The sequence below is a fragment of the Oncorhynchus mykiss genome, chromosome 12 (assembly GCF_013265735.2).
Source record: "Oncorhynchus mykiss isolate Arlee chromosome 12, USDA_OmykA_1.1, whole genome shotgun sequence".
Lineage (NCBI taxonomy): Eukaryota > Metazoa > Chordata > Actinopteri > Salmoniformes > Salmonidae > Oncorhynchus > Oncorhynchus mykiss.
This window is the reverse complement of record NC_048576.1, coordinates 18722446-18794534: the sequence shown is the minus strand read 5'-3', so window position 1 is coordinate 18794534 and position 72089 is coordinate 18722446. Positions and strand designations below refer to the sequence as shown.

The following is a 72089-nucleotide window of genomic DNA, read 5'->3' as shown; positions in this document are numbered from 1 at the left end:
TTTAGAACCTAGCCATATTCCCAGTCACCTTGCCATGATTAAATGCAATGGTTCGCTCTTTGAGTTTTGCGCGAATGCTGTCATCTATCCAAAGTTTCTGGTTAGGGTAGGTTTTAATAGTCACAGTGGGTATAAGCATTTCACTACACTCGCAATAACATCTGCTAACCATGTGTATGTGACCAATAACATTTTCTTTGATTTGATTTATACACTTCCTGATTTACTCAGTCACCGTATCTGTGTTTTCGTCTATGTTATTCTCAGAGGCTATCCGGAACATATCCCAGTCCGCGTGATCAAAACAATCTTGAAGCGTGGATTCCGATTGGTCAGACCAGCATTGAATAGTTCTTAGCACGGGTACTTCCTGTTTGAGTTTCTGCCTATAGGAAGGGAGGAGCAAAATGGAGTCGTGATCAGATTTGCCGAAGGGAGGACAGTGGAGGGCCTTGTAGGCATTCTGGAAGTTGGAGTAGCAGTGGTCGAGTGTTTTAGCAACGCGAGTACTACAGTCAATATGTTGATAGAACTTCGGTAGTGTTTTCCTCAAATTTGCTTTCTTAAAATCCCCAGCTACAATAAATGCGGCAAATGAAAGATAAACTTCATGTTAATCTACCTATCATGTCCGATTTCAAAAAGGCTTTACAGCGAAAGCATAACATATGATCAAAAAAACACACAGACATTTTTCCAGGCAAAGATAGGAGTCACAAAAAGCAGAACTATAGATATAATTAATCACTAACCTTTGATGATCTTCATCAGATGACACTCATAGGACATCATGTTACACAATACATGTATGTTTTGTTTCATAATGTGCATATTTATATCCAAAAATCTCAGTTTACATTGGCACGTCACATGCAGTAATGTTTTGATTCCAAAACATCCAGTGATTTTGCAGATAGCCACATCAAATCCCAGAAATACTCATAATAAACACTGACAAAAGATACAAGTGTTATTCACAGAATTAAAGATAGACTTCTCCTTAATGCAACCGCTGTGTCAGATTTCAAAAAAACTTTACGGAAAAAGCATAATCTGAGTACGGCGCTCAGAGCCCAATCCAGCCAAAGAAATATCCGCCATGTTCAGCTCCCATTCCCCCCTCCTTTACAGCAGAAGTCTGAAACAAGTTTCTAAAGACGGTTGACATCTAGTGGAAGCCTTAGGAAGTGCAACTTGACCCCATAGACACTGTGTATTCAGTAGGCCAAGCTTTGAAAAACTATAAACCTCAGATTTCCCACTTCCTGGTTGGATTTTTCTCAGGTTTTTGCCTGCCATATGAGTTCTGTTATACTCACAGACATCATTCAAACAGTTTTAGAAACTTCAGAGTGTTTTCTATCCAATACTAGTAATACTATGCATATATTAGCATCTGGGAATGAGTAGGAGGCAGTTCACTCTGGGCACGCTATTCATCCAAAAGTGAAAATGCTACCCCCTATCCCAAACAGGTTATTGTATGGACCTGAGTACTGCCTGTCAGTGCATTAACATCCTACTCTGATGAGTTCTCCATACAACAAAATCTTTTGCATAGTTAGTCTCGCAAACTGAGTCTTGCATATTTAGTTTTGTTTCGGTATGTTGCATTGAAAGTGGCTAATATTTCGTTGATTCGATCACAATTCCCACAGTAAAGGGAAACTTTGATAGTGTTAACTAATGCAGAAAACTCTAGAAAGTTGAGTGACGTTCAATCTCATGCTTCTATTAGCACACTGATATTTCTTCTGCAACGCAGTCCCAGGTAGCGCCCGTGCGCAGCTTAGTGGGAACATTGCTTGCAACCCTCCCAAACCATACTAATTAACCCTTCTGCAATAATAAAATAATAACTCTCTTCAGAACAGTATTTATGTAACTTTCTGTAGTAATTATGCCGTAAGGACACTTGCCAAGCACAAGCATATGAATAAGCCAATGGCAGGCAGGGAGAACTCCTGGTGCCCTCTGTGGAGGTGGAATGGAGGCGTGTTCCAGACACTATGAGTAATATGCTACACAGCCTTTGGATGTTTCTCATACAGAGACAATTTGATTAAGCAAAATCAGACTTAGTTAGTCAATGATTAATCAACTTAGTTATTTGGCTAATGCCGTCCGCAGTGATTTCCTGGAAACTCTGTGCTCCATTTACACAGCTGGATTTTTACAAGGTCTATCCTGGGATAACACTGCATTGCTTCATACAACTATGATCCATCTCAAAAGCCATTAAATCATATTTAGTTCTCACACTCCCGAGACCTGATATTCCTATGTATTACAAATCATTCCTATATATTACTATAGCATAATGGCATCTGTTATGCTCTTATTCCTACTGCGCTAATTTATTGTAGTCATAGATTGCACTCACTAATACAATTTAAATGGGACACATTGTTTGCAAATTCAAAAGTAAACCGTTTTTCTCATTGGCAAGAAACAAAAGTGTTGAAAACAAGAATCCCTTTGTATTTACTCAATTGACTCTCCATTATTATTAAGTGTTTTCCTGGCTGGACACACAGGCTGCACTGCACATCCTTCCTCTCCTCTGTCCTCCATCACACATAAAACTGATCCTGATTAACATGATAAACATCCTCTGCCTCCTTCACAAATCCCTATTAACATGTCTAACCCCCTTTGCATACTTCACAAAAACCATTAACATGTCTAACCCCCTCTTGCACACTTCACAGATCTGCAAAAACATGTGTAACTCCCTCTGCACACTTCACAGATCACCATTAACATGTCTAACACCTTCTACATACTTACCCTCTCCCACCCATACGTACCCTCTCCCACCATTAAACATCCCAAAGACCCAAAGACTGATTTCATGGTTGTGACTGAACGCATGGACATATATAAATGCTGAAACAAGCCAACATGCCGTGTCCCTGTTGTTAGCAGTTGATGTTATTCGTCAATAACACAGACCCCAAAGCAAATCAGGGAGAAGAACGTAAGGCGCCAATGTAAACTCTGATTTTTGGATATAAATATGAACTTTACCAAACAAAACTATTGTATTGTGTAACATGAAGTCCTATGAGTGTCATCTGATGAAGATCATCAAAGGTTAGTGATTAATTTGATCTATATTTCTGCTTTTTGTGAATCCTCTCTTTGGCTGGAAAAATGGCTGTGTTATTCTGTGAATAGGCACTCACCTAACATAATCGTTTGGTTTGCTTTCGCCGTAAAGCCTTTTTGAAATCGGACACTGTGGCTGGATTTACAACAAGTGTATCTTTAAAATTGTGTAAAATACATGTATGTTTGAGGAACTTTAATTATGGGATTTCTGTTGTTTTGAATTTGGCGCACTGCAGTTTCACTGGCTGTTCAAGAGGTGGGACGTTACCGTCTCATGTACCCTAGAGAGGTTAAACATGTATGGCAATTTAGCTAGTTAGCTTGCACTTGCTAGCTAATTTGTCCAATTTAGCTAGCTTGCTGTTGCTAGCTAATTTGTCCTGGGATATAAACATTGAGTTGTTATTTTACCTGAAATGCACAAGCTCCTCTACTCCGTCAATTAAATTAACCTGTTGCAACGAGCAATCCCGTATCCGGGATCCTATTTATAGCCTCAAGCTCATTACCATAACGCAACGTTAACTATTCATGAAAATCGCAAATGAAATTAAATAAATATATTTGCTTTCAAGCTTAGCCTTTTGTTAACAACACTGTCATCTCAGATTTTCAAAATATGCTTTTGAACCATAGCTAAACAAGCATTTGTGTAAGAGTATTGATAGCCTAGCATAGCATTAAGCCTGGCATTCAGCATGCAACATTTTCACAAAAACAAGAAAAGCATTCAAATAAAATAATTTACCTTTGAAGAACTTCAGATGTTTTCAATGAGGAGACTCTCAGTTAGATAGCAAATGTTCAGTTTTTCCAAAAATATTATTTGTGTAGGAGAAATCGCTCCGCTTTGTTCATCACGTTTGGCTACCAAAAAACCCCGAAAATTCAGTCATCAAAACGCCAAACTTTTTTCCAAATTAACTCCATAATATCGACTGAAACATGGCAAACGTTGTTTAGAATCAATCCTCAAGGTGTTTTTCACATATCTCTTCGATGATATATCGTTCGTGGAAGTCTGGTTTCCCCTCTGAATCACATGGAAGAATACTTGCAGCTGGAGATTACGCACCAATTTCGACACAGGACACCAGGCGGACACCTGGTAAATGTAGTCTCTTATGGTCAATCTTCCAATGATATGCCTACAAATACGTCACAATGCTGCAAACACCTTGGGGAAACGACAGAAAGTGTAGGCTCATTCCTTGCGCATTCACAGCCATATAAGGAGACAATGGAAAACAGCGCCTCAAAAATTTTGCTCACTTCCTGTTTGAAGTTTCATCTTGGTTTCACCTGTAGCATCAGTTCTGTGGCACTCACAGATAATATCTTTGCAGTTTTGGATACGTCCGAGTCTCTTCTTTCCAAAGCTGTCAATTACATGCATAGTCGAGCATCTTTTCATGACAAAATATCTTGTTTAAAACGGGAACGTTTTTTATCCAAAAATTAAAAGAGCGCCCCCTATCTCGAACAAGTTAACCAAGGCAAGGTGACCGGAAACATGACCGAATACAAACAGTGTAGCTATTCCCTCCGCAAGGCAATCAAACAAGCTAAGTGTCAATATATAGACAAAGTAGAGTTGCAATTCAACGGCTCAGACACAAGAGGTATGTGGCAGGGTCTACAGTCAATTACGGATTACAAAACGAAAACCAGCCCCGTCGCGGACCAGGATGTCTTGCTCCCAGACAGACTAAACAACTTATTTGCTTGTCAAGGACCATTTCACCTCCACCCTACCTGAAACCCTAGACCCACTCCAATTTGCTTTCCGCCCCAATAGGTCCACAGACGACGCAATCGCAACCACACTGCACACTGCCCTAACCCCATCTGGACAAGAGGACTACCTATGTGAGAATACTGTTCATTGACTACAGCTGAGCATTTAACACCATAGTACCCTCCAAACTCGTCATCAAGCTCGAGACCCTGGGTCTCGACCCCGCCCTGTGCAACTGGGTACTGGACTTCCTGATGGGCAGCCCCCAGGTGGTGAGGGTAGGTAACAACATCTACACCCCGCTGATCCTCAACACTGAGGCCCCACAAGGGTGCGTTCTGAGCCCTCTCCTGTACTCCCTGTTCACCCACGACTGCGTGGCCATGCACGCCTCCAACTCAATCATCAAGTTTGCAGATAGTAGGCATGATTGCTAACAACGACGAGACGGCCTACAGGAAGGAGGTGAGGGCCCTCGGAGTGTGGTGTCAGGAAAATAACCTCACACTCAACATCAACAAAACAAAGGAGATGATTGTGGACTTCAGGAAACAACAGAGGGAGCACCCCCCTATCCATCTTGAAGGGACACCAGTGGAAAAGGTGGAAAGTTTTACATTCCTCTGCGTACACAGCACGGACAAACTGAAATGGTCCACCCACACAGACAGTGTGGTGAAGATGGCGCAACGGTGCCTCTTCAACTTCAGGAGGCTGAAGAATTTTGGCTTGTCACCTAAAACCCTCACAAACCTTTACAGATACACAATTGAGAGCGTCCTGGTACGGCAACTGCACCGCCCACAACCGCAAGGCTCTCCAGAGGGTGGTGCGGTCTGCACAAACGCATCACTGGGGGCAAGCTACCTGCCCTCCAGGACTCCTACAGCACCTACAGGAAGGCCAAAAAGATCATCAAGGATAACAACTACCCGAGCCACTGCCTGTTCACCCCGTTACCATCCAGAAGGCGAGGTCAGTTGGCGAGATTCAGTTGGCCGTTTTATCTGTGGATTAAAAGCAGTGTTTCGCGCGAATGCTGCCATCAATCCACGGCTTCTGGTTGAGGAATGTTTTAATAGTTGCTGTGGGTACATCATCGCCAATGCACTTGCTAATGAACTCTCTCACCGAATCAGCGTATTCTTCAATGTTGTTGTTTGACGCAATGCGGAACATATCCCAATCCACATGGTCAAAGCAATCTTGAAGTGGGGAATCAGATTGGTCGGACCAACGTTGAACAGACCTGAGAGCGGGAGCTTCCTGTTTTAGTTTCTGTCTATAGGCTGGAAGCAAGGAGGGCGGGGGAGGGCCTTATATGCGTCGTGGAAGTTAGAATAACAATGATCCAGGGTTTTACCAGCCCTGGTAGCACAATCGATATGCTGATATAATTTAGGGAGTCTTGTTTTCAGATTAACCTTGTTAAAATTCCCAGCTACAATGAATGCAGCCTCAGGATATGTTGTTTTGCAGTTTCCAAGAACTAAAGCAAAGGACCTTGTGAAGATGCTGGAGGAAACAGGTACAAAAGTATCTATTTCCACAGTAAAATGATTCCTATATTGACATAACCTGAAAGGCCGCTCAGCAAGGAAGAAACCGCTGCTCCAAAACTGCCATAAAAAAGACAGACTACAGTTTGCATCTGCACATGGGGACAAAGATCGTACATGTTGGAGAAATGTCCTCTGGTCTGATGAAACAAAAATAGAACTGTTTGGCCATAATGACCATCGTTATGTTTGGAGGAAAAAGGGGGAGACTTGCAAGCCGAAGAACACCATCCCAACTGTAAAGCACGGGGGTGGCAGCATTATGTTGTGGGGGTGCTTTGCTGCAATAGGGGCTGGTGCACTTCACATAATAGATGGCGTCATGAGGAATTAAAATAATGTGGATATATTGAAGCAGCATCTCAAGACATCAGTCAGGAAGTTAAAGCTTGGTCACACATGGGTCTTCCAAATGGACAATGACCCCAAGCATACTTCCAAAGTTGTGGCAAAATGGCTTAACTGTATATACTGTGTCTAATACTCCACTCATATGCAGAGTGGAGAAACCTATGCACCATAAACCTGTCTATTCCTGGAGTAACTCCTTGTCAGAGAGATTGATTAGAGGGTTTTGCCGGAGGCCCTGGGACAATGGGAGATCAGGGGTGAGGGCTTAAGGGTCAGAGGGAGTGAGAAGAAAGTTACAAACAGGAAGATACAACTTGAACCACAGAGTAAGGCTACCTTCAAAACAAAATGTATTAAATGCATGTCCAATGCATTTGTTTCACTCTTTTCTATTGATGCATAGACATTGAAAACCATTGAGTTGCTGCATCTTTTACACATCCATTTGCCTGAATGGAAAGCACCCTTATAGTCCTCAATAATCAACAATGTAAACGTTAACTCTCTTGCTCTCTCTCTTTCAAGAGCATTCAGTACCTCTATCCATCTATCTACAGGTGCTAGAGACAGACTGGTCCAAGGACCCCCAGAGCCTTCTGACCAACTACCTGTGATCTCTCCAGAGCCCAGAGAAGTAAACTCCAGTAAACTCTTACTAGTATACCTGATGCACTATGTAAACCTCCTTCACTATGGCAGTCTGCTTGTATGATGCTAACATATTGTCAAGGGCCACTGGTTGGATTTGATTTAATGTACTCACTCCAGAACTTATGCGCTCTTCTCACACTTAAAGTCTCCCAGACTTTTATAAAAACTATTGTGTCCGTCCCTCTATTCCCAGGTCATTATGCTGGGCCATGGAACTCTAGAGCAGCACATCAAAAAAGCGTGCCACCCTGTTGTCATCTATCAGACAGTTCATTGAGGAAGGATACAACTATCAAGGCTTTAAATGGTCAAATTTGGGGGATGACCACCAAATGCAATAAAGTTTTGTAAAAACTACTAACCCTAAGACTGAAGAATAGGACAAATAGGCAGATAGGCAGATAGGCAGCCCTGGGCCTCCCGAGTGTCGCAGCGGTCTAAGGCACTGCATCGCAGTGCTAGAGGCGTCACTAAATCAAAATCAAATCAAATCAAATCAAATTTATTCATATAGCCCTTCGTACATCAGCTGATATCTCAAAGTGCTGTACAGAAACCCAGCCTAAAACCCCAAACAGCAAGCAATGCAGGTGTAGAAGCACGGTGGCTAGGAAAAACTCCCTAGAAAGGCCAAAACCTAGGAAGAAACCTAGAGAGGAACCAGGCTATGTGGGGTGGCCAGTCCTCTTCTGGCTGTGCCGGGTGGAGATTATAACAGAACAAGGCCAAGATGTTCAAATGTTCATAAATGACCAGCATGGTCGAATAATAATAAGGCAGAACAGTTGAAACTGGAGCAGCAGCACGGTCAGGTGGACTGGGGACAGCAAGGAGTCATCATGTCAGGTAGTCCTGGGGCATGGTCCTAGGGCTCAGGTCAGTTGAAACTGGAGCAGCAGCACGGCCAGGTGGACTGGGGACTGCAAGGAGTCATCATGTCAGGTAGTCCTGGGGCATGGTCCTAGGGCTCAGGTCCTCCGACAGAGAGAAAGAAAGAGAGAAGGAGAGAATTAGAGAATGCACACTTAGATTCACACAGGACACCGAATAGGACAGGAGAAGTACTCCAGATATAACAAACTGACCCTAGCCCCCCGACACATAAACTACTGCAGCATAAATACTGGAGGCTGAGACAGGAGGGGTCAGGAGACACTGTGGCCCCATCCGAGGACGGGTTCGATCCCGGGCTGTGTAGCAGCTGGGAGACCCATTAGGCAGAGCACAATTGGCCCAGCATCGTCCGGGTTAGGGGAGGGTTTGGCCGACTGGGATGTCCTTGTCCCATTGCACTCTAGCGACTCCTTGTGGTGACCGGGTGCATGCATGCTGACTTCGGTTGCCAGCTGTACTGTACAGTGTTACCTCCAACACATTGGTGAGGCTGGCTTCCGGGTTAAGCGAGCAGAGGGAAGAAGCAGTGCGGCTTGGCGGGGTCTTGTTCCAGAGGACGCATGGCTCTCGACCTTCGCCTCTCCCGAGTCTGTATGGGAGTTGTAGTGATGGGACAAGACTAACTACCAATTGGATATAACGAAGTTGGGGAGAAAATGGGGTAAAAAAAACAACAAATAAATAGATAGGCAGCCCAAGTCAAATATTTTTTTTACTAATTGGTCTGTTGACTAATCAGATCAGCTCTGAAAAAGAGCTGATGTGAAAAGATTGCTGTGATTTGTCAAAAGTTATCAGAATTGCATTGCCTGTCTAAACGCAGCCAGGGACAAGTGAATATAAGCCAGTTCTTGTGTTTGTAGCAGTTTAAGTGAATTTGAGTTGCTACATACAGTACATGTCAAATGGCTGCGAGACAGATAAGGAGACAGATAAGTGAAGGTACCACTGAAGGCCCTTAGTATTCAGGCAGGCAGCTTGAAGTAGATGTGTGTCACCATCCAGGCCCTTGTCACAGCATGCAATGGTCTGATAGGGAGATGACAATAACTACATTATGTACATTTCAATGGGCATTTCACATACAACATCCAGTTCATAAGTATGGACTGTAATACCTCTAGGGTCTTGTAGTGGTCTGGCAGCATACTGCTTTGTAGTGATCTTACTCCCCCTCCACGTGAAATGCAATAACAAAATTATTACAGGAAAATAGAAATTTACAGGCCTCTCTCATCCTTTTAAGTGGGAGAACTTGCACAATTGGTGGCTGACTAAATACTTTTTTGCCCCACTGTATATAGACTAATGTTCAAAAGTTTGGGATGCTGGCCTTCTAGGCATTGTTGCAAAGAAAAAGCAATATGTCAGACTGGCCAATAAAAATAAAAGAACACAGACACTGGACAGAGGAACTCTGCCTAGAAGGACAGCATCCCGGAGTCACATCTTCATTTATTGAAGATGAGAAGTGGTGTTTTGCAGGTACAATTTAATGAAGCTGCCAGTTGAGGACTTGCGAGGCATCTGCTCCTCAAACTAGACACTCTAATGTACTTGTTCTCTTGCTCAGTTGTGCAACAGGGCCTCCCACTCCTCTTTCTAGTCTGGTTGGAGACAGTTTGCGCTGTTCTGTGAAGGGAGTAGCACACAGCGTTGTACCAGATCTTCAGTTTCTTCACAATTTCTCGCATGGAATAGCCTTCATTTCTCAGAACAAGAATAGACTGGCGAGTTTCATAAGAAAATTATTTGTTTCTGGCCATTTTGAGCCTGTAATCAAACCCACGAGTGCTGATGCTCCAGATACTCAACAAGTCTAAAGAAGGACAATTTTATTGTTTCTTTAATCAGCACGACAGTTTTCAGCTGTGCTAACATAATTGCACAAAAAAGTTATTTTCTTTCAAAAATAAGGACATTTATAAGTGACCCCAAACTTTTGTATGGTAGTGTATATTATTTTCTAGAAATCTAGCTAACATTACACTGCAGTGATGATGGTGGGATTTACCTAGCTAGCTTTCCCCCAACAGTTTAAATGTAGCTAGGTATCTAGCTAGCTAATGGCATTTATAATCAATCAGATGGTTAACTAGCAAAAATATTAGTTTTCCCCTCGCATCTAAATCTGCCTGATAAAGCTAGCCAGATGATAGCTAGCTAGCCAGTCAAAGCTAGTTCTGAAGAAACTGAAGATCTGGTACAACGCTGTGTGCTACTCCTATGATGAATGTCTGAAGCCCGCTAGCTAATGCAATAGAGGCTGTCAATGCAATGGCTGGTCTAAAGTTCGTCTGAAATGTACCATTATATTTCACATCATAATCAAACTACTTTAATGCATTTTCCGGAAAAAAATATAGATGAACACAGATAAATGTAACGAATACTTTCAAGGAGATAGTTTTGGTATAATCGAGCCAATGGCTGTGGTTTTGGCATGGGGAACTGATTGGTCAAGGGTAAAAGGTCCTTCCCTAGAGCGCAAATCACATTTTTACTTACAAATTTCTTTCTGCAAACGTTCAACACTCTTTTTGTGAGTTTACAAATATTTTGTTAACGTGACAAGAGTGAAAGAACTCCAAATGTATGCAGATTCAAAATCTGAAAGGGTATTTTCGATTCACAGCAGAATATTTATACTCGTAAATGGACTTGTAATAATTGAGAAAATAGATTATACCTGCACATTTTATTGAATGTATTCAAATGTCAAGTTACAAGTTTGTGACCGTTGTTAAATCATTCACACGTCATGATACAAGCTCGCAAAGTTAAATGACATTTGCGAATAGTACTTGCAACCACGAATCTCAATGTGCAACCACGAAATTCTAAATACAACTCACGTAGTTCTGTCGTCATTATAATCCCATATATATACATTTTCAGAATATTGAAACACTTTTTTTGTTTTAAATAGATTGGTGTGTATTTTCACTTTCTAATTATGGCATGGGGTTGTTCAGTTACAGACACGTATTTGTTTAAAATCTATCACTTGATGGTTTCATTTCAGAGAGACAAATAATTGTGTTGCTAAACAAAATATATCCACCTCTGCAAGGTTATACACAGTTAAATTTGACAAAAAATAGATTGTTTAATAAAGAACTGTACATATCATACATTTGTATTGTCATTATTTACAAAGTTTATTTATTTACAAATTAATCAATAGAGTAATATGAGATTTGAGCTCTGGTCAAAAGTAGTGCAGTATGTAGGGAATAGGGTCTAAGTCTAACCAAACACTAAAGTAATATTTTAAACACACATGAAGAGACCCATAAGAAATCATTTCTGATGATAAAACAGAAATTTGAGAAGTTGATGGATATCGCATTTTGGAAATAAACTCTCCATATGCATTCATCATGTCTCGGCCCAACTACATAAATAACATGAGAAATTGCATTGCAGTGTTATAAATAATTGAATTTAGGCCATAGCGGAGCAGCTATTAATCAAGTACTAATCAGAAAAATCTGTTACTAATCAGCTACTGTATATGAGGTAAAAGTGAAGTTAAACAGATGCAGCTATTTATGGCTCCCTTGCTGACCTTTTTGTTAATCAATTGCATTTCTCTGAAATGAATCTGTTCCTAATTGCGGTTCACTGATGACTGTGCAAATTCACACATTTCTGAAATTCGCCGGCTGGTGACCAGATCATTGGTTCTGCCATTTGGAGTTAACATTGTTTTCTTCACTGACCATGTTTTCAGACTGGGTGAAACTCAAACTGCGTGGCTGTGAAATATCAACACTCCAGCTGGATGTCTTTCCACACTGACAGTTTGCCATGGCCTGTTAATCCACTTTCCACTGGGATTCTCTGCCTCTAACCCTATTACAGGGGCTGAGTCACTGGCTTTACTGGGGCTCTCTCATGCCGTCCCTGGAGGAGGTGCGTCACCTGAGTGGGTTGAGTCACTGATGTGGTCATCCTGTCTGGGTTGGCGCCCCCCCCCCCCCCCCCCTTAAGTTGTGCCGTGGCGGAGGTCTTTGTGGGCTATACTCAGCCTTGTCTCAGGATGGTAAGTTGGTGGTTGAAGATATCCCTCTAGTGGTGTGGGGGCTGTGCTTTGGCAAAGTGGGTGGGGTTATATCCTTCCTGTTTGGCCCTGTCCGGGGGTGTCCTCGGAGTGGGCCACAGTGTCTCCTGACCCCTCCTGTCTCAGCCTCCAGTATTTATGCTGCAGTAGTTTATGTGTCGGGGGGCTAGGGTCAGTTTGTTATATCTGGAGTACTTCTCCTGTCCTATTCGGTGTCCTGTGTGAATCTAAGTGTGCGTTCTCTAATTCTCTCCTTCTCTCTTTCTCTCTCTCGGAGGACCTGAGCCCTAGGACCATGCCCCAGGACTACCTGACATGATGACTCCTTGCTGTCCCCAGTCCACCTGGCTGTGCTGCTGCTCCAGTTTCAACTGTTCTGCCTTATTATTATTCGACCATGCTGATCATTTATGAACATTTGAACATCTTGGCCATGTTCTGTTATAATCTCCACCCGGCACAGCCAGAAGAGGACTGGCCATCCCACATATGCTCTCTCTAATTCTCTCTTTCTTTCCCTCTCTCGGAGGACCTGAGCCCTAGGACCATGCCCCAGGAATACCTGACATGATGACTCCTTGCTGTCCCCAGTCCACCTGACTGTGCTGCTGCTCCAGTTTCAACTATTCTGCCTTATTATTATTCGACCATGCTGGTCATTTATGAACATTTGAACATCTTGACCATGTTTTGTTATAATCTCCACCCGGCACAGCCAGAAGAGGACTGGCCACCCCACATAGCCTGGTTCCTCTCTAGGTTTCTTCCTAGGTTTTGGCCTTTCTAGGGAGTTTTTCCTAGCCACCGTGCTTCTTCACCTGCATTGCTTGCTGTTTGGGGTTTTAGGCTGGGTTTCTGTACAGCACTTTGAGATATCAGCTGATGTACGAAGGGCTATATAAAATAAATTTGATTGATTAATGTTGTTTCATTTCCCTCAAGCCCGGAGATGGTCAGTCGGAGAAGATATGATGGAGTAGATGAATGATTTGATAAAAACAACATATGAAATCATGTTAGCTGGAGAAAAATAATACAGATTCCAAAAAGATTCCTTAAGGGCACATAAAATAATTATAATATCATGGCCATAATAATATCAGGAAAACAATCTCCCTATGTATTTGTGTTTTTGCTATGTTCTGTTTAATTTGTTTGTTTTGTGCTTAAGATGGAAACATTTAAATTAATACAAAAAAAAGTTATGAGTGAATGACTATCATCTTACTGTATGCCTGTCTCTGGGCCTGTACACAGTGCAATCACCATCCCGAGCATCCAACAATAGTTATTTATCCCATTACACTGTCTTCAGCTAGGGATTAAAATCCTAATGAGACATGATTTGATCAGGTTTTTAATTGATAGCCCACTGAAATATGACCATAATCCAGCTCTGTTGGGAGATCATCAGAACCTCATTGTTTATTTTACTCACAGTGGGTCTTAGCTGATGGGGCTCCAATCTAGCATGCAAACACTAATTGTATTAAATCAGTTGCTATATCAAATATGTTTTTGTAAATTATGTATTGGAGAAATACTGATGGAAAAATATTAGTCCTCACAATCTCTCAATAAAAATAGAGAGGACATTTCAATGTACTTACAAGTATTGATACAAACTACAGATTAAACAGAAATTGTATGGTGAACCCTCATAGTATATTAGTCTTGTTATACCCAGTAGCTGTGCATGGATAAAATCACAGAGGAAGCCAAGCCAGTTAAAAAGCCATATTACAACCTGTGTTGTGATAATTGCATTGTTAGCTCTATAACCCATTCGTTCATACGCCACTGTGATATACAAAAAGGCCATGACAACAAAAGTTTACAGTCAAGTGGCGTAATAAATTCAACTACACATAATTTTTGTTTCATCACAAAACTGGAGAGCAACATCTGTCCAGTGAACTCGACAAAGCAAATATTGCATGTAGAGTGCATTTGGAAAGTATTCAAGACCCCTTGACCTTTTCAACATTTTGTTATGTTACAGCCTTATTCTAAAATTAATTTAAAAAAGAATGTTCCTCATCAATCTAGACACAATAGACCTTAATGACATAGTGAAAAACGTTTTTTAGACATTTTTGCAAATTTATGACAAATAAAAAACCGAAATACATTATTTACATAAGTACTCAGACCGTATGAGACTCGAAAATTGAGCTCAGGTTCATGCTGTTTCCATTGAACATCCGTTAGATGTTTCAACAACTTGAATGGAGTCCACCTGTGTTAAATTCAATTGATTGGACATGATTTTGAATGGCATATACATGTCTATATACAGTTGAAGTCGGAAGCTTACATACACGTTAGCCAAATACATTTAAACTCAGTTTTCACAATTCCTGACATTTAATCCGAGTAAACATTCCCTGTCTTAGGTCAGTTAGGATCAACACTTTATTTTAACAATGTGAAATGTCCGAATAATAGTAGAGAGAATGATTTGTTTCTGTCATGTATTGTCATATTATGTCTTGTTCCTGTTCTTTCTCTTCACTCCGTCTCCCTCTGCTGGTCGTATTAGGTTACCTTCTCTTCCTCTCCTTCCCCCAGCTGTTCCTCATCTTCTCTAACTACCTCGTTCACCCTTTTCCCACCTGTTCCTTTTTTCCCTCTGATTAGGTCTCTATTTCTCTCTCTGTTCCTGCTTCTGTCTTTGTCAGATTCTCGTTTGAGTTTCTCATGCCAGAACCAAACTATCGTCTTGTTTGCTTCACCCTTGTCCCGTCCTGTCGGAATCTGCCTGTTCATCTGATGCTACGTGTGATCAGGTACCTCTGTCCTCTACGACCCGCGCCTACCCAGAGAGACCAGCAGTCTGTCGCCGCTAACCCAGCTATTCTCCTCTGCTGCTAAGAAGGGGACTCTAACCCAGCTATTCTCCTCTGCTGCTAAGAAGGGGGACTCTTCTGTAAATATCAGAAGGACTTTATGATTCATTTGTCGCCCTCTCTGCGGGTTGTCTATTTTGCCATTATATACATCTGAAGAGGATCTATGTCTTCCCTGTGTTTTGACATTAAAGGACTCTGTTTTTGTTCAACCGCTTTTGGGTCCTCACTCACGTGCATAACAGTTTCAGCTTTTATTTCTTTCATCACATTCCCAGTGGGTAAGAAGTTTACATACACTCAATTAGTATTTGGTAGCATTGCCTTTAAATTGTTTAACTTGGGTTAAACGTTTCGGGTAGCCTTCCACAAGCTTCCCACAATAAGTTGGGTACATTTAGGCCCATTCCTCCTCACAGAGCTGGTGTATCTGAGTCAGGTTTGTAGGCCTCCTTGCTCGCACATGCTTTTTCAATTTTGCCCACAAATTTTCTATAGGATTGAGGTCAGGGCTTTGTGATGGCCACTCCAATACCTTGACTTTGTTGTCCTTAAACCATTTTGCCACAACTTTGGAAGTATGCTTGGGGTCATTGTCCATTTGGAAGACCCATTTGCGACCAAGCTTTAACTTCCTGACTGATGTCTTGAAATGTTGCTTCAATATACCCACATCATTTTCATCCCTCAAGATGCCATCTATATTGTGAAGGGCACCAGTCCCTCCTGCAGTCGATATAGGACTTGTTTTACTGTGGAAATAGATACTTTTGTAGCTGTTTCCTCCAGCATCTTCACAAGGTCCTTTGCTGTTGTTCTGGGATTGATTGAACTTTACACACCAAAGGACGTTCATCTCTAGGAGACAGAACGCATCTCCTTCTTGAGCGGCATGACGGCTGTGTGGTCCTATGGTGTTTATACTTGCGTACTATTGTTTGTACAGATGAATATGGTACCTTCAGGCTTTTGGAAATTGCTCCCGAGGATGAACCAGACTTGTGGAGGTCCACAATTTTGTTTCTGAGGATTTGGCTGATTTCTTTTGATTTCCCATGTTGCCAAGCAAATAGGCACTGCGTTTGAAGGTAGCCCTTGAAATTCATTCACAGGTATACCTCCAATTGACTCAAATTATGTCATTTAGCCTATCAGCAGCTTCTAAAGCCATGACATAATTTTCTGGAATGTTCCAAGCTGTTTAAAGTTACAGTCAACTTAGTGTAAACTTCTGACCCACTGGAATTGTGATACAGTGAAATATAAGTGAAATAATCTGTCTGTAAACATTTGTTGGAAAAATTACTTGTGTCAAGCACAAATTCGATGTCCTAACCGACTTGCCAAAACTATAGTTTGTTACAAGAAATTTGTTGAGTGGTTGAAAAACTAGTTTTAAGGACTCCAACCTAAGTGTATGTAAACTTCCGACTTCAACTGTATTTACATTTTATATTTCAGTAGATAAATAGATTTTTATTTAGTTATAATGAGGTATTGTGTGTAGATTGATGAGAAATAAAAACAATTTAATACATTTTAGAAAAAGGTTGTAACGTAACAAAATGTGGAAAATGTCAAGGGGTCTGAATACTTTCCCATTGCACTGTAAAAAACAGATGCATCACCTGCAGCATAGTCAAGCAAGTTAATGTTTTTGACAGTTTACTAAAGAACAACTGATTTAGAACCACGGAGTTACCACAAATCAGCACAAAGACAACAGGAGCACTGCCTCTGCTATTCCAGCTCCATTTCAACAAACATTTAAACATCATCAAATCAACAAGACCATATATGCTTAGTTTAATAGACTGAAAACAAACTTAAAGATGCCAAAAACTATTTTGTCCGATCAATGTTGCTAAATATAATGTGGCTGTCCGTGGGACAGATTTCTGTGAGTGCGCACACAAGTATAATAGTTAAAGTTAGCCTACTAGGCCACATCTAGTCTACATATTGAACTTCAATCGTCTCAGGCCATTGGCACAACATATTAATTTTTGGTTAGATCAGAATCACTGTCATAATCATTGGCCTGCACAGAGAATTAATTCTATACCACAAGTCCAAATCCCCATCTCCAACCATGGCTTAGGAAAGGTCAGATTTATCAAACTAGCTACTGCATTACATCAATACAAGCAGACCAGAAACGTTTTTCTGAAAATGTGGTTTTGAGAGGCGGGGCTGGGCTGTGGGCTGATGGAGGGGTTGGGAGAGGGGTGGGTTGGGAGAGGGGCGGGGGTATGGATGTGAGGGAGTTGGCAAGGAGGTAGGCTCAGGGCCTCCCTGATGGTACCAGGCAGAGGGTGTCAGCACGGGGAAGCCGTGTAGCTGAAGGATGGTTCCTGGAGTAATGAGCTCTGTGGTAGAGGAGGAGGCTAGCGCCTGTCAGAATGAGCAACAGTCCAGTCTTCATGAGACTTGCCAGCGCTCCCGCTATCACCAGACAGGATTCTCTTTCCCTCATCAACCCAGATCACATGCAGCAACTAGAGCCGATTGATTGTTCAGACTACAAAAAGGGGTCCCATAGGGGACTAGGAGGACTGGGTTAGAGTGACATCATGGGAAGGGGGAGACATGTTGACCTGACTTGAGCTCATCATTCTGCATAAAGGGTTATTTCTCTTTGCCTGGCTACCCAAACTCCTTGCTCCGGCCAAACACTTAGCCACTCCTACGGACGTTAGTTTCTTCTCCACAATGAGTCTGGATCTGAGTACCTCCCGGACGATTTCAAGAATGGCAAAAACATTCTAATCGTTCTGATTGTTCCTAGAAACCGATGGGTTAGGCCAGAGCCAGAACACACCAGACCGTCGTGAGACAGGTTAGTTTTACCCTACTGATGATGTGTTGTTGCAATAGTAATCCTAAAGCAGTGGTTTGAAAATGTGTCATTGGCTTTTATACTCTGATAGGTTAGAAATGTTCAAATCACTGTTTACTTTGTTTAGTACAACACCCCTCATTTTGACATCACAACAAACAACTTCAATCATGGCAGTTTCAGACGACAGAACAGCGCATAGAGCAGTTTCAGACAATAGAGCAGTTTTAGTCATCAGGCAATATTTATCTTGGGAGAAGACCTACTTGTCTCAATATAAACCGGCTGCTAAATCCTACTGTTACAGTGTTAGTCAGTAATCCATGACCATTTCAAGGTGGTATGCCAAGAAACAGATATCAGATGGATATATCTCCTTTGACATATGGCGGGGGCCCATTGGGTGGCAACGTAGCTTAGTGGTTAGAGCGTTGGACTAGTAACCGAAAGGTTGCAAGATCTGATCCCCGAGCTGACAAAGTACAAATCTGTTGTTCTGCCCCTGAACAAGGCAGTTAACCTGTTCCTATGCCGTCATTGAAAATAAGAATGTTTTCTTAACTGACTTGCCTAGTTAAATAAAGGTAAAATAAAAACAAACAAAAAAATATTTCTGGAGTGATAGGTATCTGCATATGGCTCATAGAGAATGTGTGAGACATTTTACAAGCCTTTCATTGGTGTCCAGATAACCCCAGTAGATTATGTTGGAGGATCCAGACTTGTTTACCCGGAAGCCCCGTGTTGGGTTAACTACAACATTCACTGACAGGACACTTTCCACTGGTATTGACCCTAACGAATTCTTTAAGTGGTGTCTATAATCAAAAGGCTTTGTTTCTTCATAGCAAATGGAATAAAATGTTTACAATAATAAATTATGTTTTTCTGATTTATAAACCATTTGCAAATTAATAATAAACAGTCTATAACCTACATATGAACCCTTTACAAATCCTTTATAAAGGCTACTTTAAAGTGGTAACAGGTTTGCTAATGCAATACTATGACTCAGCATCTGAGTTCTGCTCATTGCTTAGTCACCCTCTGATGCCTTTGCAGATGTAGGATCTTAATTTGATCACCCTGTTGCAGGAGAACAGGACATTTTAGACGTGAAGTGTATTTGACGTTTAAAAAGGCTTCTGAAGTTTGTAATTTCCACTTTGAACGGAAAATGTATCAACCACTGCAAAAATGTCAATTAATTATAATCCACATAATAATCCACATTTCCTGTTGCTGCAGGATTATTTTTCTGATCCTACATCTGTAGCTTGGACAGCAACCAGGCATGGACTTGTGACTCATAATAATTGTTTTTATGTTTTGTAGTGCACAGTCATTTTCAATAAAAAAAATTATGTTAGGAACATGATACAACTAATTAACCAAGGAGTTGTGCAAATCCACTCCTCAGAACATCAGCCCTGAGTCATTACTGAGGGAACTGCCATTTGTACTGCAGCACCAGTCACGTTGGGGGAGGCAGAGAACATCGATACACACAGAACAGAAACTGAGACCAGGAGAAGGGTCAACGTCTCTGTTGTGAAGAATCTTGGATTGATCACCAAAGGAAACATGCTGCCTCAATGTCTTTCTCTCTGCTCTGTCATTGCTAATCATTGGGGTATGAATGTTTGATGTCTGTGCTCTGCTTATTTCAAGGTGTCCGATTCTCTTGATGAGGCTATTGGGCCTTGTCATGTTCCATTGGGTTTGATATGTTTGTGACTTTCCTCAAGTCACAGAAGCTTACATTACCACAAGGTGCTGAAGCAAGGATCAATGTCAGAGTGAGCGAGAATTAACTTACAGGTCATGCAGCACAGGTTTTGTATACTCGCACAACCCAAGTGTCTTTCATTTGGTTAGCGAGAAAACCTTTCCACTGGCTACTACTGTTTACCTCATTTCACCAAAGTCTCTTGCTCTCTAGCTAGTGGCTTCTGTGCAGCCTGCACCAATGCCCACATCACAGACAAACAAACAAACAATAAACCACTTTTGCCTGTACAAACATGCATGTAACATGTGTTTGTATGTTATAAGTCATGCCTGTGTTATTAAGTTCCATGTTTCTTTATCAAAATTATTTGCTATCCATAATGTCTGTCATGTGGTTTGCATATGAACATCAAAGTGCAATGTGTTTCCCTCCATGTGGGGAATTTGGCCACCGTCAATACATTCTTGCTAAAGGACATCACAGTTGCAGTGAAAATGTCCCCGATATGACCCGTCTTTGAAATTCACGCAAATATGTGAGTGGTGGCTTTTACCCCTTTATTAATACCATTGTAGCAACAGGACCCTTTCAAGGAATTACCAAAAGTCTGTTGTCTGTCTGTCTAAATCAAATCAAATCAAATGTTATTGGTCCCCAACACATGTTTAGCAGATGTTGTTGCGGGTGTAGCAAAATGCTTGTGTTCCTAGCTCCAACAGTGCAGTAATATCTACAGTACACAACAATACACACCAATCTAAAAGTAAAATAATCGGATTTAAGAAATATAGAAATATTAGGATGAGCAATGTCTGAGCCCGGAGTATATATATATATATACAGTACCAGCTAAAAGTTTGGACACACCTACTCATTCAAGGGTTTTGCTTTCTTTAAAAAAAACACACAAAAAAATATTCTACAATAATAGGGAAGACATCAAAACTATGAAATAACACACATGGAACCATGTAGTAATCAGATAAGTGTTAAACAAATCTAAATATATTTTATATTTGAGATTCTTCAAAGTAGCCACCCTGTTCCTTGATGACAGCTTTGCATACTTTTGGTATTCTCAACCAGCTTCATGGGTAGTCAACTGGAATGCATTTCAATAAACAGGTGTGAGGTTTAACAGTTCATTTGTGGAATTTCTTTCCTTCTAAAGCATTTGATCCAATCAGTTGTGTTGTGACAAGGTAGTGGTGGTATACAGAAGAAGAAGACCAAGTACATATTATTACAAAAACAGCTCAAATAAGCAAGCAAAGAGAAACGACAGTCCATCATTGCTTTAAGACATGAAAGTCAATCTGGAAAATGTCAAGTCCGTTTAAAGTTTCTTCAAGTGCAGTGGCAAAAACTATCAATGATGAAACTGGCTCTCATGAGGACCGCCACAGGAAAGGAAAACCCAGAGTTACCTCTGCTGCAGAGGATAGGTTCATTAGAGATACCAGCCACAGATTGCAGCCCAAATAAATGCTTCACATAGTTCAAGTAAAAGACACAGCTCAACAGCAACTGTTCAGAGGAGACTACGTGAATCAGGCCTTCATGGTCGAATTTCTGCAAAAAAAACACAACTAAAGGACACCAATAAGAAGGTGGACATCTGTCCTTTGGTCTGATGAGTCCAAATTTGAGATTTTTGGTTCCACCGTCTGTGTCTTTGTGAGACACAGAGTAGGTGAACGGATGATCTCTGTATATGTGGTTCCCACCATGAAGCATGGAGGAGGAGGTGTGATGGTGCTTTTCTGGTGACACTGTCTGTGGTTTATTTAGAATTCAAGGCACACTATACCAGCAAGGATACCACAGCCATACTGGTTAAGTGTGCCTTGAATTATTATTCTGCAGCGATACGCCATCCCATCTGCTTTGCGCTTAGAGGGACTATAATTTGTTTTTGAACAGGACAATGACCCAACACACCTCCAGGCTGTGTAAGGGCTATTTGACCAAGAAGGAGAGTGATGGAGTGCTGCATCAGATGACCTGGCCTCCACAATCACCTGACCTCAACCCAATTGAGATGGTTTGGGATGAGTTGGACCTCAGAGTGAAGGAAAATTAGCCAACAAGCGCTCAGCATATGTGGGAACTCCTTCTAGACTGTTGGAAAAGCATTCCAGGTGAAACGGGTTGAGAGAAGAGTGTGCAAAGCTGTCATCAAGGGTGGCTACTCATATATAAAATATATTTTGATTTGATTAACACTTTTTGGGTTACTACATGATTCCATATGTGTTTTTCATAGTTTTGATGCCATCACTATTTGCCATCACTATAATGTAGAAAATAGGTCAAATTAAGAAAAACCCTTGAATGAGTAGGTGTGTCCAAACTTTTGACTGGTACTGTATATCTATCTATCTATCTATCTATCTATCTATCTATCTATCTATCTATCTATCTATCTATCTATCTATCTATCTATCTATCTATCTATCTATCTATCTATCTGGGGGTGTGGACACAGAGCTAGGGTTGGGGTTCTGTCTGTCTGTCTGTCTGTCTAGGAATGTTTGGCCCTATTGTGCTGTTGACATAAAACCCTTGAAACTACAAAGAAAAATTACATGGGGAGGTGGTGAGTTGTTTGATTGGACTTCTCTGGTGATGGGGTTGAGAGATGGGAGGTGGGGATTGTCTTTGGAGCTCCTGATGACTTGATGGTGGTGGGATGTGATGAGGGGAAAGTCTGACAGACAGTAAACCCTTACCCCGAGACAACAGAGGCTCACTGACACCAAGGGCTATAGCCAAGACAAGAGGGAAAGTGCCAGAGAGCAGCAAGTGAGCTTGCATTTGATTCCATAAGGGGAAAATAATGACATAAACCATCCAACCACAGGCACATGGTCTAGGAGTAACAACATTGCATGGCCTGGCACCACCCCATTATCAGCAAACTATTTAGTTGGTGAACTAACTCTTTCATCTGAGTGTATCCTAATGTGGTGTCGTTATAGTTACGACTTAATAGATGTTGTGTCCATATGCTTTGTTTTGGGTTTGTTGTGGCAATTGGTTGCTTTCATGAAGAATTTTTGCTATCTGAGAGTAGTGGTTTATCGTTTACAACTACAGTTAAACATATTCTCCGGTACTTTTTTACACTTTTTAGCCAGTAGATCTGAAAGTAGCGCTCATGAGTCAAAGGTGGTCCCCGGAAATTGCGTACTATGTCACAAATGTGCAGATATGTGCACTACATCATTGCTTTCTCTCTGCTGTGTGTGTGTCTTGTTAGCTGTCACTCAAATGGTGAGCAGTTGAAGCTCATTGGCTGAAACTCGAAATGCTAGGGGGCTGGCCCATGTGGGGGTAAATGTTGGGAAAATTAACAACACTTTAACACATTCATCCCAAATAAATAGGTTTAAAAAAAAGACTTACTAGTCGCCAAAGTACCAGAGCATGTCTTTAATGAGAAAACATTTGTTGTTAACTGGAGCAGGCATTGATGGAATTGTGTGTATAAACTGAATGAAAGAATGATATTACACAAAGATTTTGTATTAATCTTGATTATCTTCCTTGTTTGAATCCATACTGTGCAGACAGAGTAGACTACTGTACTGTACAGCTGGGCCTTGAGTCCATGGGCCATTGTTTGTAGGCCTACCTCAGAGATGTTACAAACCACATCACAGGCCTCAGGCTCTTCTGTTCATTTCAGTAATTCTCATGTCCATACCATTCAACTTCTTTGTCTTTTCTACCTGCATGATAAAGATAGTTATAAGAGAAACGACTGTAAGAAAAGATGATGAAAAGAGCCTCTGGGTTGTTTTTTCTTAGTGTTCCACCCCACTTGCGCAGGGAGAGACTGTCTGTGTGATTCCAGTTTACCACCAACATGAAAAGAGAAATGTACTGTGCTGAAGGACGCATTTAAGAGGAGCACAGATCTGAAACTGAGTCGTATAGTGACGAGTCTCAGAGCCTGGGATAACAAAGGCTTTTTCTAGCCTCTGTCCTGTGTTCTAGAGGATTTGATATTGGTGGATGAATGGAAACTGGACACCTCCTCTGTTACCAGCTCACGTCGGTTTGCAGCACAGCAACAGGGCAGAAGTTGCAATCAAAGATGTGTGTGATGCGATCCTCTCTAGACCTGGGGGTTTGAGGGTTTGACATGGTGTCCCACGCTAACTCAAATGGCTTCTCTTCAATGGCCTGCCCTATTCACAATGCTGCTTGTAGCTGAGAAAACAAAAGGAAGATTGTAGACAAAGCGCCGTGCTGATGTCAGTGAAAAGGTGAGCTACATGTTATTGTCTGTGATGAACTTGGTAATGGAAGGAGTGGATTAGGGCAATTCCATAGGGTATATTTAGTTTGAAAAAATGCCAGGGACAGCTGATCGAATCTGGGTAATCATACTGTCTAACATGTAGAGTAGATAGTGGATACAATGCAGCAATGGGGAATACTTCTTAAGAAGAATATGGGAGGCATCATAAATAATCCCATACTACACTTCATCCCCTTATAATCAACCCATTAGCCAAAATGTCCCTCAAACAGACTCTACTGTAGGAAAATGGTACCTTGTAGAGTCGCAAGTGTGATATCGGATACTGCTGTATATCAATGAATACCTAGGTTGTACTGAGTGGTACACGATTCAGTTCACAATTCCATTTTTTTATTTTCTCTTTTACACGGGTGTCCTGCCTCTTTTTCTGTTCTGTTTTTACACAAGTTGTCTGTGTTTATAACAACAGTCATCATAGCCGGTTTAGTTGCCAAATTTGAGAGACTGTGTTTACAAGGGAGATGTTCTGTTCTATCTTATTAAATTGCCACTCCCTTTCAATAAAAGGTCTGTATAGAGTACTTCAATTGTTCTATCAATAGTGTTTACAGTACTACACACAGCAATGTTGATTTCAATGAAAACAGCTGAGGATTAACTTCATGCATATATTCCACTTTTCTGAGAATCAAAATCAGTTCAGAAAAGTAGGGTTTTGTCTTTAAATGTGTCTTTACAACCCCAGTAAACCCTCAATTGAATACATAGTTTAAAAAACACACACATATTCAGTATTTGGTATTAAACATAATGTACTTGAACATACAGTATATAATAAGAATAACAGAATAAATAATTGTATGAACTGACTTGGAATGTGTATAGTGCAGTGTCATGTATTTATTCAATGTCTTTCTGAGAAAGGTTACATTGGATAAACCTTTGTACTGAGAGGCCCAGCTGGTTTCCATCATGTTATAGAGGCTTGGGTATAATCCTGACAAGGCTATTAATATTAGCAACATATTTGCCCTGTCACAATTAACAGCTTAATTGTGCTAAAATGTACAAATCAGCTTTATTATACTGTAATAATAAGTCCCTAAATTCCAGAGTCAGGTTTGAAATGTTACTGTAACTTGCAGTTGTGTAAAGTACATACGTAAAAATACTTTAAAGTACTACTTACAGTAAGTAGTTTTTTTGAGTATCTGTACTTTACTTTACTATTTTTATGTTTGACAACTTTTACTTTTACTTCACTACATTCCTAAAGAAAATGATGTGCTTTTTACTCCATTAATTTTCCCTGACAGCCAAAAGTACTTGTAAAATGTTGAATGCTTAGCAGGACAGGAAAATGGTCCAACTCACACACTTATCAAGAGAACATCCCTGGTCATCCGTATTGCCTCTGATCTGGTGGACTCAACAAACACTTTATTTGTAAATGGCGTCTGACTGTTGGAGTGTGGCCCTGGATATCAATTATTGAAAAAAAGCTTAATATAAGGAATTGGAAATTATTTATACTTTTACTTTAACTATTGATACTTAAGTACATTTAAAACCAAATACTTTTAGACTTTTGGACTTTTTACTCTTTTACTGAGTCATTTTCTATTAAGGTATCTTATTTTTTACTCAGGTATGACAATTGAGTACTTTTCCACCACTGGTAACTTATGATATTGAAAGCATGAAACGATTTCATGAAGTGCAAAGTTTTTGCCATTTGGTATACAGCTATGTGATGTGCTGAACAAAATGTAGTGTGGTCTGTCAGCTGACCTAAAGGAGTCTGGCCCAGTTTAACCTGATCCCTGAAACAGAGCCTAACTACTCTATGGAGGAAAGAAGGGTGTCTGGTTTCACCTGAGAGATGATAAGGATGTGAGGGGTTGGGTCGTGGAACACTGGAACACTTGCACAATTTAGCTCAGCTCTGTGTGTGTTTGAGAGAGAAGCTGTGTTCGAATACTCATACTAACCGCACTAACCGTACTATTTGTGACGTGAATTGAGTATATAGTATGCTTATTGGTCATAGTTAGTATGCCAAACGTTCCCGGATGTTGTACTAAATTCGCCAAAATATGAAGTATACACACAGAGGACACTATTTCCATACTTTATGGCCCATAATGCAATTCTTCAGGAAATGGGTGTGGCTTCACATCATTTCCAGATTTTAAAAAAATGCTGGAAAATCTGCAGTTAAAGTAAAACAAGAGCGGATACAAATTCATTGCTTTAACTAATTATGACAAATGTTAAGAAAATGCTGAGAAATGTAATAAAATAATGACGTTTCAAATAAATTAACTCACACATAATATCGGCTGATAATTTGTTAGCTATGCTGTGCTTACAAACCACATAGTGTATCATTACAGCTGTATGAACCGGTATGTTGTTAGCTAGCTACCTAACGCTAGTTAGCTACTTATACATCAAACTTGCCAGTATATTAACTATAAGCTATCCAACTAACTAGCCAATGTTAATAGACTTGATTATTCCCGTCATTCTTAGCTTAGCTAAATGGTATAGTTGTTGTGCATTCTCAATGGACATTCAGGTGCTTTCATAAATTCGCTCTGGCTATCTACTCCGAGTGTACCAGAGCTCAGAATAATTTATTTACTAGTGCTCAATATCCATTGAATATGGTCGGTGTCAGTAAACGTCGGTAAAAGAGCGGAATTAAATTGTTGTCAGCATCACTGTTACAGTCACCTACATTCTGGATAACATGAAAACTGACTAACTAGCTCTGCAAGGGGGAGTAAATGGTCAGAGTGGTCTCATTTGTGACTGGAAGTAGCTAGTAAGCTAGCCAACGTTAGCTTGGGTGCTTGACTGCCGTTGTAAGGTCAGAACGCTCAAATAAACCCGAGCATCCAGTGTGCGCTCCAAGAGCAATACGCTCTGAGAAAGAGAGAGAGAGACAGTGAGAGAGATAGAGATGGATACTTCTCCACCTTAGTATAGCAGAGCAGTTAACCCTAAAAACGGTCTATCTACACACTCATTAGAAGAGACAGGGGCTAAGCACAATGAGGTAAACTGTTCAGGTTCTATGAAAGAGACATCTGGAGCGGTATCAGCAACTTCAAATGACTGAGCACTGAGCAGATAGAATAGTTTTATTTGTAACTGATTAACTCGAGATTAACGTCAGAATATGGTGCAACTTGAAATACATAACAATAATATTGTAATAGTTGAAGAGTCTACACCAGGGGTGTCAAACTCATTTCCCCCCGGGGCTGCATTCGGTCTTCAACATGGTTTGGAGGACTGCTGTCACGCCCTGACCATAGTTTACTTTGTATTTTCTATGTTTTGATTGGTCAGGGTGTGATCTGAGTGGGCATTCTATGTTTCATGTCTTGTTTGTCTATTTCTATGTTCAGCCTGATATGGTTCTCAGTCAGAGGCAGGTGTTCGTCATTGTCTCTGATTGGGAACCATATTTAGGTAGCCTGGGGTTCACTGTGTGTTTGTGGGTGATTGTTCCTGTCTATGTGTTTTTTCACCAGATAGGCTGTTTTAGGTTTTCGTTACGTTGATCACGTTCTTTATTTTGTAGTGTTTGCATTGATTCGTGTTTTACGTTTGTTCATTAAAACATGGATCGCCATCTACACGCTGCATTTTGGTCCGACTCTCCTTCTCATAAAGAAAACCGTTACAGAATCACCCACCACCAACGGACCAAGCAGCGTGTCAACAGGCAGCAGCAGCAGCGTAAAGAGGAATGGACATGGGAGGACGTTTTGGATGGCAAGGGCTGTTACACTTGGGAGGAGATACTGGCTGGAAGAGATCGCCTCCCATGGGAACAGGTGGAGGCACTTAGGAGAGCAGAGGCAGCCGGAGAGAGGAGCCGGCGATATGAGGGAACACGGCTGGCAAGGAAGCCCGAGAGGCAGCCCCAAAAATTTCTTGGGGGGGGGCTAACAGGGAGTATGGCTACGCCAGGTAGGAGACCTGGGCAGACTCCCTGTGCTTACCGGGGGGCTAGAGAGACCGGACAGACACCGTGTTATGCAGTGGTGCGCACGGTGTCTCCAGTGCGGGTGCATAGCCCGGTGCGGTATATTCCAGCTCCGCGTGTCTGCCGGGCTAGATTGAGCGTCGAGCCTAATGCCATGAAGCCGGCTCTACGCAGCTGGTCCCCAGTGCGTCTCCTTGGGCCGGCTTACATGGCACCAGCCTTGCGCTCGGTGTCTCCGGTTCGCCTGCATAGCCCAGTGCGGGCTATTCCACCTCGCCGCACTGGCAGGGCGACCGTGAGCATTCAACCAGGTAAGGTTGGGCAGGCTCGGTGCTCAAGAGCTCCAGTGCGCCTGCACGGTCCGGTTTTTCCAGTACCACCTCCACACCCCAGCCCTCCGGTAGCAGCTCCCCGCACCAGGCTTCCTGTGCGTGTCCTCGGCCCAGTACCACCAGTGCCAGCACCACGCATCAGGCCTACAGTGCGCCTCGCCTGTCCAGCGCTGCCAGAGCCTCCCTTCTCTTCAGCGCTGTCGGAGTCTCCCGCCTGTTTAGCGCTGTTAGAGCCTTCCTTCTCTACAGCGCTGCCGGAGTCTCCCGCCTGTTCAGAACTGCCAGTTAGCATAGAGCTGCCAGTTAGCATAGAGCTGCCAGTTAGCATAGAGCTGCCAGTTAGCATAGAGCTGCCAGTTAGCATAGAGCTGCCAGTTAGCATAGAGCTGCCAGTTAGCATAGAGCTGCCAGTCTGCAAGGAGCTGCCAGTCTGCAAGGAGCTGCCAGTCTGCAAGGAGCTGCCAGTCTGCAAGGAGCTGCCAGTCTGCAAGGAGCCGCCAGAGCTGCCTGTCTGCAGGATGCCGCCAAAGCTGCCAGTCTGCAAGGAGCCGCCAGAGCTGCCAGTCTGCAAGGAGCCGCCAGAGCCGCCAGTCAGCATGGAGCAGCCAGGGCCGCCAGTCAGCATGGAGCAGCCAGGGCCGCCAGTCAGCATGGAGCAGCCAGGGCCGCCAGTCAGCATGGAGCAGCCAGGGCCGCCAGTCAGCATGGAGCAGCCAGGGCCGCCAGTCAGCATGGAGCAGCCAGTCAGCATGGAGCAGCCAGAGCAGCCAGTCAGCATGGAGCAGCCAGAGCAGCCAGTCAGCATGGAGCAGCCAGAGCAGCCAGTCAGCATGGAGCAGCCAGAGCTGCCAGTCAGCATGGAGCAGCCAGTCAGCATGGAGCAGCCAGAGCTGCCAGTCAGCATTGAGCAGCCAGAGCAGCCAGTCTGTGTCGACCAGTCTCTTCCAGATCTGCCAGTCGTCCAGACTCTTCCAGATCTGCCAGTCGTCCAGACTCTTCCAGATCTGCCAGTCGACCAGACTCTTCCAGATCTGCCAGTCGACCAGACTCTTCCAGATCTGCCCGTCGTCCAGACTCTTCCAGATCTGCCAGTCGTCCAGACTCTTCCAGATCTGCCAGTCGTCCAGACTCTTCCAGATCTGCCAGTCGTCCAGACTCTTCCAGATCTGCCAGTCGTCCAGACTCTTCCAGATCTGCCAGTCGTCCAGACTCTTCCAGATCTGCCAGTCGTCCAGACTCTTCCAGATCTGCCAGTTGTCCAGACTCTTCCAGATCTGCCAGTCGTCCAGACTCTTCCAGATCTGCCAGTCGACCAGACTCTTCCAGATCTGCCAGTCGACCAGACTCTTCCAGATCTGCCAGTCGGCCAGACTCTCCCAGATCTGCCAGTCGGCCAGATTCTCCCAGATCTGCCAGTCGGCCAGATTCTCCCAGATCTGCCAGTCGTCCAGATTCTCCCAGATCTGCCAGTCGTCCAGATTCTCCCAGATCCGCCAGTCAGCCAGGATCTTCCGGATCCGCCAGTCAGCCAGGATCTTCCAGAACCGCCAGCCAGCCAGGATCTGCCGGATCTAACCACCTGCCTGAGCTTCTTCTCAGTGCTGAGCTTCTTCTCAGTGCTGAGCTTCCTCTCAGGGCTGAGCTACCCATCTGTCCCGAGTTACCTCTGTCCCGAGCTGTCCCTCTGTCCTATGTTATCATTGTGGTGGGTAACCTATTTAGGGACGTTTAGGAGGGGGATTAAAACTGTCATGGAGTGGGGTCCACGTCCAGCGCCAGAGCCGCCACCGCGGAGAGATGCCCACCCAGACCCTCCCCTATAGGTTCAGGTTTTGCGGCCGGAGTCCGCACCTTGGGGGGGGGGGTACTGTCACGCCCTGACCATAGTTTACTTTGTATTTTCTATGTTTTGATTGGTCAGGGTGTGATCTGAGTGGGCATTCTATGTTTCATGTCTTGTTTGTCTATTTCTATGTTCAGCCTGATATGGTTCTCAGTCAGAGGCAGGTGTTCGTCATTGTCTCTGATTGGGAACCATATTTAGGTAGCCTGGGGTTCACTGTGTGTTTGTGGGTGATTGTTCCTGTCTATGTGTTTTTTCACCAGATAGGCTGTTTTAGGTTTTCGTTACGTTGATCACGTTCTTTATTTTGTAGTGTTTGCATTGATTCGTGTTTTACGTTTGTTCATTAAAACATGGATCGCCATCTACACGCTGCATTTTGGTCCGACTCTCCTTCTCATAAAGAAAACCGTTACAACTGCAGTGATTTAAAAATATATGTATTTTCCTCACTGTCAAAATGAGCAAAAAATAGTCCTCTATTCATTGTTTTGGGAGTTTTCAATGATCTGTCTAGCTTTCTTTTAGGATATTTTTGACGAGCTGGAAACTGTCAACAAATTGTATGGAAGTAGGTCCATTATTATTTCTACACAGTTTAGATTTGGTTTTAAGCATTTTAAAGTATATTGAGTTTATTTCCCCATCCCGAATAGTTATTTTAGAAAAATATTTTATTTTTTATTATTTTGTTACTTGACTCAAATCACCCGTGGGCCAGATTGGACCCTCGGCCGGATCCAACCCATGATCCATATGTTTGACACCGCTGGTCTACATGTTTGAAATGGGACCCAGAGAGGTTAAGAGTTGACTGTACTGCAGTTGAACCCTTCAACCTTGAATGCTGATAAATAATTGGAGTGAGGACACAGCAGCCATGTGCGTCAGTAACCCTAGGCAGGCACTGATAGAGCTTCCTGTGTGTCCCCATCCATCCATCCCCCCTCCTCCTCCCTGGCCCTCAACAGGGCCACCAACACCAGGGTGACAAAGAGCCAAGACCTCCCGAGACAATGATTCCATTACCACGTGCCTCAGATTTCCGTTGACTCAGGAGGGCTTTGTTCTGACAGAAATAACCCACAGTCCACTGTGTAAAGGTGTCCAATAGGATCGGCTGCTGGAGGAAATGTACTGTATTATTAAGATGTTGAATACTAGATATCTGTGCCTGACATATGACTTGTTATCTATGAAGTGAACTCATGGCTCCCATCTCCTATTGAATCTGAACTATAGGAGGTCTCCTTATTCCAGAGGGCCTGGGAGTGTTTTGGCCTAATTGCCCCTAGCCTCTTCCCACTTACGCACACCTGGCGCTCATTTAAGAGCTTCCGTTCCTAGGACTCCATATATGCCATAGAAGAGCTGGACATCGGTTAAATCCACGTAGGGGAGGTGAAGCTTGCACATGACGGCTGACGCAATGATTAATCACAGAACCTAGAGTCCGATGGGAATGCCATGTCTGCCTCCCACAGCTTAAACACTCCACCACCTCCCACAATTAAAGTACATTTTCTTGAACTGTACCCAACCTCTGGACCAATGTTAAAGGGATGGAGTCCTCAAAATACAAATGTACATGATGTTTCACTTATCTCGGCTGTAGGCGATGCCTAGAGACAGTTTTGGGATATTTAGCTATCTTCCTGAGATCCCGTACTATATAGTCATTGCACGAGTTCCGATCACTTTGAAAATATATCTAAAACATCTTACAAACAAGCTAATTAAAATGTTATCATAGGTAAGTAGACATTACTTTTTTTTAAACGTAATGTTCAGACAGGAAGCAGAACTTGAAACAGAAAAACAGTTCTCTGTAGCAACAGCCTTCTAGGGGATAGGGGTGTGAGTGTATATTGACATCTCTAAAGCTCTTTATCATCCTATCAGCATCACTTCAGACATTCCCTGTGACTTTGAAGGCAACAGTCAGTCAGACCTTTATGAGTCACATGAAATTATATGAAAATTATTTGAAAGGTCTCACTCTGCTCACTTTTTAATGATATCACCGATGATTGGTTACAGCCTTTTGCTTTGAACGTTCCACTTAGTGAAATAAACAATGGTATCAAGAATAAAAACAATCAACACATGTTTTATTTTCATAGTTAAAAAAAATAATAAAATAGATATCACAACCCCTTGCCTACGTGACTTTTATGGTCCTGTAAAAGTCCTGGAAAGTATATCTGCTGATTAAACCACAAGGTCTGTCCATCGCCTCTCCCGATTCCCTGAAATTGAGGAATGGCTTTGTACAATGATTAATTAATCTGCTCACTCGCTTTCCCTGAAACTAGAACTAATCATGCCAAGAAGGAGGGAGGTGCAGGAATCAGGAGCAGGAGAGCAAAGAAGTCTTAGTGGCACAATAGTTTATTTAGAAGTCCCAACTCAACAACAACATGGGGGGGAATACGCCCAAACGAGGTCGCCACACACAGGGAAATAAACGCTACACACGGAGGAGAAACCTCTACTCCAAAACATATACCAAAACGGTGCAACTGCTGTGAGAAAGAAAACCCTGTGGTGCAGACACGCACCCCTAACAAAGTAACCACAGCAAACAATCCCGCACAAAGACTAGCAGGCAGCGGAGGTTAATTAACCCACCGAAATCAACTACTAGGACACAGGTGTAAACAAAACAGACAGACACAAACAAAAAGGAAAATTGGATCGGTGGCAGCTAGTAGGCCGGGGATGACGACCGCGGATTATTCACCAATAACCAACACTTCCACCATGAATATTTCAGCACTGCCCATCTAATGTTTTTCTCATGAGGTTTTAGATCACTTATTGGTATGAGATAGAGATGGAAGGTTCATAGAATCTGTGTGTTATTTTAATCCCAGCAAGTAGAAAAGTGACCACTCATCCTTGAATATTTTCCCGGTGTTTACAAATGTTCCATCTCGAGAATAAACACTGTTCTCCCAGGTAACCCGGTATTTCCCGCCAAAACCGTAAGTGTCATTCAAAAGAATTATAAAGCATACAAATGTCTGGATTTGATTAGAGCTTTTATCAGCATGAAAATTCAAATCTAATGTTACCTGAACCTGATGAGCCATATATTAAATACATTTTGTGAGCCCTACATTAACCACATTGAATGAGCCCTACATTAGCCACATTGAATGAGCCCAAGCCCCAAAAAGCCCAAATGATTGTGCCATTATCCAATAGATATATGATATAGGCTACTGCACATTACACACGAGAGAAAAACATGAAAGCCCATAGATGCAGCTAGCTATATGCTCTCCTGGGTAAATAAATTCAACTCGCTCCAGTAGGCCAATCTTTTTGAGCGTGAACTGTATTACTGTACTGTATTGTATTATGCTGTATTATGGAATTACGCACATCGTCATTTTTTAACTTTCAATTTTATTTCACCTTTATTTAACCAGGTAGGCTAGTTGAGAACAAGTTCTCATTTCCAACTTCGACCTGGCCAAGATAAAGCATAGCAGTGTGAACAGACAACAACACAGAGTTACACATGAAGGAAACAATAAACAATAAACAAGTCTATAACATAGTAGAAAAAAAATAATCTATATACATTGTGTCCAAACCATGATAACGCAGAAGAGAACATGTGATTCTGGTGCAGCACATGTGTCCCTTAAAGTTACAAGCATGAGCTAGCAAATTTGATTTGAATTTTGAAATATAATAGGTCCTATTTGTATAATTAGTAGGCTGAGACATATTTATTCTACCTTTCATTATATTTCCCCTAATGTTATTAACCTATACCTCGTATTTCTCTCTCTATTATTGCTTCATTCCTCCCTCACTTTTGACAGTTAAATGAAATAAGTTTTGTTGTCCTTATCTTCATCATTCCAATTTCATCCTTGAATAATATAGGAGTAGAATTAGATGCAGAAGGCTTTCACTTCTCTTCATGAAGATTGAATGGTTATGGGTCTGAAAGAATAACTGCTATAGCCTACCACCATTGCGTGTTCGCTCTTCTTTCAATCTACCCGGGAGTTCTATTCACTGCTGTAATTAATATTCAGCAAAAAAGAGCTTGTGTCTTTAAATAGTCTATTGGTATAAGAAATGCTAAAAAAAAGTATGTCCAACAAACTTTTCTAGTCTAACTTTTCCTGCATGGGACTCCAAGAGCTAAGGAGCTATTTTTAAGGAGAGGCCAGGAGAGCACAGGTGCTTACATATCGTGCATGAGATAGAGGCTAAAAGATGCATAACCCATCATCAATTAGCTAAATATAAGGCTAATACAGCATTGGATGTATAACCTGAACGAGGTAGGCTAGGACATATATAAGGCTATATATCAATCTAAAATGGGATCCAATTTCAATGGAGTTGATAGAGAGAGAGAAAGACTGCTAGAGAGTGCTCGCACGTGCACTGATTAAAGCAATGATATTCAAGAGATAAGATGTTTTAAAACTCTGGAGCTGCAATTAAAACAATTATAATCTTAAAAAACAAGGTGACCCCTGAAAGCTGGCTGGAGATGAGTAAATTAGACTCACATTCAGTATTTATATTACTGTAGCATAGGCTATGCTGCAGCAAATGTAGGCCTACCTGTTACAAGATAAAAAGTTGCCATGATGAGATGAATTGACTCCATACTGAGATGGACTGTCTGTTCCCACCCTGAGCGTTGATTCATCATGGAGAGGCCGTAGAGAAGCCAGATTTAAACATTGCATATAATTGAACAGTTCCGTTTCACGCCATGCTGTTCATATAAATAATTTATTATAATTTACTGGTTTCTCAAAGTTACTTTTCTCGGGAAAAGGGAGTAGTTTTGGGCGGTAAATCCTGGTGAATCTCGGTAACTAGGTCCCCGCCATTCAACCCTAATCATTACATCTATTTCAGGACAGTTTACATATACCTCATGTATATTCTTCCTCTTTCTCTGGTGTTTATGTTTTTAAGCTTGCTATTGTTTGACTGTATGGATTAGTGTAATAACTCTGTTAGTATATGGATACCAAGACAGATGTCATTGAATCATGTCTTTGTAACAGATGTCTTTGCATCACATATATAATTAAGAGCATTATAACCTCATTTTGAGTCATAATTCTCAATATAACTTATATAATTAACTCACTTTACCAGATATAAGGAATACATATTCCTGTCATCATAAAACTCAATTGAGCACTAAGTAGCCTTGTTGATAATAGAACTGGGTTGGACGCTACTCTTACCATTCTTGTGGTTTAGTTATACAGGTCTTATACCAGTCTAGGCCTTGGGGGACCAGTCATAACTAACAGTCATCTGTTTTGAGCTGGTGTAGGACAATAGTACATGCTTTGTCATCCTATGAATAATTGTCAGTAGCTATTGCCAACATAGTGTATGTACTCATGAGGGAATTGCTGAGACAGTCCAAAGTTATGGGAACACACACTGCAGTTGGTTGACATCAATCTCACTGCTCACTGGCCGCAGCAAATGAGGAGATGATCGGAAACATTTAGCAGCATTAAGCGTATCAGGATCAGATGATGGGAGAGTCTCTGAAGACAGAGAGCAGTAATTCACCATTCACAGGTCCCCAGGAGAGGAGGAAGAGAGGGGGAGGGAGGGAACATGGGAGAGAGAGAGAAAGAGAGAGAGATTGCGAGGGGGTGGGGGGTTAGACAGAGCGAGAGAGTTAGGGAGAGAGCGCTATGTTAAGATGACTGCACTAATGTAAGTCGCTCTGGATAAATGCATCTGCTAAATAACAAAAATGTCAACCTCATCTCAGAACATTTCGTATTATTCTTGAGGTAATTCCGAGACACTCCATTTAGTATGATATGTTACGTTTCGTATGTTATGTATTAACTTGTGGATGTCCATCACCCATTTCGAATGATAGGAGAGATTAGATGGAAAGACAGGCAGAGTAATCATAGAAGACCAAAGGGCATGCAGTGTGATAAGTGGAAATGTCCAAAATAGCCAATGTTAAGTAGCTTGTCTCAATTAGATAAAAATATGTAATAACAAATTCTTAAGAAATAATCTTACTGCAGTGTTTCCCTTCACCTTAGAAAATGAAATATATGTTACAAGACTTCACTAGATGTTCTATAGTCAGAATAAGAACCAGATTCCTTCCTTATACTTTATCACCTAAAGTTCAGCTCATAACATTGAATGACATTTACCGATGTAATGTTTTCTTAAGACTCAGATTTAACTTTCACTTGAACCATTCTGTGATTTGTAACTCACATATGGAAATGGCAGAACATATTTTCTTCACGTTAACGTACTAAAACCTTTTGGGATTTCAGTACTGGATCACATACCTATAATGCTCTATTCATTCCCATTTAACATTTAATAACATCATGTTTGGTTTTCTAATGGAGGACAGGAAGCTGAATGTATATATAATAACTTCATCATCACGGCAGAACACGTCTTTTTTTAACTACCCCCCTGTTTACTGTTTCTTAAAGGAGGTAAAGTTATATAAACAATCTTTGAAATTGGTTGAATCCAAACAACCCCTTGATTTTCATAATAATTTCTGTAATTTGATTCCTGAATAGACCACCCTATGTATTTGTGTTTTTTTTACTTATTATTTATTTAGTTTTTATTTGTACAAGGTTGCTCAGTCTGTGTCTGCGTTCAGAAAGTGGTCAGACCCCTTGACATTTTCCACATTTTGTTACATCACAGCCTTTATGTAGACAGGTGTGTGCCTTTCCAAATCATGTCCAATCAATTTAATTTAACACTGGTGGACTCCAATCAAGTTGTAGAAACAGCTCAAGGATGATCAATGGAAACAGGATGTACCTGAGCTCAATTTCGAATCTCATAGCTAAGTGTTTGAATACTTATGCAAATAAGGTATTTGTGTTTTTTATTTTTTATAAATGTGCCAACATTTCTTAGAACCTGTTTCGCTTTTATCATAATGGGGTATTGTGTGTAGATTGATGAGGAAATGTTTTTAATCAATTTTAGACATTTTAGAATAAAGCTGTAATGTAACAAAATGTGGAAAAAGGGAAGGGATCTGAATACTTTCCAAATGCACTTGGCATGGGTCCTCAGATCTTCAAAAGGTTCTACAGCTGCCTAATCGAGAGCATCTTGACTGGTTGCATCACTGTCTGGTATGACAACTGCTCTGATCGCAAGGCACTACAGAGAGTAGTGCGTACGGCCCAGTACATCACTGGGGCCAAGCTTCCTGCCATCCAGGACCTCTATACCAGTTGGTGTCAGAGGAAGGCCCTAAAAATTGTCAAAGACTCCAGCCACCCTAGTCACAGACTGTTCTCTCTGCTACCGCACGGCAAGCGGTACCGGAGCACCAAGTCTAAGTCCAAGATGCTTCTAAACTGCTTCTAAATTTATGTTTCTATTTCTACTTTCTTTTTTTTATTATTATTATTTTTTAGGTATTTTTCTTAACACTGCATTGTTGGTTAAGGGCTTGAAAGTAAGCATTTCACTGTAAGGTGAACCTGTTGTATTCGGTGCATGTGACAAATACAATTTGATTTGATTTTGATTTGATGTGAATTATGCCTGTTTGATTTTTGAAAATGTCCCCCCCCCCAAAAAATCGAAGAATAAATAAAAAATATGTAATTATGTAGCCTGCCTCAAAGGAAAGATTTGTTTATCTCATTTGGAGCACATTGTTATTCTGAAGACTGACACCACATCCTTGCACATCCTTCCTTATCTTCTGAAGCTATTTCAAAATCTAATTTACTATGTTTCCAATTCAGAGACTCATATGGATTGGGTTTAAAGTGGGTAGATGTTTGCTGGCTTTCCAAGTGGGATGCGATGCGGCCTGGTTTGATTGGTTTGTCAGAATTCTTTAGCTAAGTGAATCTCAGGAAACGTTGTTCCGTTCCAAGTACTTGATCGCTAGAAAAAGCATGCAATATAAGTATATTGCTACAACAAGTCTGGGGTTGATAAGGAAAACAAATTAAATCAACAAGATAAACTGTGGGAGATATTGTCTCTGATGGACTTGAAGGTCAATTAGACCATCCTTAACCACTTAGTCAGGGACCCTTTCACAGTAACTTAACCTAAATCCCGTTGACTGCCCCTTGTTACTGTACTGTTGATGTACTACATTTAAGCTTGAATCTATATGCCATTACAATAGCAGACTGTAGGCTTCAACTTCATTTAACTGCTTGGCTGAACTGCTATGAAATAATTAGACCCAATTGTGTCATTCAAGACATGACCTAGCCTTAAACGACATAGCCTCCAGTAAAGAGACTATTTCAACAGTCAGTCAACTCTTACATATTAGGGTCTGAGATTAAATATGAATCAAAAAGACGGGTGTGTAATTAATATGATATTTTATCAGCTATATTGGTATGCCTTTCAACTGGTACAAAAATCCATGAGAAGTGGTCAGTTTTATGAAATGGCACTGCCTGAAACAGATTCTCTCTCTATAGCCAGAGTGGAACACCTGACAGAGGACCCACAGGAAGACCTGATCCAGGCTGGAAACCAGGTAGAATTTCACCCCCTCCTCTTTGAAGTAACAGAGACGGATTCAGACCCCTTATTATCCTGATACCATCTACACTTAGACATGTAAGTTAGCGATTCAAATCTATGGGGACAGATTGGATTGCGTTAAATAGTGCCATTTTATAGTTTTCTCAGGCTCTCCTGACTTTCTCAAACGGGCGCCGCTAACAATGAGGAACAGAGCTGAACATTCAGTAGCAAAGACTGGCTGGGAAAAAGATATCCCTTTTTGACAGATCGTTTTTGGGGTCGATGTTTCCATCATTCACTATGACGTGGTGGGTCTTTAGGACCAATCTAGCAGACATGATATGGACAGAGGGTTCAAATGAATTACACTCACATAGTGTGAGAGTATTACAGAAGATTTGTTGTGAATTATGTGCTTCATAAATACACTTTGTGTCCAGATGAAAACATTGGCTAACGTCATACAGTATGACCGCAGTAAGGGTTGACTGACAATGTGTATTAATGATGTTACACTGTATCTACCTCTGTGATTGTTTCCACGGTTTCCCTAAGCAGCTTGGAGGGGAAATCACATATCTGGTGTTTCAAAATATCCAACAAATTGTTCTCTTGTGTGACAAAAAGTGTTTTCATCAAGGATAATCAGACAGCAGACTACCAGAGAGGTAGTTGAAAACCTGACCGCCAGGGGGAAAGGAGGGGGAAGGGCATTTTATTAAGTGAGATGATAATCGGATTGTAGAAACAACCATGTAGGAAATGGGATTCAAAGGAATTTTTCGATTATGACTTAAGTTCTGTTTTGTTAGTTTTTAACCCTGTCGATAGGATTTATTTCACTAGAGGGACTCTGTGAAGTTTTATGTTATTCTTTATCACTCTATATCACTTTCTTTTTTACTGTGATGGATAATACTGCTAGCTCACAACATTGAGTAACATGAGTGGTTCTGGAGACGCAGCCATAAACTAGAATCAGAACTGACCATAACTTAATGACTTCTAGAACCTATGCATGTGTGTATTCCTAGAAGTGCTACTTCTACTCCAAACAATTGTGTAAATGCGCTTGTGAAAGCGATGTACTGCCATGTGTTGTCATTCTACACCAATGAATTTAGCACAGTGTGGTACAGAACAGATGTCCTCTCTCTCTCTGGTATCCCCCCTGTCCTGCCCCTCCCTCCATCCCCTCCCCCAGAGTGCCTGCAATGTATCCCATGGTTTGTTTGGCCTCTCTCTCCCAGCCGTCTTGGGGATGTTAGCGACACTCTGACGTGTCTGTAATGCAGGTATAGAAGTTACGCAAGATTTGAGCCATATTCCCGTGGATGAATAAGGTCAAAAGGCTGAAGTCCAAAAACACCACAACAAAAACCAGCAGTGTTGATTAAATAAAGTGTCAAATGTATTGATAACAAAAGTTGGACTCTTACGATAGAGCTCCATCCTTAAAGGCTCCACCCGTCACTGAGCAGTGTCAGGGTCTTGAGAGACATGCATGACATTTCTTTGGCAGCAGTGGAAATGGCTTTAGCATGACCACCTAAACACAAGCTGTTTGATAGGTAGGGAAAGGACCGGAGATCAGGCTTTTGTCTGGCAATGTGAAAAGGAAATTAAACAACAAACGAACCAGACATGAGACCTAGATTCTTTGAAGGGTGAAATCGACTCACACACGGAAGGTCTACTTCAGGTTTTAAAAGCGTAGTAATTGACTTGTTTATAAAGTAATATATGTGGAGTGGAGTGTCTGTCTGTCCACATCTTTGTTGCTGAGTATCTCAACTCCGTCCATACATCTGTACTGAGTTGAGTTGCGATGAGTGTCGGCGGAGTGTACCGTGCATTTCACATGAGAGGTAGCTGCGTTCCTTTGCTTTTCTGAAGAAAAAGGAATTCTCTGGTTGGAATATTATTGAAGTTTTATGTGAAAAACATCCTAAAGATTGATTCCGTACATCGTTTGACATGTTTCTACGGACAGTAACGGAACTTATTGAAATTTCGCCTGCAACTAGGGAACGCGCTTCATGACTTTGGATTTGTTTACCAAACGTGCTTAAACGTACAAAAATTATGTACATTATCGAACAAATCAAACATTTAATGTGGAACTGGGATTCCTGGGAGTGCATTCTGATAAAGATTATCAAAGGTAAGTGAATATTTATAATGTTATATCGGATTTCTGTTGACTCCAACATGGCGGATATCTCTATTTGTTTTCTGAGCGCCTTTCTCAGATAATTGCATGGTTTGCTTTTTCCGTAAGGCTTTTTTAAAATCTGACACAGCTTTTGCATTAAGGAGAAGTGTATCTATATTTCCTTTTCTAACAATTGTATTTTCATCAACATTTATAATGAGTGTTTCTGTAAAATGATGTGGCTCTCTGCAATATCACCGGATGTTTTTGGAACTAGTGAACATAACGCGTCAATGTATACTGAGATCTTTTGATATTAATATGCACTTTATCAAACAAAACATACATGTATTGTGTCACATGAAGTCCTATGAGTGTCATCTGATGAAGATCATCAAAGGTTAGTGATTAATTTTATCTCTATGTATGCTTTTTGTGACTCCTCTCTGTCTGGAAAAATGGCTGTGTTTTTCTGTGGCTTGGCTCTGACCTAACATAATCGTTTGTGGTGCTTTCACTGTAAAGCCTATTTGAAATCAAACACTTTGGTGGGATTAACAACAAGATTACCTTTAAAATGGTATAAGATACATGTATGTTTGAGGAATGTTTATTATGAGATTTCTGTTGTTTGAATTTGGCGCTCTGCACTTTCACTGGCTGTTGTCATATCAATCCCGTTAACGGGATTGCAGCCCTAAGAAGTTTTAACAGTGAAGGAGTAGCCCGTCTTTGCACGGCTGATCATTTTTATCAAAAACTATGGATTCTCTCTATAACAACTAGGACAAGCACAGGTACACAGTAAACATTAAAGAATGGATATGTATAAAACAGTGGCGGTCGGTGACATTTAAGATGAGGGAGGAAGATTTTATTTTTTTATGCGCATGGCCTTATTTCTATTACAACATATTGGATGACTGTCATTCATATTCCATTCACCCAGTTCAATGCCACGTTGTTAGGTTTAGGCTACTACATGATGCTCAAATGTTTCCTACACCCATCATGCTACAACCTAACCAATGAGTCAATATCATTTTTTTTGTAATCAAGGTGATAGACAGTGACCCATTCAAGACTGCCTTGCACATGCTTGCCTGCATCTAGCATATCTAGGGTGTAATCATTAGTCCAACAGTTACAAAATAAAATGTATATTGGACAAACCTTCATGTTATAACCACTAACCTCTACACACAGCCTACATCGTTGTCGCCATATTAGCTTATGTCATAGTCAACACAGCTACTAAAAATAATGTGTTAGTAAACCCGCTACAATCATGCAGTACAGTGTACAGTCAGAAAGCAGTTTAGCAGTTACACTGGTGGGCCCCAGTGGCAATAGATTAATAAAACCAAAAGCTTAATTTGGAAGAGTTCCAGTGTTGGATAGCCATAACCGGCTAGCTAACATAGCATCCCTCTGTGTTTGAGCCAGGTTTTTGTGTAGGCTAAACTAGCTAGCTGCATTCGCTAGTGCTTCTCCTTCATTTTGTAAAATAATAATTTGTTCAAAACTGTTCAGCTATTGTCTTTCTCTTTGAGTCATCAATTCACCACATTTTTGCTGCAGTGCTAGCTAACTGTAGCTTATGCTTTCAGTACTATATTTATTATCTGATCCTTTGATTGGGTGGACAACAAATCAGTTCATTCTGTAAATGCTCTGATAGGTTGGAGGACGTCCTACGGAAGTTGTCATAATTACTGTGTAAGTTTATGGAAGGGGATATTTTTGGTATTTGGTATTTTATTAGGATCCCCATTAGCTGTTGCATAAGCAGCAGCTACTCTTCCTGGGGTCCACACAAAACATGAAACATGATACAGAATGACATAATACAGAACATCATTAGACAAGAACAGCTCAAGAACAGAACTACATATATTTTTTAAAAGGCACACATAGCTTACATATCAATGCATACACACAAACTATCTAGGTCAAATAGGGGAGAGATGTTGTGCTGTGAGGTGTTGCTTTATCTGTTTTTTGAAACCAGGTTTGCTGTATATTTGAGCAACATGAGATGGAAGGAAGTTCCATGCAATAAGGGCTCTACATAATACTGTATGTTTTCTTGAATTTGTTGGGGACTATGAAAAGGCCCCTGGTGGCATGTCTGGTGGGATAAGAAATGATGATTGTGTGTCAGAGAACCATAAGGCTCCTAGGATTTGTATTGAAGTCAATGTACTCAGAGGAGGACAGCAAATAGCTGTCCTCCGGCTACACCATGGTGCTACCTACAGAGTGCTGTTGAGGCTAAGACCAAGTCCATATTATGTCAAGAACAGCTCAAATAAGCAAAGAGAAACTAAAGTCCATCTTTACTTTAAGAACTTTGAAAGTTTCTTCAAGTGCAGTCACAAAAACCATCAAAAACCACTATATGATGAAATTGGCTCTCATGAGGACCGCCACAGGAAAGGAAGACCCAGAGTTACCTCTGCTGCAGAGGACAAGTTCATTAGAGTTACCAGCCTCAGAAATTGCAGCCCAAATAAATGTTTCACAGAGTTCAAGTAACAGACACATCTCAACATCAACTGTTTCAAAGGCTCCTAACCAACTGTGCTATTTTGTTGTTTTTTCTCACGTTGTTTGGAACTCATTTTGTACATAATGTTGCGACTACCATCTCTTATGACCGAAAAGAGCTTCTGGCCATTAGAACAGCGATTACTCACCTCGAACTGGACAAAAAAAATGTATTTAATGAGTTTGACATGAGGGATATACCGCTTTGTCAAGACAAGGCCAAAATCCCTGTCATCAGCGTGAAGAAAAGTTCCCTCCGTACTATTGGCCAACGTGCAAACATTGGAAATCAAACTGGACGATCTACGATTAAGATTATACTACCAACGGGACATTAAAAACTGTAATATCTTATGATTCGTGGCTGAATGACGACAAGGAAAATAAAGAGTTGCCTGGCTTCTCCGTGCATCAACAGGACAAAGCAGCTATGTCTGGTAAGACGAGGGGCGGGGGTGTGTGTCTATTTGTCAATAACTGCTGGTGCGCATTGTCTAATATGAAGAAGTCTCGAGGTATTGCTCCCCTGAGGATGAATAACTCATGATAAGCTGTAGACAACACTATCTACCAAAAGTTCTCATCTATATTACTCATAGCCATCTATTTACCACCACAAACCGATGCTGGCACTAAGACCGCAATCAACGAGCTGTATAAGGCCATAAGTAAACAAGAAAATGCTCATCCAGAAGATGCTCATCCCAAATTTCCACCATCATGTCACATGTGCAACCAGATGGGAAAAAAAAATCTGGACCACCTTTACTCCACACACAGAGACGCATACAAAGCTCTCCCTCGCCCTCCATTTGGTAAATCTGACCATAATTATATCCTCCTGATTCTTGCTTACAAGCAAAAACCAAAGCAGGAAGTATCTGTGACTCACTCAATATGGAAGTGGTCAGATGACGCGCATGCTACGCTACAGGACTGTTTTGCTAGCACAGACTGGAATATGTTCCGGGAATCATCCAAGGGCATTGAGGAGTACACCTCCACAGTCACAGTCATCAATAAGTGCATTGACAACGTCGTCCCCACAGTACATACATTTTCCAACCAAAAGCCATGGATCTGGCAACATCTGCACCGAGCTAAAGGCTAGAGCTGCCGCTTTCAAGGAGCGGGAACCTAATTCGGACGCTTATAAGAAATTGCGCTATGCCATCAGAAGAAGTATCAAACAGGCAATGTGTCAATACAGGACTAAGATTGAATCCTACTATACCGGCTCTGACTCTCGGCGGATGTGGCAGGGATTGAAAAATATTAAAGACTACAAATGGAAACCCAGACGACCTAAATGCCATTTATGCTCGCTTCGAGGCAAGCAACATTGAAGCAAGCTTGAGAGCAACAGCTGTTCCGGGCGACTGTGTGATCCATAGACCATGTGAGCAAGAACTTCAAACAGGTCAACATTCACAAAGCTGCGGGGCCAGACAGATTATAATGACGTGTGCTCAAAGCATGCGCAGACCAATTGGCAAGTGTCTTCACTGATATTTTCAACCTCTCCCTGACTGGGTCTGTAATACCTACATGTTTCAAATAGACCACCATAGTCCCTGTGCCCAAGAAAGCGAAGGTAACCTGCCTAAATGACTAGCGCACCGTAGCACTCACATCAGTAGCCCTGAAGTGATTTGAAAGGCTGGTCATGGCTCACAGCAACTCCATCATGGAAACCTTAGATCCACTTCAATTCGCATACCGCACAACAGATCTCCAGATGATGCAATCTCAATCTCACTCCACACTGCCTTTTCACACCGGGACAAAAGGAACACATATGTGAGAATGCTGTTCATTGGCTACAGTGCAGCATTTAACACCATATTGCCCACAAAGCTCATCACTAAGCTAAGGACCCTGGGACTAAACACCTCTTTCTGCAACTGGATCCCGGACTTCCTGACGAGCCGCCCCAAGTGGTAAGAGTAGGCAACAACACATCTGCCATGCTGATCCTTAACACGGGGGCCCCTCAGTGATGCGTGCTTAGTCCTGTACCCCCTGTTCTTCCATGACTGCGCGGCCAAGCACGACTCCAACACCATCATTAAGTTTGCTGACGACACAACAGTGGTAGGCCTGATCACCAACATTGATGAGACGGATTATAGGGAGGAGGTCAGAGACCTGGCAGTGGGGTGCCAGGACAGCAACCTCTCCCTCATTGTGAGCAAGACAAAGGAGCTGATCATGGAAAAGAAGGGCCGAACATCCCCCCCATTAACAGTGAGGGAGAGACATTGACGGGGCTGAAGTGGAGCGGGTCGAGTGTTTCAAGTTCCTTGGTGTCCACATCACCAGTGAACTTTCATGGTCCAAACACACCAAGACGGTTGTGAAGAGGGCACGACAACACCTTTTCCCCTCAGGATACTGAAAGGATTTGACATGGATCCCCAGATCCTCAAGAAGTTATATAGCTGCACCATCGAGAGCATCCTGACCGGTTGCATCACCATCTGGTATGGCAACTGCTTGGCATCTGACTGTAAGGCGCTACAGAGGGTAGTGCGTACGGCCCAGTACATCACTGGGGCCAAGCTTCCTGACATCCATGACCTGCATACTAGGTGGTGTCAGAGGAAGGCCCAAAAAATTACCAAAGACTCCAGTCACCCAAGTCATAGACTGTTCTCTCTGCTACTGCACGGCAAGCGGTACCGGATCGTCAGGTCTAGGACCAAAAGGCTCCTTAACAGCTTCTACACCGAAGCCATAAAACTGTTGAACAATTAATCAAATGGCCACCCGGACTATTTACATTGTTATTTTCTTGTGTTGCCTTTTTAAAACTTTAGTTTATTTAGTAAATATTTTCTTAACTCTATTTCTTGAACTGCATTGTTCTTTAAGGGCTTGTAAAGAAAGCATTTCACGGTAAGGTCTACACTTGTTGTAGTCGGAGCATCTGACAAAAACATTATTTTTTAAAAATATATATACATTCAGAGGAGACTGCGTGAATCAGGCCTTCATGGTCGAATTGCTGCAAAGAAACAACTACTGAAGGACACCAATAATAAGAAGAGACTTGCTTGAGCCAAGAAACACGAGCAAGGAACATTTGACCAATTGAAATCTGTCCATTAGTCTGATGAATCCAATTTTTTTATTTTTGGTTCAAACCGATGTGTCTCTTTGCGAGACGCAGAGAGCTGAACAGATTGTTGGAAAAGGATTCCTCATGAAGCTGGTTGAGAGAATGCCAATGGTGTGCAACGCTATCATCAAGGCAAAGGGTGGAAATGTTAGATTCTTTGAAGAATCTAAAATCTAAAATCTATTTTGATTTGTTAAACACTTTTTTGGTTACTACTACATATGTGTTATTTCATATTATTCTACAATGTAGAAAGAAAAACCCTTGAATGAGTAGGTGTGTCCAAACTTTTGACTGGTACTGTTCAGTGGTACACTCCGCCGACACTCATAGCAACTCAACTCAGTAGAGATTTAGACATTTATGGAGTTAAGATACTCAGCAACATCTTTTCCTTACTTGGTTAGACTGTTTTGTTGTAATTTATGAGGAGGTTCCATTCAGTCTAGCCATGGTCAAGTATTAGATACTATTAGATACTACAGCATTAATAATGGATATTTTTGAGAGTGTTTTTTCTTTGATCTGTATTAATATATGTATTTATTTTATAGGTCTTTCTGTTTCCTGTTGTTCATCACTCATGATGAAAGGATAAAGAGCAAACTCCTCAACAAATATATATTTCTTAAAAGACATGAAGACAACACTCCTAGCTTCACCCTTTATGGAAAATACCAGAAACGGCCAGATAAGACTGATGTTGAGAGAGACCTGACCTGTCTGGCAACATTTCCACCACTGAAAAAGGAAGACAGCGAAAGACAGGAAAATAGAGAAATGTAAAAGAGGAAAGATGACATGTACATAAGATAGAGCGGTAGAGATGGTGTTAAGGGAATAGGAAGAGAGAGTTTCTACAATTCACTCCTAACCTGTTCTGAGGAACTGGTAGTGCTTGGAAGGGGAGGGAACAGGGTGAGAGGGAGGGGGTAGAGGAGAGAGATAGAGAAAGAGAGAGAGAGAGAGCGAGAGCGGGGGGGGGTGATAGGAGGGTAGAAAAAATGGCCTCTCACACACACACACACACACACACACACACACACACACACACACACACACACGCACACACACACACACGCACACAGACACACACAGGCAACTAAGCAACAGAGGAAGAAAAACTCACACACATAGATCTTCAAAGCCACAAGTTTCATAGACTGACAATTATCCTAAGAGATTACATCTGGGGGATTGCGTCAGATAAATAAGGTGAGAAGAGGGGCAAGACTCAGTCACCTCAGCGCAGCAAGACAGACAGACAGACAGACAGACAGACAGACAGACAGACAGACAGACAGACAGACAGACAGACAGACAGACAGACAGACAGACAGACAGACAGACAGACAGACAGACAGACAGGGATAGCAGCTCAGAGAAGAGAAAAGAAGCAGCACTCCACCACTCCACTCAAAGGGACTCGGCTCAGAGAAACGGAGAGAAGAGAAGGAGAGCTCCAGCTCACACTCTACTCTAACTCTCTCAGAGGGACCAAGGACACAGAAAGCCAGCGCTACCGCTCTCACTCCCTCACATAGAGGAGCACAGCACAGCAGAGAGAGAGAGAGAGATACACTCCAGCGAAGAGTCTCCATTGCACAGACAAGTGACTTCAGAGAAACAGCCAAAGAGAACAGAAGAAAACCAAGGATTACATGGGTCCCTTTTTCTCCCCTCCTTGGATTCTTCATTTTGATGAGAAAAAGCTTTAGTTTTTCTGTTTAGAAATTGTTTATTTTATTCATTTTTTAAACATTTTTGCTGTCTCCCCGTCCCCTCTTCTAACCCTCCCCTTATCTCATCCTCTCCAGAGGTGGTAGAGGTAGTTTCTCATTTGTATTTAATGAGGAGAGTGAGCGGTGGAGGGCGAGAGGTGTTTTGAGTTATGGCCGTTGACACATTCCTTTGGAACACGAGAGGAATAAGCAGCAGCAGTGTTGTCGTCGTCAGCCGCCGGGGGTTTCATCTCCCGCTCTCAGCCCTTCTCCCTCTCCCCTCTCCAGCATGGTCCTTTCTGTGAGCCTCTCTCCAGTCCTCCCAGCTCCAGTACAATGTCCAGATGGACAGTGACTAAGGGTGCCGCCGCCTGGTCCTGCATTCGTCTGTCCCTCATCTCCACAATGCTCGTCCTCCTGCTCTACCCGTTGCCCTCCACGTGTCATCACAATGCACCTGGGGTCGCCACTCACTCCATGCTGCGCTTGCCCAGGGTGGCCAACACCTCTTCAGCTACTGTTGTGGGGAGGCATGTGCGCAGCTATAACCATCTCCAAGGAGACGTGCGCAAGAGGAAACTCTACTCCTATCAGAAGTTCTTTCTCAGGATTGATAAAAATGGCAAAGTCAATGGCACCAAAAACAAAGATGATCTTTACAGTAAGTAACCCCATAAAATATGCACTCCCTCAGCTTATGTTCTGTGAGTTTGGCTTCTTTTCTCTCCCCTCTCACATGTGGGTCTCATAGAGTTTGTGGGGTGGTGGTTTTCCCCCATTGTTATGGCATTGCTCTCAGATTTTTCTCCACTGCACATTTACACATAATAGGAACCTTACCTGGTATTCTGGTGGGCAGCAGTGGTGGGCAGCAGTGGTGGGCAGCATAGATCATGTGTAGCCTGTGTTTCGTGTCTCTCTCTCTGCCTGGGCAGCATAAGGTTCTGGAAGCAGCATGTTGGTTGCCTCAGTTACTCAGTGTACTTTCCTTTAGAGCACGTTAACTGGAACCAATTAGAAATAGCCTGAAGAACCCTTTTTGTCTCTGAGCAAATATCTAAAAAATCAACATCATCCCTGGGGCTCAGGGATCACATCCCTGTATGTTTTCTTTTGTGACTTATTATATCACTTTATTATAGGTCATAATACTAGTGATACTAGTGGCATATATGTTATCATTGTTTTCATCAACCTCATCCCTTCCCAGTTGCCGTAGCCGTATCCTTTACCCTTTATGGGCATGGCTGACATGGATCTCTCTAAGTGCTTGTATCCATTCACACGCCCCTGCTGAGAATGACACCTCAGCTCCTTGTCATGCTGCTCAAAACGCTACAATTGCCTGCCTGGGTGCCGTAAAGTTTACTATGCAGTGAGCAATACACCAGACACCCAGGACAACACTCGCAGCACCTGACCGCCACAGTCTCTCTGTCCAAACTGGCTGTGCACTTTCTGCCAGCGAACTCTGAACACACTGTGGCCCTAATAAAAGAAGGCTTTGCCATATGGAGCCCATGTGGTGTGAGGCTTCTCCTCACTGACAGGCCCACTCAAACGCTGAGGCTGTGCAAGACATGGCTGAAGGAATGTCAATTAGCAGAGCTTCCTCTCGCCTTCAGCGCTCACAGTGCTCACAGTTCAACCATTAGAATCAGACGTGTCAAAAAACACCAAAAGTTCAAGCTTTGAAATCAGGTCACGACATTAACACCCAGGCGTTGAATACTTAGATAGTTTGAAAGCCACTTTACAATATTCTATAGGGGCGTCTTTCTTGTTTATTGAAAGATAGCGGTAAAGAAAAAACTAAAGAGAATATTAAGTGTCCAATGCATGCTGCATGTGAGTTGTTCCCACCAATAGCCAACCACATGTGAATATAATGCGCTTGTCATTAGCTCCCAGAATGACCTTAGGCACAAGTCTGGCTGGTAATAATGCTGAAACCAGATGCACAGAGCACTTCTTGGGGAATTCACATCCCATGCAGACCTAATACTGCCCCATCTGAAGTGTAGCTAGACTGGGCCAGGAATGTTTGGGAGGGGGGTTACTCGCCACTTTTTTAGCCTCTAAGGAGATTTATACACACAAACATCTTATATGAATCTAAAAGTAAAATGCCCACCAGGTTGCAGCAATGTCCTGTGTCCCGCTGACTTGAAACCCATCAGTTTGTGGTCAAAAGTCAAAGATGTGGCACAAGACGTGGTGATAAGCACGTTTTGGTTTATTTATTCAGAAACTGTAGAAACTACAGTTTAAAAACCAGGTCTCCTGGTTTGGTCCTAGAAAGGGGGTCTTGTTGACTAGTTGAAATGTCTCAAGGTAGCAGGAAGATAGAGCTGCAGGGTAATATTGCCATATGTTGGTGGTGATGATAAAGATCCTGAGGGAGCGATTATTTTCTCCTTGCTCTGCAGTTTGTCCAGTCATAAACCCTGACAGTGGGACAGCTGAAAAAGGATCCTAAGTCTTTATTGAGCAGTGGAAGCTAGATTGTTCTGAGTACATGTTCATCTAGCCTGTCACCTTCTCTTAGTCTATTTGTAGCCTGCAGCATCATGGAATTCGTTTTCTTGTTCAAATTAACCAAATATCAGAAGACTTTCCTCATCAGGACTGAGATGTGATGTTCTGTGCTGAAATAGGTTCACTTGGAGTGTCTCCAGAAAAATGTGTGAAACTGTGTCATACTTTGTGAGGAAAAGCAGATATTGAGTAGGTGTGTCTGTCTGTAAACTTAGATGTCATGGTAGACTGATGCGTGGCAGAATATGGTGAAATTGGTTCTAATTACACAGTGTGGGACCAGTAGACATTGCCTGGCCAGGCCTCCACTGCCCACAGAATTGTAGCCTGTTAGGGTCTTTAGCCTCAGCAGCTTTGATGTGCCCATGTACGGAGGCTAAATGTTTACGTACGGTAGAATCAAAAGCCAAATGAATGAAAGATCTTCTAATTAAATGAAATTAAAAGTCTGATAACATATCTTTCTGGAGAATGATATGATAATTAGTGCTTTTGTTTATTTGTATAAGCGTAGGTCAGTTTAAGCCAGACCTTTCGAGAATCATGGCACATTTCTTTAGGTGCAGGGTGAGAGTTGGTCCTTAGTTAAATATTCTTGGTAGAAATACCTAGGTAGGACACACTACTTGGGCACAAACCTGGTTTCTTAGAGCCTCTTTGTGTGCTGTGTTGGTCAGGTCTGTGCTGCAGCCTGGCCAGTCTGTTACCCAGCCCCTTTCTCTCTCTCTCAGCCGGGCCCTCCACAAAAGACCCATCTATGCGCTGTTTGAAACCCAATCCAGCCCATATTGTGTGATTCCCTTTCAGAATCCATCTGCTCAGTATCACTTTGTCACACTGTGTTAGCAGATATTACTCTCCAGTATTAGAATAGTATAGCACTGCATGTGTGAACCAAACAAACAAGCTTATTTTCCTACTGAATCCTCCAATATGTCCATTATTTTTTGTGTTTTTCGAATGTCACCAAGCAATAAGAAACTGTTTTTAACAGATGGGCGTCTTTTTCCTTAGTCATTCTCTCGGATTTGACATCTGGACCCCTTTCCTCTCCTCTCCGTTGCTTATCAATGAAACAAACTGGAATTGAATAAACACCCTCTAATATACTTAACTCACCCACAGTGGACTATGGTCTGAAGTTATATACTGGGGGATGCTGGGGAGGAAGGGGGCCTGCTAATGAGCATCATTAGACCCTGACAGTTTTGATTGAGGGGACTTAGCAGTTTAGGGTTCAACTGCAGGTTGGATTGTGAGCTCCCCAGTCAGTCTCTTTCCAATCATGTTGTCAACTTTGTGGGGTGTACTTCACGGAGGGGACAGGCAAGTAGCCATCCATCCCCCTCTCACCCCATTCAGCCCTTGCTCAAATCTGATGCTGCTTAATTAGTATTACAGAGGATCCCTGCCAAAACGGGCTGTTCCGAAGCCAAACTCATTTGTTCGTGTCAAGTTCTAGGGCATTAAGAGAACATTGATGTGTTGTGCTCCCGGATGAGATGCTGGTGCATAGCAAACACAGTTTATTTGTAGTAGCAGCACTTCATCTGTCATGTCATGGTTCACTCCTTTCCTTATATAAGGACCCTGGACATTGTGTTTTTTCATTTTATATTGCATCATTTGTTACAGATACTGTACCTCTAGATCTGATATTCAACTTGAACCATGCACTTTTAACTGATGCCTTAATATACACTACTGGTCAAAAGTTTAAGAACACCTACCCATTCAAGGGTTTTTCTTTATTTGTACTATTTTCTACATTGTAGAATAATAGTGAAAACATCAAAACTATTATAAAAATATTGATAATACAGAAAATATTATAAAATTCAAGGGCTTGTTTCGATTCAACCAATTTCAAAGATTGTTTATAGAACTTTACCTCCTTTAAGAAACAGTAAACAGGGGGGTAGTTAAAAAAAGACATGTTCTGCCATGATGATGAAGTTATTATATATACATTCAGCTTCCTGTCCTCCATTAGAAAACCAAATTGTTATTAAATGTTAAATGGGTATGAATAGATCATTATAGGTACACTACCGGTCCAAAGTTATAGAACAACTACTCATTCAAGGGTTTTTCTTTATTTTTACCATTTTCTACATTGTAGGATAATAGTGAAGACATCAAAACTATGAAATAACACATATGGAGACATGTAGTAACCAAAAAAGTGTTAAGAATCTCAAATATAAAATGTATTTTGATTTTTATTAACACTTTTTTGGTTACTACATGATTCCATATGTGTTATTTCATAGTTTTGATGTCTTCACTATTATCCTACAATGTAGAAAATAGTTTAAAAAAATACAACCCTTGAATGAACTGTTGTTCTAAAACTTTTGTCCAGTAGTGTATATATTTGTATTTTATTTTCATTATTGCTATTTTTATACTGTCTGTGTGTGTTTGTCCTGTCTGATGCACCCTGTCATCCATGAAAGAATTGCCCTTCTGGGAATAATAAAGTTGTATTATATTGTACTGTATAGCCAAGGAAGTGAGACTTGACTGAATCTAAAGCTCCTCTGACTGACCCAAAGTGACCCTATAACTATCCAACCTTTAATAGTGGGTGTTATCCTCTGCTGGCCTGGCTGGCTGGATCTATCGCAGAATGCATCTCTTTCTGAGAAGATTTGTGAAAGGAAATGGTTCTGACAAGAGGTATCATCTTAAGTGTTGCAAATGAGGTCTCAGTGTACAGCCCTCAAATTAAACTCTGGACCTTGAAGCCAGTTCCACTGCATTTTTTCATGGTTCCCCTCTTATCAGATTCAGATTGTTTAATAATCACATGTACAGGGTTGCAGATGTGATTGCAGGGTGCAGTGAAAATCTTAGGCTTCGAGATCCAACATCAGAGACTGATTGAGACCTGGGACACCAGGTGGGTGCAATTAATTACCAGGTAGAACAGCAGGCTCCGGACCTCATAGGGTCAGAGTTGAATACCTCTGGCACAGAGGATGGGGGGACTAGGTAAATCTATAACTTTTATGGTTCCACCAGATCCTGGATGATGGAGGACGGGGGCTCTGATGTTCCATGGCTCAGCATTAGAACCATGTCTTAGGAAAAGGGCAATGGAATAGGCTATAGACTAGTGGTACCTTTGGCAATGGACTAATATGATTGGTTGGTGATGATCAATCAAAAGGGGTGAGTGGAAGTTGTAGAAATATTTGTTTTCCTAATAGTTATGTGTTTATGTTCTCATTTTCTCAGCCGATAATTACAGTTATTGGCTCTTACGTGCTTCTTCATGAGCTTCGTGGTGGTGCTGAAACACAAAGCTGTGTGTTCCCTCACTGGTTTGCATTCTCTTAGCAAGTGGAAGTGTGGTTGTGTGTCTCTTGATAATGTGTTTATGCGAGGATAGAAAGACACCATGATGTGAAATGTGTAAGTAAATGTATGTTGTAACAGCACCCGTCTGCACCACACGGATGGCACTTTCTCTTGAGTGTTCTCCTTCTGTCTGTGGTTATAGTGCACATTTATGGTTCTCCTGGGAAATCTTAACCACACAGGCAATAAAAGTGAGTTATGAGGAGTGTGTGGATGTACAAAAGGTTAGTGCCAGCATTTATTTTTATTATATTTGACCTTTGTAGACTTTCTCTTTTCTGATTCATGAATAATGACCGACTGTTTGACCAGGGGTTTGGAGAATGTGAATTCCAGCAGTTCTGAATGATGTCTAATTTACTGTTACGTCCTGTCCTTTAATATTTAGTATTAGAAGCAACATGTTTAGGGATTATTTTATTCTAGACCAGGGGTGTCAAACATATGGCCCGTGGGAAACAAACTCAATCTACTTTAAAATGACTAAAACCAAATCTAAACTGTGTAGAATGATAATGGACCTACATTCATACAGTTTCTTGACTGTGTCCATCTCGCTAATTATCACCTACATGAAAGCTAGAAATTCAGGGAGCATCAAACATTGCAAAAACGATAGATAGAGGACAATTTTTGTTTCCTTTTGAGGTCGAGGAAATATTACCAATTTTCAGTGATGCCCTATGGACCTCGTTGAAGATCAAATGCCGCTCCCAGGGAAAAATTAGTTTGACCCTCCGGTTCAGGATTCAGGATAAATTATTACACGGGAGTAATTTTTTTGCGTTGCTTATGAAAACTGTTGTACAAACATTCTGAGTGTTTCCATATGTGTTATTTCATAGTTTTGATGTCTTCACTTTTATTCTACAATGTTGAAAATAGTAAAAAAATAAAGAAAACCCTTAAATTACATTTGACTGGGACTGTAGGTTCTGGATGGCAGGAAGCTTGACCCCAGTTATGTACTGGGCTGTATGCATTACCCTCTGTAGCACCTTGCGGTCGGATGCCGAGCAGTTGACATAGCAGGCAGTGATGCAACCGGTCAGGATGCTCTCGATGGTGCAGCTGTTGAACTTTTTGAGGATCTGGGGACCCATGCCATGTCTCCTGAGGGGGAAATGGTGTTGTCATGCCCTCTTCAAGACTTTCTTGGTGTGTTTGGACCATGATAGTTTGTTGGTGATGTGGACACCAAGGAACTTAAAACTTTAAACCTGCTCCTCTACAGCCCCGTCGATTTGAACGGGAACTTGTTCGGCCCTCATTTCCCTGTAGTCCACAATCATCTCCTTTGTCTTGCTCACATTGAGGGAGAGGTTGTTGTCCTGGCACCACACTGCCAAGTCTCTGACCTTCTCCCTATAGGCTGTCTCATCGTGTCGGTTATCAGTCCTACCACCGTTGTGTCATCAGCAAACAACTATTTGTTGTGATATTTGTGTTGTTTGTTCTATAACCTATTAGTTCATATGCCTTGCCACCGTGATATATAGGCCTAAAGCCGAGACAATAAGAAGGCAGAATAAATTCAACCACTCCTTTGTTTCATCACAAAACCAGAGAGCAACATCTGTCAGGTCCACAAAGCATATTGCATGTAACAAACATTTGTGCTCCCAAGTAGCGCAGCGGTCTAAGGCACTGCATTTCAGTGCAAGAGGAGTCACTACAGTCCCTGGTTTGAATCCAGGCTGTATCCCATCCGGCCTTTATTAGGAGTCTCATTGGGCACAGTTGCCCAGCGTTGTCCAGGTTTGGCTGGACTAGGCCATCATTGTAAATAAGAATTTGTTCTTCACTGACTTTCCTACTTAAATAAAGATGAAATTAAAAAAGAAAGAAACCTACAGCATGGTCAATCAAGTTAATGTTCCCACATTTTCGGACTAATAAACAACTATTGATATAGAATACCGGAGAGTTACCTTAAGTCACAAAGAAAACCAGAGGTGCTTCTAGCACCATTTCAACTTCAACATTTCAAAATAATTTCAAAATCACCTATGATTAGTCTACAGTGACAAATAAAAAACAAAAACAATTTAGTCCAATCAATGTAAGCTAAATATCAGGTGGCTGTCCATGGTACTGATTTCTCTCTCTCTCTCTGTGTATGTGTGTGTGTGTGTGTGTGTGTGTGTGTGTGTGTGTGTGTGTGTGTGTGTGTGTGTGTGTGTGTGTGTGCGTGTATGCGTGCGTGCGTGCGTGCGTGCTTGTGTGCGTGCTTGCGTGTGTAAGTTAGTGGTGAAAAGGTACCCATTTGTCATACTTGAGTAAAAATACAGATACCTTAAAAGCACAGATATCCAGTAAAATACTACTTGAGTAAAAGTCTAAAAGTATTTGTTTTTAAATATACTTAAGTATCAAAAAGAAATGGAATTGCTAAAATGTACTTAAATATCAAAAGTAAAAGTATAAATAATTTTCATTTCCTTATATTAAGCAAACCAGACGGAACAATCTTCTCATTTTTTTATTGACGGATAGCAAGGGCACACTCCAACACTCAGACATCATTTACAAACTAAGCATTGAAATGTTGTGTTTAGTGAGTCCGCCAGATCAGAGGCAGCAAGGATGACCAGGAATGTTCTTTTGATAAGTACTTTTGATAAGTACGAGTACTTTTGGGTGTCAGTGAAAATGTACGGATTAAAAAGTACATTATTTTCTTTAGGAATGTAGTGAAGTAAATGTAAAAGTTGTGAAAAATATAAATAGTTAAGTATAGATACCAAAAAAAACTACTGAAGTAGTACTTTAAAGTACTTTACACCACTGCCTCCTACACCCTCTCCACCCCCTCCACCTCCTCCACACCCTACACCCCCTACACACCCAGGTCGACAGACTTGTGTTGACAATTTCTGACTGTAAACCTTTCAGCCAGTATCTCCCTTATCACAGAGGAAGTTGGAACTGTTTAAAGAGGTTGTGCATTCACTTAGATTTGTAAAGGCCTATTACAGAAATCTGTTTATAGTGTAAGAGTTATGATTCATAGCGACATTGAAACTCAATGATTGAAAGCAAGCCAGTACTTTACAAAGTTCAAACTTCATAATTTTGCTCATCTTCAACTAACCCCTCTTGAACCCTTCTCAGGAAAAAAAGGTTGATCAGGGTAGCTTAGCTTTGTCTTCAAAACATCTTCTTCTAGTTTCTGCCCCCTCATTTGCCCAATTTAGAGTTCAACATGGAGGTATGGCGGTCCAGATGTATGCCTAACCTTTAACCCCATTACTTAAAGAGAGGGTCATTTGTGCCAGGCTTAGTCTAAGGGGGAACACAACTGTCTCCTCACTATCATTGTGTCCTGTCTGTCTCTAACAAGCTGCAGTCAGAGAAAAACAGAGAGAGAGAGAGAGAGAGATGCGGTGGAGTGGTAGAAAATTATGAAAATTATGATACCAAATTGTCATACTTGAGTAAAGTAAAAGATACCTCAATAGAAAGTTACTCAAGTAAAAGTACATGTAAAAAGAATTGCTAAAATATAGTTAAGTATCAAAAGTAAAAGTGTAAATCATTTAAAATTCCTTATATTAAGCAAAGCAGACGGCACAATTTTCTTGTTTTAAAAATGTACGGATAGCCAGGGGCACACTGCAACTCTCAGACAATATTGACAAAAGATGAATTTATGTTTAGTGAGTCCACCAGACCAGAGGAAGTAGGGATGACCACGTGTTATCTTGATAAGTGCGTGAATTTGACAATATTCCTGTCCTGCTAAGCATTCAAAATGTAATGAGTACTTTTACAATATTTGCTTTATGAAAAAGTAAAAGTTGTCAAAAATATAAAAAGTAGAGTACAGATACCCCCAAAAAGTGTAGGAGTTAAGTGTAGGAGTTAATACTTGTGTTCGCGTTGTTTTGCAGTGAATAAATGTTAGTTCACACAGGGGCCTTGACAACTTGTGACAGCTAAACTCAGCTGAACCTCTTATTGATATCGCCACACATGAACCCCAATACATGGTTTGACTTCAAGCAAGGCTGTTTAAAGGCCCAGTGCAGTCAAATCTCTGTTTTTCCTGTGTTTTATATTATATAGTACAACAGCAGATACAACTAACACTGTAAAAGTGTGAAAAAAAATGGATATGTGTTATTTCCTGATAGTTGCTGGTTGAAAATACAATCTACACAGGACCTTCCATGCAGTACATTTATTAATGCACCAACAATAAATAGAGTTTAAAACCTCTCTGCCATTAACAGCTCGTTTTCCGTTTTCCCCTCCACACTCCACTCCCAGACAGTCCTAGCAAAATACTTGCTTGAGAAATAGTTTTTTGCTAAAATGCCATTTTTGCCCATTTGAATGGAAATCTATTACAGTAAGGTACTTAATTGTTACCCAGAAAGTATTTGATATTGATGTAAAATCGGCTGCATTGGGCCTTTAAGTACTGTTTCTACTCAAAATTCAAATAAGGAAAGCTAGCAGTCTATGTGGTAACTCTGACCAAATTCGCTGGGGATAAGGGGAAACTGAGGCATGGCTCTAGGGGTCACAGTTTTCCCCTATTCTTTAAAAATCATTATTTAAGTATATTGTTTCAGCACTTTCCTGATATTCACCCATCAATTTACTCTTGTGTCAATCATTGACTCATCTGAACATGTTTGAAATAAGACACAGATTACGTGAATCGCATAGTCCTGCCACTAAACCATCCAGCCACCTCTTTATTCTGTGTCTTCCAGCAACCTCTCAGCCCTTTGTAAATTATGGATTATTTACCATGGAATTTGAAGTTGGCAATCTTTATGAATTGATGAAATGGTTTTGAATTTTCAATGTCTACCTTATTTGCTGAAATAGTGCAGATTCAAAACGCTTACAGACGTGCAGGAATTTACTTGTTCCTTAAACCAAACCAGAATGTCAAAGGCTCACAATTCATCAGAATGCTTCAACAGAAGAGCAACCTTTGAACATACTGTCAGCTCTGCAACAGTATGTTGTTGCCCAGAGCCCAGGATTGGTAAAGCTACTTGGCAATTTCTCTTTTTTGGAAGATGCACTGCTAAGTCTAACTTGGATAGGCCAATGTAGTTGAATAGTAAGCTGTCCAGGGAGGGAAAAGTGAGCATGTTTCATGTGTCTGGGTGCTGCAATGTTACAAACATTCACTAGGTCAGGTCAAAGTTGCAAATCATCGAGAACCACAGACATCACAACACATTCAGAGATGTGTACACACGCACACACACACACACACAGAGTGTGGTGGGACAGATGGAAGTTGGTGAGCGAGAGAGGAGAGAGAGTCTTAATGGAATCATCAAAGGTAGCGCAAGGAGACCAGTGCTCCGACCAGAGACGCATCTGGACGGTCGTCCCATTTTAAAGGAACAGGCAGGAATGCCAGCTAATTACCCATTGCATGCGTGAGAGGGGGGCTGTCCCTGGGCAACTCGTGGCTGGAGCAGGAGCCCTGGATCTTATCCGTCACAGATCCTATATCCCGATACCCACTGCTTTACTAGCTACTAATGCAACACGTTCCCACACTAGGCCAACACTGGTCCAACACTATCCCCATCCACATGGATGACTGCTCTCACATTTATGGGGGGGGGGACAGAGGGGGAACAGAGAGAGAGTGTGTGTGTGTGTGTGTGTGTGTGTGTGTGTGTGTGTGTGTGTGTGTGTGTGTGTGTGTGTGTGTGTGTGTGTGTGTGTGTGTGTGTGTGTGTGTGTGCGAGCGTGCGTGCGTGCGTGCGTGCGTGCGTTTTTGTGAATGTGTCACATACTCAATACATGCCCTCAATCTGGAGGGATCTAAAACAACAAACAGAAAACTGTAACACAACAGACATAGGAAAAGCTGTTGATGCACTTTCAGGAGGAAATGTTGAAAGTTGTGGTGATAGGTCTGGAGCGGATTAGTTTGTTAGGCCTACTGCTTGAGTGCTGCAGTGTATGGGACTTTTCCCAGCAGTTAAAAGGCATCTGGACTTCAAAAACATGGCACCTTAAATCCCAATGACCCCAGGTTCACTACATAGCATAACATAAAGAGTCTATAAAATGTCCAGAACAATTGGAATCACAACATTATGTTTACGCATGCATACCGTTTAGAAAATTCAAGAAAGGTTCTTAATTACCTTTCCAGATCAAACCCATAAACACACATGTGTCCAATGACATGTTTTGACATTTACCAGCAAAGATTTGGTGCTATACCATGCTGCAGAACCAATAGCATTGGGTAAATCACATTATCTGAGAAGACTGCCTTTTTTTCTAAAACCAGCGTGAATATCAACATGCATTTCATTTGGTCTTCAATGTGCTTAAAACCACCATGACATAATACACAAGTACTATTACCCGGCATGGTAAACTGATCTCAAACCATGCTAATGTGAATGTTCTGTCTCAGAGAAATCTAATGCTATCTGTTGGCTGGAAAACAGAGCTCTGGTATTTGAAACATCACATTTATACTCAGTACAGGTTAATATTTTCTTCCAAATATCTGGATTGTCTTTTAATCATACTTTGGTGCCAGGTTGACAGTGTGGTGTCAATATTAGTCCCCCGTGTAAGACTGCAGTGAATGCACGTTTCAGGCAAAGAAAACAATATTGACAGCAGGACGGATTGTATTAGAGAAGTATTAGATGTATAATTTCTGTGTGGAGATGGATCTATAACACAAGTTGACTTGATTTGAAAGGCATCTCTAATGTTACTAAGCTAACTTAACTGTCGCTAGGTGAAGAAGCAGACAGTGAACAGGTGAAGTTTTCATTCTATTTAGCACCAATACATTCACACCAGATCCATAACACACTGTCATGCCAATCTACCGCCCTGGATCAGTTACCGTCATACAGATTTAGCCAGTCACCAATGAGTTACTACCAATTTTTAATCCCCATCGTTGTGTAAAATATCTGTCACAAGTCACTAATGAATAAAAATGTATTGAGTAGTCAATAGTCATAAATTACAATGACAGTGAATGGTGAAAACATCAGACAGTTTTCTTTGACACAAGCCTTTGAACGCCTTGTGCTTGTCTGGTTAGAGTGGGATATTTTCCGGCTTTATCAACCCCAATACTTCATTACTTATGAAGTATAAAATTCCCTCAACACCACAATGTCGTTTTTGTTTCCCAATGGATCTAGTGCTCTCTCTGCCCCTAATGCTGAAGCTGTTCCATGGACATGAACCCCTGTGCCATGGTGAATTTGACAGAGCATCAATCAGGCTGTCACCAGTTGTCAGAGGGAAGATCTCTCAGATGTTAGTCACTTTAACCTCAAGGAATGCATATCAAACTTGGGATTGTTGAAAAGTGAAAACAAAACCTGGAGTGTTTTTATACTGAAATCTAACGGTTTTACAATTAAAACGCAGACAAGTACCTTACCTTCTCACACCCAGTTGTAGGCCATCCAATGGGAGCAGAGCAGCAATATAATCTTAGGAAGGGCCTAGAAGATAAACTGCGGAAACACTTTCACAGCCCTCCTTAACCTTAAAGTCCTGCTCCAGTCTCCTTTTCAGTTAATTTATCACCTGAGTTAGTTAACAACAGGCACATCTCAATAGGTGGTCAAGGTAAGCCATTACATGGCACAAATGGGGGAGGGGTCTTTCCTCTATTGTTCCTCAAGCACGGGGGGATGCCAGTGACATCAGAGGGCACCATCAGGCCAACTCCTTGAAGTCTGCACAAAAACACACTATTTTGTTCTAAACATTTTTTTTTTTACCATGAAGTGTGTGTACATAACTGTATTTATACATGGGATCTTGTTTTTCAAAAGGAAAAGGAAAAAACTGGAGTCACCACTAACCATGTTTAGGAGGCAGGGGGGAGTGTGTAGGGGAGGTGAAGGGTGTAGAGGTGTTGAGGGGTGTAAAAGGAGGTGAGGGGTGTAGAGGAGATGGGTGTGTACATGAGTTGAGGGGTATAGAGGTGGTGAGGGGTGTAAAGGTGGTGAGGGGTGTAAAGGTGGTGAGGGGTGTAGAGGTGGTCGGCAGAGGAGAGCTGTGCTGCTCTGCAGTGTAATGAAGCCGGTCCTAAAGAGAGCCAAATCCTGTGGAGGCCAGATCAAAGGTGTGAAGCACTGCTGTCAGGAGCCAGCTCAGGGTCAACACCTGACCCCCAGCCCCACTCCCTGCCCTGCCACTACCCCAGTCCCACCTCCTCAGCCCCTCCTTCCTGGCAACTACCCCAGACCCCTCCCCTGCCACTACCCCAGTCCCCCTGCCCAGCCCCCCCCTGCCTCCCCATCCCTGGCCTGCCACTACCCCAGTACCCTTCACTGCCACTACACCAGCCTCAGCCTCCCTGCCCTGCCACTACCCCAGTCCCCCAAAATCCCTGCCCTCCCACTACACCAGCCCCAGCTCCATCCATGCCACTACACCAGCCCCAGTCACCTCCCTTGCCACTACACCAGACATAGCCCCCTCCCCTGCCCTTGCCACTATACCTCCTACCACTAGCCCAGCCCAGCCCTAGCCCCTCCTACCTACTCCTGTAGAGTCGTGAACCAGCCCACTGATAATATGCTTCGCCAACAAGTTTCAGAACCAACCCCAAACCCCAACCCCCAATCCCAAACCCCAACCCCAAACGGTGCCTCTTTAATAGGGCCTGAGCTGTCTCTACACCCCAGGATCTGGAAGGTTAATTGGAAAGACATGCCTGTCATGGGGGCAACAAGTTGGAGTTCCCAGGACAACTATGCACACAGTCTGGGGTGACAACATTGGTGGTCTTGTGGCATCTAAGCTGCTTGAACTTTAGTATAGAATTGGTGTCTGGTGTTGATGAGAAAATGTAAGGTTTCTCTCAGAATAGGGCATGCAGTGTATGTGCTGTAGTAGAGTCTAGGGATAGAAATGGGGAGGCTTAGCAGTAAAGTCATCTGGATGAAGCTACAAATGTTGAGGTAATTATGACAAGATGTGTTAATGTGAGTTCTGTCACCATGCCAAGAAACCACGTCCCTCTGTGGAGATAGAAGGTCCGTGGGCAGGGACGGGAGGAGAGAGGCCACCTACAAAGCCTAGGGTATAAGGCAAGGCTGCTGCCAATGGGAGTCACACCAGGCAGATGACTCGACCACCCAATGGACAGTCAGTGAACAGAACTGAACTGAGCACCAGCTGTCTGCTCTTCAGTAACCCTGTAATTAGCAGACCTGGCCTCTGCTAATGGTACTGTAGGAGAAACCCCAGACACACACATTACTCAAATACTGTGAACACATCAATCAATTGAGGTTGAAAGAGATAGAAGTCACAACTTACCTTATCCAAACCAAGATATTTCAGAAATGTTTTACCTGAGCTCATACAATATCCTGATACATCATACACACACTCCCCCTTCTTGTGTGCAGTGGTAAATTCCTTTATTGAGGCAAGCAAACATTGGACCACAAATCTAGGTAGCATAAATACAGTTTCATACAGTGAAATGAGGTGGAAAACTGATTTTGGACTCTGTTAAAGTCTTTTCCATCTCTGGAACTAACCCTTCATTAGCAATGAAGAACGCAGTCGACTGTTACAGGACCTTGGAGCCTGGTTTTACTGAATCTGCAATATAAAACTAACACAGTCCTGCTATATACACAGGTGTTTTTCTTAGTAGTTTCAGAAAAATGTTGATTGCAGAATGTCAGCACCTTATTTTCTTGTTCATTAAGAAAACTATGGTTATTACACTATCAATATTGGTCACAAAACTTAAAAGTCCACCCTCACAAAACAAAAATGTCAGTTTTGGTCAACGTGCCAACAACAGGGAGAAAAAAACAACCCCCCAAACATAAAAAGATAACAGATTGAGGAGGCAGGAACAGAGGGCAGAAGGAAGAGGAACAGACATAGACTGTCATCCAATTATCCCTCCTTCCCATCCCCTGTTCATGAAGCTGAGGAAGGCAGAGGAGCAGATAGCAGGCCGATAGCCTTAACACCACTCAATAGCTGTGTGCAACCAGAGCCCATATGGAAGGGGCTCTCTCACGCCCGCCATGTATAGAGAAGCCTGTCTAATCTGTCTGTTGAATGGTGGCCACACTGCTTGTTTTGCCGGTTCACAGGTGCAGATGAAACCTCTCGGCCTTTTGAAATATGTCTATACATATGCAGGATCTTAATTTGAGCCAGTTCCCTACAGCAGGAAAATAATCCTGCAGCAACATAAGTGAAAATCAAGTCTGAAATGTCAAAGTGGAAATCACAAACTTCAGGAGACTTTTAAAACTTCAAATACACCACAAGTTTAACATTTCCTGCATTGCAGGAAAGTTCTCCTGCAACAGTGTGACCAAATTAAGATCCTACATCTGTATGTTTTCACACTCCTCCTTTGGAAGTTTTTGTATTTTACTGTAGAAGGAAAACTAGGGGATGGGAGTCTGACTAGAAGTCATGACCTTTGAGTAGAATCAACAGCTGGAGACTGTATTGGTTCAAAGGTGAAGTTAGTTTACACGGAAGTCCCTGGCAGGGGTAGACTAGAGTCCCCAAGTGAGATACTCTTCCTAAAAACTGTTAACCATAACATATAACCCAGTACAGTACAGGGACAGAACACATAGTCCAAAGAGGAAGATACCACTGATCAAAGAACCCTGCAACAGCCCTCCTCAAAGCAAATCAAATCAAATTGTATTGGTCACATACACGTAATTAGCAGATGTTATTATGGGTGTAGCGAAATGCTTGTGTTGCTAGCTCCGACAGTGCAGTAATATCTAACAAGTAATATATAACAAATTACACAACAAATACCCAATACACACAAATATAAGTAGGAATGAATTAAGACTATATACAGTTGTGGCCAAAAGTTTTGAGAATGACGCAAATAAACATTTTCACAAAGTCTGCTGCCTCAGTTTGTATGATGACAATTTGCATATACTCCAGAATGTTATGAAGAGTGATCAGATGAATTGCAATTAATTGCAAAGTCCTCCTTTGCCATGCAAATGAACTGAATCCCCAAAAAACATGTCCACTGCATTTCAGCTCTGCCACAAAAGGACCAGCTGACATCATGTCAGTGATTCTCTCGTTAACACAGGTGTGAGTGTTGACGAGGACAAGGCTGGAGATTACTCTGTCATGCTGATTGAGTTCAAATAACAGACTGGAAGCTTCAAAAGGAGGGTGGTGCTTGGAATCATTGTTCTTCCTCTGTCAACCATGGTTACCTGCACGGAAACACGTGCCGTCATCATTAATTTACACAAAAAGGGCATCACAGGCAAGGATATTGCTTCCAGTAAGATTGCACCTAAATCAACCATTTATAGGATCTAGAACTTCAAGGAGAGTGGTTCAATTGTTGTGAAGAAGGCTTCAGGTCACCCAAGAAAGTCCAGCAAGTGCCAGGATCTTCCCCTAAAGTTGATTCAGCTGCGGGATCGGGGCACCACCAGTACAGAGCTTGCTCAGGAATGGCAGCAGGCAGGTGTGAGTGCATCTGCATTCACAGTGAGGCGAAGACTTTTGGAGGATGGCCTGGTGACAAGAAGGGCAGCAAAGAAGACACTTCTCTCCAGGAAAAACGTCAGGGACAGAATTCTGCAAAAGGTACAGGGATTCTCTGATGAATCCCCTTTCTGATTGTTTGGGGCATCCGGAAAAAAGCTTGTCCGGAAAAGACAAGGTGAGCGCTAACATCAGCCCTGTGTCATGCCAACAGTAAAGCATCCTTAGACCATTCATGTGTGGGGTTGCTTCTCAGCCAAGGGAGTGGACTCACTCACTATCTTTCCTAAGAACACAGCCATGAATAAAGAATGGTACCAACACATCCTCAGAGAGCAACTTCTTCCAACCTTCCAGGAACAGTTTGGTGTTGAACAATGCCTTTTCCAGCATGATGGAGCACCTTGCCATAAGGCAAAAGTGATAACTAAGTGGCTCGGGGAACAAAACATCTATATTTTGGGTCCATGGCCAGGAAACTCCCCAGACCTTAATCCCATTGAAAACTTGTGGTCAATCCTCAAGAGGCGGGTGGACAAACAAAAACCCACAAATTCTGACAAACTCCAAGCATTGATTATGCAAGAATGGGCTGCCATCAGCCAGGATGTGGCCCAGAAGTTAATTGACAGCATGCCAGGGTCAGATTGCAGAGGTCTTGAAAAAGAAGGGTCAACACTGCAAATATTGACTCTTTGGATCAACTTCATGTATTTGTCAATAAAAGCCTTTGACACTTATGAAATGCTTGTAATTATACTTCAGTATTCCATAGTAACATCTGACAAAATATCTAAAGACACTGAAGCAGCAAACCTTGTGAAAATGAATATTTGTGTCACTATCAAAACCTTTGGCCACTACTGTACTTTTGGCCTCTTTTGGCCAAGACTGGACGAGCGATGTCAGAGCAGAACGGACTAAGATACAGTAGAATACCATAGAATACAGTATATACATATGAGATGAGTAATGGAATATATGTAAACATTATTAAGTGAATGAGATACAGTAGGATATTATACAAAACAGTATATACATATGAGATGAGTAATGCCAGATATGTAAACATTAAGTGACTAAGATACCGTAGAATAATATAGAATACAGTATATACATATGAGATGAGTAATGGGCTGCCATCAGCCCATATATAAACTTCATAAAGTGACGAAGATACCGTAAAATAGTATAGAATGCAGTATATACATATGAGATGCCTACAGGCAGCAGCCTCTAATGTGTTAGTGATGGCTGTTTAACAGTCTGATGGCCTTGAGATAGAAGCTGCTTTTCAGTCTCTCGGTACCAGCATTGATACTCCTGTACTGACCTCACCTTCTGGATGATAGAGGGGTGAACAGGCAGTGGCTCGGGTGGTTGATTTCCTTCCTGTGCTGTAAAGTAGGTGTCCTGGAGGTCGGGTGGTTTGCCCCCGTTAATGTGTTGGGCAGACCGCACCACCTTCTGGAGAGCCTTGTGGTTGCGGGTGGTGCAGTTGCCGTACCAGATGGTGATACAGGCCGACAGGATGCTTTCAATTGTGCATCTGTAAAGGTTTGTGAGGGTTTTAGGTGACAAGCCAAATTTCTTTAGCCTCCTGAGGTTGAAGAGGCTCTGTTTTGCGCCTTCTTCATCACACTGTCAGCGTGGGTGGTCCATTTCAGTTTATCGGTGATGTGTACGCCAAGGAACTTGAAGCTTTCCACCTTCACTATGGTCCCATCAATGTAGATAGGAAGGTGCACTCTGCTGTTTCATGAAGTCCATGATCATCTCCTTTGTTTTCTTGACATTGAGTGAGAGGTTGTTTTCCAGGCACCACACTCCCAGAGCCCTCACCCCCTAAAAGTGGGTCCCACCATGTCTCAGGCCGCCCATTAAATCACCCCAGAACGGCAGGATGTTAGAAATGTGTGTCCAAGGAGTGAGAAGAGGGATGGCTCAAATGAAAGATGTTACAGGGGAGGAAGAGTGAAGGTGAATCAGTACCAACTGGTCCCATTAACTACCCTGACGAGCATGTCAAAGGCCACCTTATGAGACAATATCTCCTCTCACCTGACCCAGGCTAGGAGGTTCCACACTGGGCCAGACCAGCCACCAAGGCCCTGCCTCCTTGCTTGATACGAAGACCCATTTCCACCAAAATTGGTTCTGAGCTAATCCCCTCTAACCCATGATAGCTTTATGGGTTTATGCAACTGATTTCAGGATGAAGACGTGGGGAAAAGGAGACTGGTTACCACAGCTTTAATCAGTAATTGGTTCAAGAAACATTTAGACTGCAAACTGATACTTACATTTCAGCTTTCCCCAACGTGCCGCTCCGCTCCGAAAACAAACAAAAGTGGCTAATTTTTTTCCAAGGCTTAGCCCTGGCCAACACCTTCCACTCAGGATTTATGGCCCGTTAGCATAGGTATGAAATGTCGGCTCAGGCTCAGCCTGTCTGTTTTCCATGACTGGCACAGAGACACACAGCCAGGCAGCCAATTAGGTGGTCTGTGGTTTTCTGAGAGGGATCAAGCAAAGATGACAGTGATTATTTAAAACATGGGTAGGGATAACAGGCAGCGATAACAGTGTTAGTCGACCCCCGGTGTGGCTTAGATGGGATTCTGTAGTGTAGATGACTCAATAGGTTCAGTAAACATACTGGAAAGAACTACCTTCAGTAACTTACAACATCATGGACAACAACGTACTGTATCCGATTACAGATGTAGGATCTGTATTTAACCTTTATTTAACTAGGCAAATCAGTTAAGAATAAATTCTTATTTACAATGACGGCCTACCCCGGACGACGCTGGGCCATTGTTTCGCCACCCTATGGGACTCCCAATCAAGGCCAGATGTGATGCAGCTAGATTCAAACCAGGGACTGTAGTGACGCCTCTTGCACTGAGATGCAGTGCCTTAGACCGCTGTGCCACTCGGGAGCCCAATCTTAAGTCGAGCCAGTTTGCTACAGGAGGAAAACAATCCTGCAGCAACAGGAAATGTGAATTATTATGTTAATTATAATTCATGGATATTTTTGTTGGGGTTGAGGTTGGGCAAATCTAGTCTGAAATTTCTAAGTGGAATCAGGTGGAATCACAAACTTTAGAAGCCTTTTAAAAACTTAAATACACTACAAGTTTGCATTTCATGCTTTGCAGGAACATTTTCTGCAACAAAATAGTGATCAAATAAAGATACTACATCTACAGTATACATTAACTGGCCTGCCAGCATGCGACAACAGAAAATAAACATGGGAGCCTAACAACTCTATGCAGTCAAAACAGAGACACTGCTAGCTTTTTCAAGCATTTCAATGACTCAATGACTTCTATCACGTCAGTTTATTGGCCTGGAATAACTAACTTAGAATGTCTCTGTGTGTCTGTCAGGTGTGCTGGAGATCAAGTCAGTGGATGTTGGGATCGTGGCCATCAAGGGGCTCAGCAGTAACTTTTACCTGGCAATCAGCAAGAAAGGAGAGCTGTACGGCGCGGTAAGTTTAGCCTGTCATGAAATTCACACACAGAATAACAATATCCCTAACAAAAACTGGAGCTAATTATTTGGTTGACTATACAAACTTCCCATTAGACTGATTCAGTGTTCAGAACACTCACTAGTTAGATGCCAGCTAGTGTTTTCACACTGCCACTCTACTGCTGAAATCAAGTCTCCTTTGATGTTGTGTGAGAGCTCTTCTCTCCCCTGTCTTCAGGCCCTTAGAGAAGCCTAGGGTTGTTTTAAAGGACAGTTCAACTCCACCGCCCATAAATAATCCCCAAGCACAAGTCGGCCGGGCCAAAAGAGATGTCGTCTAGAAGAAAGTAAGGCGAGGCGCCCCTATCACCCCTCTCTCCCAAACACACAGATCCTCCCATATACCACACCATGTTTGTGCTCCGCTTTATTCAGACCAGAGAAACACAATGCAACAGCCTCTCCATTCTACTAAAATCCCTCAAGGGCTTATCTGAAACATAACGGTGAAAGGCTGTTACTACGGCTCTCTCAATAGTGAAATCAGATTAAATGAGACACAAAAAGAATTCTAGCTAGGAAAATAATTCCCAATATATTCTACTGTGTCACACTAAAGTACTGTCATTCATTCAGTAAAGCTTTGGTGGCTTGTCTGTCCCTCATTAAACAAGCATTACATTCTGATAAGCTCGTTCTAAGTTCATAAATGCCATTTGGTGGGAGAACATTTTCACACACGTTTCCATGAGAAAGAGGTAGCCGACGTGAGTTAAACACTAGGCAAAAAAAATATTCTTATATGCTTTGGGAACATTCACTTTACTTCTGGAACTAATTAGCTGTGGCCAAAGAGCATTTTGGGAAAGGAACATTCTTTACCGGATCACAACTGTATTCATTTTCGTGTCTAGTTAGTCAGAACACTGAATGACAAGAGCAGTCTGTTAGAAGCCTGATGGAACCCACTGCTGTCATGACTCTGCAAGTCTGCATTTACACTGTTGTTTAGCTTGCCTTATTGGAGCCAAACAACGTGGATATATCTGGATGGGAACTTCTGCTTCATTTTATAAATTATGCAAATGTGACCCCAGTTCCATTGCCTGTGCTGCCAAAGTTGTTGAATCACTCACTTACAATTTGTTTTTATTGTTTGTTCTCCAGAGGGACTTTGGTGTTGACTGTCGGTTGACCGAGCGGATTGAGGAGAACAGGTACAACACCTATGCCTCAGCAGAGTGGCGGAACAAGAAGAAGGCCATGTTCGTGGGGCTGAGCGCCAACGGCAAGCCCATGAGGGGCAAGAAAACACGAAGGAAAAACACTGCCACCCACTTCCTGCCCATAGTGGTGTAGCCAACTCATTGGACAGTTCCTTCCCCTGTGAATGTTTCACTGCACTGAGGAGAAAGACCGGAAACCTTCAAAGACATAATGGAGTCATATGGAGTCAACGTTTGAACTCATTATCATGAAGTCTGACTGATGATGCCACATATTTTTTTTTAAAGTTATGAGTCGGCACAAGAGAAAATATTACATGTTTTCTGTGCCAAATAATTTTCAATTAATGAACTGTTGGAGACAAATCTCAATACTGAATAAGAGGACAAAAAAGAGACACTGATTCCAACAGCGTCACTGAAGACAGGGTCAAAGGGCAGAGTGTATCGTGTGTATTTGTCGTTGTGATGATCTATCGATGCAGTTATTTATTCTGTAGTAACTGATACGAGAAACTGAAATTGACACTCAAGCTTTGTGACCCAGTGAAGGGCTAGATGTACAAACAGACAGACACATTACTGGAAGCACTTGGGTGACTAAGATGTGATGAAAGAGAAGCTGGGCCATGGAGTGAGTCAAATGCAGAGAATTTAGTCATGCAAGCACCATAGCATAAACAACCCTTACAAACATTATTAACATGCAAGTTCACTGTATTGGATATCTCTTTTCCTTTACCTGACTGCTTTAAAATAAATTATTTATTTTATGTAATATTTAAAGAAACCAAAAAGACAAAAAAAAATGGATGAACAAATTCTTTTTTTAATCATATATGCTCTTCTTTTTAAATACTAATCTATCGTTTAAACATGAATCAAATAAATATATTTCTCTTTACCATGTTGAATTGTCTCTTTCTATGTTTGCACCTATTTATATCACAATATCACAGCTTTACACAGCACATGTTATGCACTGTAGGTCTATACTTAAGCAATAAGGCCCGAGGGAGTGTGGTATATGACCAATATACCACAGCTAATGGCTGTTCTTATCCACTATGCAACGCGGAGTGCCTGGATACAGCCCTTAGCCATGGTATATTGAAATATATCACAAACATCCGAGGTGCCTTATTGCTACTATAAACTGGTTACCAACATAACTAGATTAGTAAAAAATAAATGTTTTGTCATACCCATGGTATACCACGGCTTTCAGCCAATCAGCATTTAGGGCTCGAACCACCCAGTTTGTAATCCAAACTAACATGCCTGTATCAACAGTAGCTGTAAGTGGTCAGATTAACAAATTAATGGAAATAGTGGTATGCTTTTTGTATCAATTTACAACTACCAACCCCTTAATTAATTAGTTGGGTACTGTAGGTACAACAGGAAGGAAAAACGTACATGTCAGATTTCCTAGCAGCTTGACCAGAAGGAAGGAGTTGTTTAGAAGCTGGTCACGATGCCAAAACATCAAATCAGTATTTAAAAGCTTGTTCCTAAATTCTTTCATAACTCGGGGATTGACTTTGAGGTTCCACGGTGGAAAATGTTGACAAACAAACCTCAAACTGGGGTATATTCTGTCCAAGAGTCATGTGTCAGCCAGTGTTCTAAAGAAAAC

General features: G+C 41.9%; 1 protein-coding gene across 1 annotated transcript; it reads left to right on the top strand.

Annotated features, from left to right (window-relative positions):
- The first annotated feature begins 47955 nt into the window (after positions 1–47955).
- fgf10a (fibroblast growth factor 10a) lies at positions 47956–71342 on the top strand. Its single transcript, XM_021622926.2, has 3 exons — positions 47956–48987; positions 69137–69240; positions 70392–71342. The coding sequence occupies exons 1-3, from the start codon at positions 48663–48665 to the stop codon at positions 70581–70583; spliced, it is 621 nt and encodes a 206-aa protein (XP_021478601.1). The 5' UTR covers positions 47956–48662; the 3' UTR covers positions 70584–71342.
- Positions 71343–72089: the final 747 nt, after the last annotated feature.

What these genes read in the sequence shown, in the direction of transcription:
- fgf10a (XM_021622926.2), top strand. Translation starts at nt 48,663, where the DNA reads ATGTCCAGATGGACAGTGACTAAGGGTGCCGCCGCCTGGTCCTGCATT. An exon ending in AAACAAAGATGATCTTTACA is followed by an intron (nt 48,988 to 69,136) that starts GTAAGTAACCCC and finishes TGTGTCTGTCAG; the next exon opens with GTGTGCTGGAGATCAAGTCA. An exon ending in AAGGAGAGCTGTACGGCGCG is followed by an intron (nt 69,241 to 70,391) that starts GTAAGTTTAGCC and finishes TTTGTTCTCCAG; the next exon opens with AGGGACTTTGGTGTTGACTG.